Source organism: Triplophysa rosa, linkage group LG8 (assembly GCF_024868665.1).
Source record: "Triplophysa rosa linkage group LG8, Trosa_1v2, whole genome shotgun sequence".
NCBI lineage: Eukaryota > Metazoa > Chordata > Actinopteri > Cypriniformes > Nemacheilidae > Triplophysa > Triplophysa rosa.
Genome location: NC_079897.1, coordinates 13,860,008 through 13,932,096, shown reverse-complemented (window position 1 = coordinate 13,932,096; position 72,089 = coordinate 13,860,008). Strand labels below are relative to the sequence as shown.

General features: G+C 40.2%; 2 protein-coding genes across 2 annotated transcripts in view; both read right to left on the bottom strand.

The window, feature by feature from the left end:
* Window positions 1-7,660, bottom strand: part of entpd3 (ectonucleoside triphosphate diphosphohydrolase 3) — an 11,002-nt gene extending 3,342 nt beyond the window's left edge. Inside the window, exons 1-8 of the mRNA XM_057340284.1 lie at window positions 7,308-7,660; window positions 6,290-6,412; window positions 5,273-5,390; window positions 4,394-4,553; window positions 3,288-3,447; window positions 1,557-1,784; window positions 579-851; window positions 1-69 (exon numbers count right to left, since the gene is read on the bottom strand). The exon at window positions 1-69 is cut by the window's left edge and continues 42 nt beyond it. Coding sequence (XP_057196267.1) covers window positions 1-69; window positions 579-851; window positions 1,557-1,784; window positions 3,288-3,447; window positions 4,394-4,553; window positions 5,273-5,390; window positions 6,290-6,412; window positions 7,308-7,496 — 1,320 coding nt within the window. The 5' untranslated portion in view covers window positions 7,497-7,660. The remainder of the gene's footprint in view (window positions 70-578; window positions 852-1,556; window positions 1,785-3,287; window positions 3,448-4,393; window positions 4,554-5,272; window positions 5,391-6,289; window positions 6,413-7,307) is intronic.
* A 21,193-nt stretch (window positions 7,661-28,853) lies between these two features.
* On the bottom strand, window positions 28,854-52,825 carry ddc (dopa decarboxylase). Its single transcript, XM_057341158.1, has 14 exons — window positions 52,730-52,825; window positions 50,734-50,967; window positions 46,275-46,388; window positions 45,128-45,247; window positions 43,153-43,287; window positions 41,737-41,880; window positions 40,721-40,787; window positions 40,512-40,606; window positions 39,564-39,631; window positions 37,426-37,502; window positions 36,426-36,445; window positions 35,930-36,028; window positions 34,778-34,879; window positions 28,854-33,934 (listed from the first exon to the last, which is right to left on the bottom strand). The coding sequence occupies exons 2-14, from the start codon at window positions 50,932-50,934 to the stop codon at window positions 33,734-33,736; spliced, it is 1,443 nt and encodes a 480-aa protein (XP_057197141.1). The 5' UTR covers window positions 50,935-50,967; window positions 52,730-52,825; the 3' UTR covers window positions 28,854-33,733.
* Between the last annotated feature and the right edge of the window lie 19,264 nt (window positions 52,826-72,089).

Genomic DNA, 72,089 nt, shown 5'->3' with positions numbered 1-72,089 from the left:
GAATGTCTCCATACTCTTTGAACCTGTCACATTAAGCGACAAGGCAGCCCAGTAGAACCCCGCATAAGCCTGAACACAATAACAAATTAGTTTGTGAAAAAGATCATTTAAAAAAGTATTCAATGGTCAATGTAAAGTAATAGATCTGCCTTACTGCTACCATTATTAAGGGTGCAATGTGTCATATTAAGGAGGATCTTTTGACAAAAATGAAATATAGTATACATAACTATGTCTTCAGAGGTGTATAAAGACCTTACACAATAAAGTGTTATGTTTTAATTACCTTAAAATGAGCTATTTCTATCTATATACACCGCAGGTCCCCTTGCATGGAATTTGCCATGTTTTTTTTTTACGTTATCTCCTTCAGCAAAGAAGCAAAAATGTCACGACATCTTTGTCCTGTGTCAGCCACCGTAGTGCTTTGAAATGGAGGGGTGAGCGGCAATTTGTAACCTGCGGCAATTTGTAACCTACTGCTAAATTTTACAAACTGGACCTTTAAGTTCGCCCCAGAATTTGACTCAAACCTTTCAGACATTAGACAGTATTTAGGTAGACAGTATAGCACCTACCATGAAGTCTCCACCGAGTTGTGGTTGAGAAACTCCATCAAAAGAGCAGTTTTCACCTTCCTGGCAGGACGTCAGGTCAAAGATGCTCCTAACCAGGACTTTGCACTGTTCTGGGTTACTCTGTCCATAGAAAGTGATTTGTCGTGTGGGGGTGTACTTCGAAGTAATTTGGTTCTTTGTGCACTCGCTGCCAAAAATCTCTTCTGCAAGCATAGTGATGTTGTAGCCAGCAGGATAACACGGATTCTTTACATTAGACCAGTTACTGGATTCCTGAAAAGAGCGACGTCTGTTAGAAGCAATGATGCTAATGATCCAGCATGCAGCAGAGTTTTAAACAATTACGGTTGGATGAAATATAAGAGTTTCCCCTTGCCACACAATATCTGCTGGTGCAAAAATTTGACACCGTTAATGATCATCTCAAGTCTAGACATCACTGTAAATTAGTTTTACTGCAATTAGCTGACTTAAAAACTATGAAGCAGAAAAGACATCCAGTAAGCAATTTTCTTGTCAGACATTAACCTAAAAGCAAATAAAAAAATCCTAATGTAATCCATCCCTCCATTTCAACCCTACATTAAATAACTGATGACAATGTTGCGTGTAAAAGCATTGACATGGCTTGTTTGGGGCAATATTAAGCATAAGTAAAGGGGTTAAATGCATCTCTCAGCATCAGCAGTAATGGTTTTTTTTAGACAGCTTTACAGCATTTTGTCTCCACATAATTACAGAGGGTATTAAATTGAGATGGAGAAGCTATAATTTTTTATTTCAAAGCACAGACACAATAATCATGCATGATTTTTATCATCATTAATAATAATTTATATTTATTTATGTAGCCTATGTACAGTATTTATTTCAAGGTACCAGTGGAAACAAATGGGAAGTTCAATGTTAATATGTGTTAATAATGTTAATATAAAGCAGGAACAGATTATTACATATGAAAACATGATTGTGATGTACCTTTGAAAGTTTGGCCAAAGCTCTCTTCTCAGCTTCATTTCTCCCATAGCAGAGAAAACTATGTGTGTAGATGTTGTATTCATAGCCATAGAGTGAAACCTTGATAATGTCTTCTCCTTCAGCATCATCGGGTATGGCAAAGGCAATCTGGGTGGAGGCTCCACCCAAATCCAACGAGCCAACGGTATTAGCTCCATGAGGATGTACCCAGGCATCCCATAGAGTTTTCTATAAAACAGACTAAAGTTTAACATTTTTAATGTTTCAATTACGCTCCATCATTGAGCTACAATCTGGTTTAGATCTTATATTGCCACAAAACTGTAAGAATCAGTGACGTGCGGTGGGGTTCATGGCTGGTGAGGCACTTTCTCCTTCAGAGTCAGATTTACAAATATATGAGCTTATTCACTATTCAATTGCCAGCATGCACATTGAATACTGATTATGTTTTATATCTCATCAGCATACAGACAGTCCATAGGCGTAATGTTTTTTATACTGTACAAACTGTATATTTTATCCACTACCCCTAACCCAACCTCTAAACCTAAAGATCGTAGAAAACTTTTTGCATTTTTAGATTTTCAAAAATTATTGTTCTGTACAATTTATAAGCTTTTGTGCCTGTGGGGACCTCAATTTTGGTCCCCACAGTGACACGGGTCCCCATGAGTTGGTGTGCGTTCAGGTGCCCACTAACATATAAATTTGGCTAAGAAAGAATGTTTATAGCGGCGAGAGCACGCATTTGCTCTGCACCCTTCATGTGTTCTAAATTTGTTGCACATTGCAATTTCACAATTAATTTCATAATCGTACATTACAATTCAAATGAAATAGTACATTTTTTTTATATTTAATTGTTTAAAAGCTTTTCGTTTTGATGCTTTAATCATTTTAATACAGACAGTATGTCCAACAAAAGGATAACAGGAAAAACTAAAGAACTTTCTATTTAAGGTCAAAATTTAGTTTTTAAATAATTAATTGGTTTTTTTTGGTCTGGTCCTATATTTTGTCTACAATTGAAACCCGTTTATGGCCTTACCTTTATTTATAAATGAAGTCCATGTGCCTATCCTTCTTCACGAAAATCTCTTTACAATCACTTTGTTGTAAAAGTCATCCTGACTGTTTGGCTCATATCTGCCCCCTTCAGTTGCGGCACGGTAACTGTCTGCCTCACCTTGTGCCTTTTCATTGTGGTTTTATGTCCAATTAACAAGATTAATTATGTCACTCACACACATTCATGAAAGATATTAGCCAGACTGTTGAAAGTGAGGGTGTATAATAAACGTGCCTGCAAACATTATATTGGCGACATACGGAGAGACAGCAACGCGCCAATTGCACGCATCAACCCAGTGTGTGAGTGATAGTGCAGTCCGAGGTGAAGCTCGCCTCGTCACTGCCGCACAGTGCATTTCTCCCGTTATCTGAGCAGGAAATGTGCAAATTCAGCGATTTTGACTATAGAAATGATCAAATTATTGGAATTTATAGCACAAAACAGGTTTCATTTATTCAATTTTATTTTATTTTATGTTATCATTATTAGTTTTTTTACATGATGACAGGTGAGGCTCTGCCTCCCCTGCCTCCCCTGACCACACGTCACTGGTAAGAATAGTTCAAGCTCTGATTAAAAAATATGAGAGATCTCAGAATCTCGATCACTGTGAGTAATAAAATAGCAAAAGCTGGTGAAGCAGTTAGAGAACTGACCTCGAGAAAATTACCCATCAGGTAGTTGACAGTGATCCAGCCGTAAAGACCCTCTTCCAGCCCGGACATGATGGAAGCATTACGGAAGTTGAAAGGATAACCCATGAGGTAGTTTCGCATGTCTCTCAGGATAGTGTTGGACCTTTCTGGATTTTTTTGTCTTTGTAAAAAAAAAGTACACTTACACTACTGTTCGCAAGTCACTTTACTCTTAAAAATAAAGGTGCTTAAAAGGGTTTTTCACAGTGATGCCATAGAAGAACCATTTTTGGTTCCACAAAAGAACCATTTGGTCAAAGATTCTTTATATAACCATTTCGTTCTTACCTTTTTATAATCTGAAGAACCCCTTTTTGCCACAAAGAACCTTTTGTAAAACAGAAAGTTTCTTTGGATGTTAAAGGTTCTTTATACCATGGTCTGTTGAATACTTGATTCTGATTGGCTGGAAGGTGTGCATTAAAACCATTTAATGCACAGTTCCAGTCAGTTTGATCAATGTTTGAAAATAACTGACGAAACTAACTTCACGTCGGGTGGTTCTTGGGCTCCACGTCGTGCATTAAAATCCTTTAATGCATGGCTAGCAGTGGATTATCCATTACTTATGGAAGCATTTAGACAAAAAAGGTTCTTAATCTATGGCATTGTGAAGCACCTTCATTTTAAGAGTGTTTCTCACTTATTAATATTTTTTTCTACAATATAGAATAATTATTTTTTAAATGCATTTTTTACGTTTTTTTGGAAACTAACATGTTTGCACTATTATTTATAAATTATTTATTTTATTTTATTCCGGTCTTCAAAACTAATTTCAGTATAGCATTCAAGCAATGGGTTAGGTTTGTATGATCAAGAGAAACACTTCATAATATTTAAATGCTCCTAAACTTAAATGACCCTATACTTCTAAATGGTATGCTGCCAGTATGCTTGGGGGTCATAGTTTTTTATCTAATGCAATATAATTTTTAATCATTTAACTCTCATATAATGCTGTTAAATCTCTTAATGTTATAGTTAATGGCTTCCCCATTCATTTTTAAAAGTAATATATTTATACAGTGACCACGAGGAACAGATGATGATGAAGTCACTCTTACTGTAGAAGTCTCATTCCTGCTGTTGCTCCGAGGAACACAGGCGTCTGACTGTGCTGTTTGGCTGGAATGGCCTTGGTTATCTCCGACATGCAAAAATTAAAACTTTCCCACGTCGTCTTGTCCTTAGCAGAGTCTACACGTAGATCTGAAATTCCAGGACCTTCAAAAGACATGATTAAATTATACACATATACATGGATATACATTTATATATCATTATTTTATTAAAAAAAATCTTCTTGCCATGGTAATGCAAATGGTGCTATTTTTGTCGGTCATTATTTTATGAAATGTTTGTAAAAAAAATTTGTAAAAGGGAGCATCAAGACAGAATAACAGAATTCCAAACAAATGCAGAACATGGCTAGGTAGAACATTTTTGGCAACTAAAATAATCATACGACTAAAAATAGGTTCAAATGTCTTTTTTTTTTTTTAATTTACCAGATTATGTCAAAATAATGACATTGTTAGATACAGATACAGTTAAGATGATCAAGGTCTCTGAGGTGGAAAAAGTCAAATCACAATTTATTTCTGGTGCGGGGGGATACAGACATGATGTTTTTACAACTAGCTACTTTTCGTGCTGAGATATTTTAATGTTAGATTAAATTTAAAACGGTTAGTTTTGGTCCTTCATGTGTGGCGTGTGTGTGCATGTGTAGATAAAATCACCAGAAGTACACCAGGACTTGTTTGGGCTTATTGCATTAATGTAACATATCTAATAGGGATTATAGCAGGTTTGTTTCTCTAATATTTGAAAAAAAAAAAAAACGAGACTGTAAAGTCATAAAATGATATTCATTGAAAGGTGCCACCAATATCTTTGGGCTGCCATGTCCGAATATGAGTTTTAAGCTAATAGATTTGTACCTTCAACCTGACACTTCATTGTCTGGGTCACAACTCCAGTGTTGTTTTCTTTCTCAGCGGGCCACTCATAGAGATATATAGTAGTCCTGGAGGAGCCTGCATCCAATACAATACCATACTGCAGAGAATCAAGCAAAGATGAACATTATTTACTCTTCAAAGAAAGATTCTGGTAAAACGCTGGGTATCACAAAGTAATAAAGAGCTTGTTCATTAAATACTGCGGCTGCAAGATACATTATAGTGAATAGCATTTTGTCATGGTGTGGGACATTATTGACAGATGCACTCAAGAACAGACTTGTATAGCTGCCCGAAGCTCTTTTGAAACAAGCAAAATAAACCATTCTTCCTTTGGGAAAATGATGGAGGATTGACTTTATGAGTCATCAAACGGATCAGGTATCTTAAGATTTTAGGAGTGGCTTCCTGGAGAAAGATACAGCATTATAGTGTAATAAATAATTTCATCAATGGTGATTATCATTTGAGATCCTTTCAGGATAAAGAGAAAAACAGATTAACTGTTAAAAAACTGTGTTTGTTTTGATCTAAAGAAATATGGTCACGTAAGCAGCAGTATGAGAAAGCAAAGTCACGCATAGTCATGTTCCACATTTTACTTGCCATTCATCGCTGAATAACTCAATGACACAACAAAATGTTGTTTTGTTATGTCAATGTTTTAAAACACATTAAGTTACATAAGAAAATCCAAATGGAAATCCAAAATTAGGAATAGAGCCTGGACTCAAATATGAAAAATCCCTTGTTTAAAAAATTGTCAAACGAACATGTGACCCATCAACCCGCTTTAAGTATCTGGGGGTTTTCGAGATGTATAGGGACAGGCAGTGAACCGTACCCGAAACCACATTGGGGAGTCATTTCTAGGGCAAATCATGTTTATGTGGAAAATATAGAATTGCAAAGAATATACATATCTGGGAAAATCTATTCAATAATTGTGCATATTGTGCAATCAATAATGTGCATAAATTGTACAAATAATGTTACCTTCAGTCCAGGGGAGAGGCGAGTCTTCTTATGAGTTTGTACAACTGCTATACTAATGATGACCGCTACACTGGCCAGCAGAAAGAAAGCGACCAAAGCTATTGCCACTTTTGACATCATCACCTATAAACAAAAAACATGAAACCAATCAAATCAGACTCACTCCAAACCTCAATTTAAAGTTTCACAAACAACTTTTTTTTATCTCTAATGTACATATATTGGTGCTTTAAACTCAGAAACCAATACATTAATCTGAGGATTATATATTCTATTTTAAAATGCCCTCATTCTCAGCGCTTGTTTAAAAGAAAAACCAAACAGGTAAACTGACATGTACAGACACATCTGTCGCCTTTGCATTATTTAGAAGGTTTCTAAATGTTATCTTGGGAAGGTTTAATACACTGCCAAACCCACTGTAATTCGTGGAATATTTACCTCCAAACTCCAGTAAAAATGTGTCCGTTACAAACCCATTCATGAACCTTACTTAATTATATGTGGATTTCAGCCTGGAAACATCATGTAATACCCCAACAGGTATTACAGTTTTGTTTTTCAATTTGATCTTAGACTATGGGATGTCTGTGGTTAGTTTCTCTAATCATTCCATGTCAGTCTAATCCAGTTTCTGTGCTGTCATAAAGTGACGCCTTCACGCAGTTGTTTTTCTAACTAATATGCCTTTAGCCTTCGCAATAATTGATTGGCAGATAACCAACCATGTTCAACAAAAATGGATCAAATGCTTAATACTGTAATACAGTCTAGAGGGCAAACCTTTTATACCAATCTAATAAGATAATAATTACACTTACAAATAAATACAATTACGCAGTAATCAATTATTAAATCAATTATTAAAAATCCATCATTTCCACAAATTCAACTTTGACTCAGAGCTAAAATAAAATACTAAATGCATCAAACATTCATGCATGTGGCCATATTTGTAAGCACCATTGTTCAATGGGGTTACATTCATGCACTAAAGTTTAAAGGAGTGTTGGCTTACCCCTCTGCGTGAAGCTGCTGTAAGGTGGTCTGAAGACTGAGACTCCTTATGGATCATTCTGTACTGATATGTGAGAGCGTGAAAGTGTGAGATTGTGGGTGAATATGTGTGTGTGTCTATGTTTGTGTGTGAATAAGCATGCTGAAGAGACAGCAAGGGAGGGGCAGAGGGCTTTACACTAAATTTCATTTGAAACTCCTCCCATTCAATTAAGGTCACAGCCCACCAAATCACATTTACATGGATGTTAATAATGCAATGAGACTTTATTCATCTTTATGAAAACAGACGAATAACGTGCACAGTAGCTCATATACTGCTATTCCTCCAACATATTTCTGAAGAAAATTGTGTCGTGTCCTCCATTCAATTAAATTCTTCTCTATTCAATTACATTTAGTCAAACTGAAGAATGTGTAGTTTGAGTTACCATAAAAAAGCAAATGACATCACATCACTTTATTGTCATGCACTATTTTAAAAAATGATGTCCCTTATGATAAAAACAGCAAACATGGTTGTACAGTATATTTACGCTTAAAGAAATCCTATTGGCATGTTATGAGTAAAATAATTTCTCTTATCCTATCCACTGCACATTAAGTACTTAAGTAGCTTAAAGTAGCTTAGTAATATCATTTGAAAATGCCATTTTGTTTGCATGGTCAGATTGAAATGTTTATGTCTGGTCCTAATGGGGCACTTTACAGCAACCTGAGAATGAAAGAAAAAGTGCGGTGGTGACTAGGATCATGGGGATCAAAGACCGCATGAGAAACATATTGACACTTACATTACAATCCACTTTTACCACACACATTTGCTGTGTGAGCATATAGGAGGGATCAATCCATTTGGAAAGAACTGGTAATCATCATATTTCAACATGGAATCCCCACTGACACATGAACACACGCACATCACTGTGAATGCAAAAACATCAAACCATCAACAGTTCTGAGAATGATCTCAACCAGCTGTAATGGACCTTTTTCACAAGCCTGTGATGACACGTGCAATGGCTATCAGCATCGGGAGTGAATGGGCGTCGACTTTTTGAAGCTCCAAAAAGTGCATCCATTGATCAAAGAACGGTTCGACACGACTCTGTTTTCTTCACAAAGGTCTTCTGATATTTCTCTTAAACAAACGCATCGATTCAGAAGACCTTTGTTAAGACCACAGAGCCTGGTCGAGCAGTTCTTTGATCGATGGATGCACTTTTTGGAGCTTCACATCAAAATGATGTGTGGTATTATAACTTTGACTGCATTATTCTTAAAGAAGAAAGTCACATTCAATCAGGATGCCTTGAGGGTGAGTAAAACATGGGGAAATTTTGTTTTGCCTGTGAAATATCCCTTTAACGTCAATGCGAGGGTGTTTTTTATACGACGTCTATAGAAGTGACGGTAAATTTGACATCATTCTCTCTTTTGACTGCCGTTAACAGACTCTCTTTTTTTTTCTTCATTTTGTTAAAAGTAGTAAAAACACTATCGTTGAGTCTTTCTTTTGCTATGTGAGCAAATGAGAATGCAAAAAAATATATTTTTGGTAGTCTCCCATTCACCGCTATAGAAGTTTACCCAACTATGACGACTTCCACCACTGTAAAACGCAGAAACATGAAAAAGGTCAATTTTTTACTCTGTTGCAAAGACGAACCAGTTTAGATACTGTTCTACAGTATAGCTTGGATTTTCTTGTATAGCTTTGGAATCAGCTACATGAATAAATGCAAATGTAACTAGCTTAACAACACTAGCTGAACTTCGTTCAACCATTGAAACCTCCACTTGTTTGACCACTTGGAATGTACTTGCTGATAAAAATGTATTTACACAATAAAAAATTATGAAAAACCACCCAGGAGGACCATTGCAGTTTTAAGCCATCTATTAGTTTAGTGTAGTGTAATAATATATTGCTCCTTGGGTCGGATTGATAAAGTTCAATAATTTAAAAGAGCTTCTAATAACAATAAACAAGAGGAAATTACAAAATATATACAGTATGTCAGCTTCAGCATTGGTCAGCAACTTATTATTCTCAAACTGTGGTACTTTACATAAACTAGATCATGAATCAGTTTTTGTTTTTATACTCTCTTTAAACTCTCTCTAAATACATCATAAAAATAGCTATGCACTTTAGTTTACCTATATGACTTGATAAATTACGATTAATGTTTAGCTCTTTGACAAAATGTTCTCTCATTTGTAAGTCGCTTTGGATAAAAGCATCTGCCGAATGAATAAATGTGCAAACACATTACTGGACCACAGCAAGACATAAAATGATCACACACAAAATCCCACATAAAAGCGCAGTGTTCATTCAGAACTCATCAATTATTCTTTGTGTTTAAGGTCCGATTCCTCTTGAGTTCTCTCACAGCAGCGTTCAAAAACAGCGGGCATCCCAGCCACCCAGACGCCTGCCGCATCAAACCAGAGCTACCGTGGCCTGAGAAGGATGAAGGATCGCACCTCAAGACAATCAAAGTGAATTAGATTGTTCTCCTCGTCACAGGGTGGGCTGAATATGTGTATTTTTAGCCGCTGGAAGTGTGATCTGACACTCCATTAGTCAGGAGGAGCCGGAAAGTCAGTGCTTCGGAATTGGATTAGGATAGTTAAGGAAGGGAAAACGGGGATATTAAAGCCTTTCTCACTACACTGTAACATGGTTTGCAGTCCTTGTATTCATTGCCACGCGCACAGACCTTGCACCTATAAATACTCTTGCTTATCAATGGGGTTTAATATCAAACATGTGATCCACGGCGTTGACGCAATGTTTGCTGCAGTCGCTCTTTGTTTGTAAAAGGGAAATGATAGCAGTAAGATTTATTCACCTTCTGTGTACTGTAACCATACATGTAGGCCTACGGGCCAGTGTTTGCCTGTGGTCTTTCGGTCAAAATAAAAATGATTTGATCTTGTAATTTGTTGGTTAATTCAACAAGAAAAACTTTTATGAGAAATTAATGAGAACATTTTCATGCGAAAATGTTTAGTTGACAGAAAGGTACGGTTAATAATGATATGGGAAATGCATAATACGTGCTCCTTTAGCTCAATTGGTAGAGCCAATTCCCAAGGTACACAAGTAATAATAATTTGTAGCTTGAATGCACTGTAAATTGTTTTGGTTGATAGTGTCCGCTGGTGTTGTGGTCAAGACCACCTTAACTGAAACCAAGACAACATCAAGACCAGAGTGTTTCGAGACAACATAAAACCAAGGCACAGTGAGACCGAGTCAAGACCAAGAATAGCACTCCTTAAATCAGGGGTCTCCAACACGTCGCTCGCGAGCTACCGGTAGCTCGCGGCTTGATTGGTAGTAGCTGTCCAAGACATACATTACATCCAATCAAAATCAGCTAACATAAGGCGTCCCGCCCCTCCAATGCAAATGTATTCTTATTATTTTTTGAATTTTATATAATTTATCTTTTATTGTTTTATTATTTAAGGTTTTATTATTAACTTTAAAATTTCAACCAACATTTAAAAAAAATTACGTATCACGTCAAAGTTTAACTCAACAACGTCATCACGCTTATGCGTCAATAGCTTTGTTTTAAACATGAGTAAAGACAGCGCACAGTCCAAAAAAAGGAAAAAAACATATTATTTTCATGAGGAATGGGAGGGTGAGTTTTTTTTCACAAATGTAGGCGAAAGATGTGTGTGTCTAATTTGCGGCGCCAACGATGCTGTTGGTAAAAAATGTAATGTCGAGCGCCATTTCACTCAAGTTCACACTAACTTTGCGCGTGACTTTCCTGTGGGTAGCGGGCTACGGACTGAAAAGGTAAAGCAACTTAAAGCAACACTACAGAAACAGCAATCCTTATTCACAAAACCGATAAAGAGAGGAAATGCTGTGACAGAGGCATCATTCAAAGTGGCGCGCATCCTGACGAAACACAAGAAACCGTTCACCGATGGCACCATGATAAAGGAAGCGATGACCGAAGTGGCCGAAACTTTATTCAGGGACCACAAAAGTAAGACGGAAATTATGTCTGCTATCGCTGATGTCCAGCTCAGTGCCAACACAGTGACACGGAGAGTTTCTATGCTTTCTTCAGATGCGATGGGACAATTAGAACAGGACATAGAAAGGTGTAAATGGTTTTCACTTCAATGTGATGAATCAGTGGACGCAAGTGATACAGCCCAGTTAGCTGTTTTTATTCGTATGGTTTTTGATGATTTTTCCACCAGAGAGGAGTTTTTAACTTTGCTTCCTCCCAAAAGCACTACCAGAGGAGTCGACATCTATAACGTGTTCAAGAACTACTGCGTGGAAAAACACCTGCCCCTTGAAAAGATGGTTTCTATAACAACAGATGGAGCTCCAGCCATGATAGGATGCCACTCTGGATTTATTGCACATTGTAAGGCCGACCCAGACTTTCCTACATTTCTGAACTATCATTGCATCATTCATCAACAGGCAATCTGCTCTAAGGTTATGCAGTTTGATCATGTCATGACACCAGTTGTTCGGATTATCAACTCAATCAGAGCAAAGTCTAAACAGCACAGATGTTTCAAACTGTTTCTTGATGAACTTTCTGCAGAGTATGGCGATCTTCTTTTTCACACAGAAGTCAGATGGTTGAGTAGGGGTAAGGTACTGCAGCGGTTTATTTCCTTGCTGAGTGAAATAAAGACTTTTATGGAAGCAAGGGGGGAGGACACCGACCTGTTGTCTGATGCTGGGTGGCTGCTTGACCTTGCATTCCTGGCTGATGTGACAGAGAAACTGAATCAGCTCAATCTTCAATTACAAGGTAAAGACAAGTCCTTATGTGACATGATCAGTGCTGTGAAGGCATTTAAGGCAAAGCTGTCATTTTACATGAATCAATTGAAAAACAAACAGTTGCAACACTTCCCCTCAGTTGTAAAGATGTTAGAAAGCCACCCAGATGCACCTGAAGTTTTGTATGTACGCAAGTACTGTGATATTCTGTCCAGGCTTGAACAGGAATTTGAGAAAAGGTTTAATGATTTTGAAAAACTTGAGCCATGTGTGGCATTCCTTGCCAACCCTTTTATGGAGATGGACATTGATGACATTTCAAAGCAGATGGCTGAACTCTTCAATGTCAATGCGTTGGAGATGGAGATTATTAATCTCCAAAATAATGTCCTGCTGAAATCTCACCAACATTCACCTAATTTCTGGAGTCTGGTAGACCCACAAGAGCACAAGAACATTCACCAAGCTGCCCTCAAAGAATCTGCTTTATTTGGATCTACATACCTTTGTGAAGCTGCATTTTCTGATATGAATGTGATTAAATGTAAATTCAGAACAAGACTGACAGATGAACATTTGAATGATTGCATAAGAGTGAAGCTAAATTCTTACACACCAGCATACACCTCTCTTGTTGAAACAATGCAGTGTCAGTCAGCTCATTGACTGTAAAAGTGTGAATGCAACATATTTGTTGCCTGTATTTTAGGTGTATTTGGTCATTTAAGAGTTATGATAATATTTTAAGAACTGTTTCAATGAAATAACTCTGATTCTGTTCTCAGTGTAGTTTGACATCTTTTAGGTGTGTTTCAGTGTAATTCAGGTGTATTTGTTAATTGATAGTGTGTCAAGAACTGTTTCAATGAAATAACTCTAATTCTGTTCTCCAAATGTACAGCTTGACGTCTTTTAGGTGTATTTCAGGTGTATTTGTTCATTTGAAAGTTATGATAATATGAAAAAGAACTGTATTCTACAATTCTGTTCTTTTAAAGGGCAACATTAAATGTCAACGTGTGCAACAATTTCAGTTTTTTATATGAAAGTTATGATACATCTAAGAGTTTTAAGTGTTGTGTGACATGAGTAGCTCGCAGCCACTAATTTTTCAAAAGTAGCTCTCAACTGAAAAAAGGTTGGAGACCCCTTCCTTAAATAAATCTAAAAGAGCCACATAACCCTAAAAAGTCACAATAAAGTAATAATAAAAGTCACTGTGGCCATTCATTGAGCAAACTTGTGTTGGAATTGTCCTTTGGTTTCTTTGAGCAAATCAATATAAACACTAACTGTGTGTTCACACCGCCAACGATTGTGTCGCTGTGTGTCGCTTGTATCTTGCTATGCAGTCGTAAGAAGGTATTCCTAGCATTGGTTAGTAACAGTTATAAACAAACCCTGCAGTAACTGATGAGAGACGGATGATCTGAGCTCCGCTGCTTTATTCCTACTTGTAGGAATAAAGTGCCAGTGTTTACCAGAAGTGCATGAGGAACTTGGTAAGACCTGGAACGCCCCTTTCCGCATGCGGCCTCCCCCGGAGGGTTCTCGACAGTAAAGAAGCAGTCCTCCGTGCCGCGACTCGGCCGCCTCGGCCATCGAGTCCCGTGCACTGTCTGCTTCCCGGCAGCCCTGGTCCTCTTCGACGCCCTCCAGCTCTGGCGCTCCCCACTCAGGCGGCCCCCCCTGGAGGCGACAGTGAAGAGGAGACCATCGCCCCATCAGCAGCTGCGGCGAAGCGGCCCTCATGGGAAGACCTCAGGGGGATCGAGGCTACCATTGGGCCCGACTCCAGCCACATCGCTGGGAAGTCGGATAGGGGTGGATCCTGCCCCGTCTCTCCATCTGCTGGCCCCCTCCGGGGGGCTAGCGCACACTTACTCTCTAAGGAGAGTTTTCTCTCTCTCTGGGTTATCACAGCCGCTCCCACCCTCTGCATGACGGTGAACGGCAAACTCGACGTTGCGTCATGGCGAAGCGCAATGTCGAGTATAAGCACCAGCCCTTTGCACTCTCAGTCAGACAGTGCGTCGAGCTGCGCAGTCGCCAGGCAGGAAAAACAGCAGAGCCGATCTCCTCCCCGGGGGACCTCCCCCGGCAAGGAATCCTTACTGCTAGCCATCGAACCACCCCCCGGGGGGACGATGAAAAAGATTGTGCCTTTAGTCCCCGTCTCATTTCTGGGAGCCTGTCCAGCTTCCCAGACTGTCAGGCTGGCTAGGGAAGATGATCCGTCTCGGCTACGCGATCCAGTCGCCTCACGCCCGTCAAGTTCAGCATCCGATATACCTCAGTCAGAGGCTAGGATGTTCCCGTACTTCGGGTCTTGGTAACCTCTCCCCCTCCACACTGGGAATGTATGTAGCCGCTTCGGCCGCTCATCATGACCCAAGTGCTGGGTAGCCTCTGGGACAGCACGGCCTGGTCATTAGGTTCCTAAGGGGCGCGAGAGGGTGACCACCTTCCGCGCTCCGTACCCTCTTGCGACCTAGGTGGCGGGCCTTAAGAGGTTCCGCCCCCTTCGAGCCTCTCGGGGTTGCCGCTCTTTCTCAGTCCTGATAAAGACGGCTTTCCGCATGGCGCTCACCTCCAAGAGGGTAGGGGATCGGCAAGCACCCTCCGTGTCCACAGATTGCCTAGAACTCGGGGCCGGGATTCTCACGTTATCTTGAGACCCCGCCCCGGCTACGTGCCCAAGGTTCCCACCACTCTCCCGAGAGACCAGGTGGTGAACCTGCAGGCGCTCCCCACCGGGGAGGAAGACCCAACCTATCCGTGTTTTGTCCAGTAAGCGCACGGCGCCTCTACTTGGACCGCACGCAGAGCCCAGAAGCTCTGAGCAGCTCTTTGTCTGTTTCGGAGGTCAGCAGAAGGGAGGGCTGTCTCCAAACAGAGGCTGGCGCACTGGATCGTGGATGCCCTCGTTAGGGCATACCGATCTCTATTCGCCCCTGCCCGTTGGGAGTGAGGCACACCCCTCATGGGCACTGGCTCAGGGCGCCTCTCTGGCAGACATCTGCAGAGCTGCGGGTTGGGCTATGCCCAACAACTCCGTGAGGTTCTAATACCTACGCGCGGAACTGGTGTCAGCCCGCATCCTGGCAAGGTGTGGGACCGGCAGCCGGTAGGGCGTACGCCTGCGGAAGCCCTTCCCCCTCCGGGGGGAGCAGTGGCGATCCCGCATCACTTCTTTCCTCTCGGGTAAAGAACAGGCATTCCATCCATCACTAAGCACCCTTCCAGGGGACAGGCTGGGCAGAGCAGCCCTGCCCCCTTAGGCCGGGGAACAGTTGAGTTATCTCCCACATAGCTCTAACCGGACCTAGTGCTCCAGACGTGGTAACCCCCCCCCTCTGTGGGCTGTTCCGTCTGATGTATCCTCATGAATGGTTCCCACCTTTGCAAACCCATGACCTCCCCAGGTGGACCTCCCACCTTGCCGTTAACTCCTGCAGTCCGCACATTCCTCCCATGAGTTCTCCTCTGATGGTGAGACCATGTGGTGTCTCCACTTTTCCTCCCTACTAGGGGTGGAGCCGAACCCGAATACGGTATTCGTAAAGGCACAAATAGCGTGTTTTTTACTAATACTTATTTCAAACAAATACTTAAAAAAATATTTGTACTTGGGAACAAGAAAAACTTATATCAAAAAGCTGCGTTTTCTCATGAGACCGCAGTGCATGCCCGCATGAGTGAGTGAGTGAGTGACATTCAGGAGTCGGGGGGGGGTGGGGGTTAAAAGAGGTGACTGACACAGGCTGCTCCACACAGCAACAGAGAAGGCTCGGCTGAGCGAAAAAAGACTTCACTGCGTGCATCACTATTTTTGTTTTATAGATTTTTGTACCTTAACTGGGTTCCGGAGGCAGTTTATAACTTTCGGGAAGCGGAGTTTGATCGGGAGATTATTCCATTACGCTGCATTATTGACGTCTGCAGTCGGGTGCTCTGATGTTCGCTCTGTTTACGTAGCTCTGTTAGATCCAATATTGCATATCCATAATTATTATAGTGAATATAATTAAAGAATACGTACACTATAACATAAATTAGAAGTGTAATGCAAAAAAACTGGATTTTTACGCCTATTTTGAATTTTACTCTAATACAAATACAAATACTTCCCCCCCTCAACAAATACAAATACAGATACAAATACCGGCTGCTTTGCACACCCTTACTCCCTACGGCAGGTAGTGGCCTCTGCAGCGTTTTTCCCCCAGGGGGAATAATGCTTACCCAGTGGCCCGTACGGTGCCGGGCGGCTTCTCGCCATTTAGAGAACTAGGCCTCCGCCCGTGACGGCCGGTGACAGGGGCTTCCCAACTTTGTGTAAAGCTCTGGGTCCCCCTTCCACTCCACTGGAGGGTCATAATTTCGCGTTAGCGTGTTCGTCTGACTCGCCCAGGCCAGTCAACGTCGCTCCGCAGAGATTGTGACGCGGCTCAGTGCTGTGGCGTTTTCCATAGGAACCCCATTCTGTCGGTTCGACACAACGTCGAGAGACCGACAGAAAGGGAACGTCTTGGTTACGGATGTAACCTCGGTTCCCTGATGGAGGGAACGAGACGTTGTGTCGCTCATGCCACAACACTGGCCGCCCACCCCAGCGGTCGGGGGAGGATGCTTTAGGCTCCTCAGACCAAAGGTGAATGAATGAGCACGCCGGCTTCCCTCTTATACCCGGACATCCGGGGAGGAGCCCGGCATGCAAATTTCATTCGCCAATTTTCATTGGCCTTTTCTAAATACTCAGAAGATGATAGGTTCTCAAGACAAACCCCATTCTGTCGGTTCGACACAACGTCTCGTTCCCTCCATCAGGGAACCGAGGTTACATCCGTAACCAAGACGTTTTTTATTGTGCATTCCAATTAATATAAATCAAACTGCAGTTGAGTTGTTTTGATTAAGTAATAATAACTAAAAAACTAAAACAGCTAACTAACACAATAAAAACAATAAAAAACATGATTTTTGAAAAGTTTAAAAACAGATTATTGGTTTTTGCAAATAAACGCTTCATATACAGTTTAAAAAAAGACATACTGTAGATTTTTGGTTATCAGATGTTAGTTGAACATGCCCATAGTTCATGTGATGACCTAAACTTGTGGTTACCACATCTGTAAACTTTGACACAACTTGGTTAAAATTAATCAATAGAATTTTTTTTTCAATTAAGTAGTCTCAGAAAAGTTTAATCATGAGAAAACCTCATTGTTTGTTTACATTTCAATGAAGTGTAACTTCCCAAAGTACCCAACCGATTTCCGGGGTCACTGCATTGTACACTTCAAATAAAAGGAAGCTATACCTCATAATGTCATTTTACCGCCTATGTCACCATGGCTTTATTACAGTCTTTTCTCTCCGCAGTGCATGTTGACACTTGTGTTCAGGATCTTTTACACATCCTCTCATCAACACTCTTTGATCGTGTTCATGCTTCATGAACAACAGGAAAATTGCAGCTCCCACATCTGTTTATAATGTTACGCCGAATATAATGAGTCTGATAGAGAGAAGAAGGGTGATCCCTTGATTACATTAATACGTCATAAACACTAATAGCATTCAATTCAATTCGAAGTGAAACTCAAGCCCAAGTTTATCATGTTATCATCCACATTAAGATGAGCCAATGCAAAGTGTGAACAGATCAGAACAATTAACTCATTCATCATTATCTCCCTGTTGTTTTGATATGTGGTGTGATAAGAGCTTTTATCTCCACTTTGATCCCCATGTGACACACTTAAGTAGTGAATGTTTGTCAATAGCAATTAAATGTAGCTCCTATAGGAATAAATGACCACCAGAGGTTGTCCCATAGGTAAGAAAACCATAGGATGTCTTCTATATCTCAGCTGTTGTAGATCATCCGAAATGAACACATCATTCATGTTTCTAACTACATTTCTATTTGTATGCGAAAATACAGCTGTCTCATTCATCCTGTTGGTGATGCACCAAAGGCTTTTTTGGTGCCTTAACACTTCCATTAGGCATCTGAAAGAGTAAATGTTGTGAAGTAGAATATCTCTATGAGCACAACAATTAGCAGAACAAGCGCTCTGTGGCCATACAGCTGTCAGACGATGCCACAGAGAGAACACTGTTTGTTCCATCCACAGCTGTCAATCACACAGAAAAGATTCTTAGATTCCATGTTTGGGGTGCACAGCATCATTAGCAGAGTGCATTTTCTCCATCTCCTCAACAATAAAGTGTGTAGAAATATGAGTCTGCTAGGATGCTGTATGCTGCTATTTAGCTAAGTGCCGGACAACACAAGAACATATTCAGGCTTCTTTGTGGCTTCGTTTCCCCTCATTTTCAGAAGGCATGTCTGGTGATAAACAGAATGAAAGTCAGATTTTGGCATTCCCTTTAGGCCAGGGGTCTTCAACGTTTTTCGGGGCAAGGACCCCTTAGATGAGAGATGCATGGAGCAGGGACCCCCTAAATGTGTAAACGGAGTTATTTAAATAGAAACAACCCTATTGTCACAGCAATATTATGTTAAGACATTACATTAGGACGATTATTTTATTGTTGCACATAGGCTAAATACTTTTCTGTGTATTATTTTTGTTTTTAATATAGATTATTATTATCGTTTCATTGATTTTAAAAACATAAGATAGTTCTGTCCGAGTTTACAATGCAGAAGCGGTGTGGTGTCGTTTGGCTGTCAAATTAGCGCTTTACAGATTTAACAAATTTGAACAGAAGTTCAGAAACATATGAGAATGCACTTTATTTGCACGCAACTCCTTTATCGGAAGGGAGACAGAGAATGCACTGATCCTAACACTACCGGTTTTTATGATGCAGATGTAACATTTCTTCCATTGCTTGCTTCCGCTGCCTGAATGGATGTTTTTGTCTGCATGCACACAAGTTAAAACTGCAATGCGCGGGAGCTTCAATGAGTCCGCGCGGCCGCGCACATGCACAGCTTAAAGAGAACATTGGTTGTAATATTTCTGTACCCATGCTTTACATTTTTTACAAAAAGTTGCCTGTGAGTAAACAGTAATTAGCTGACCCCTTGCAGTATCACCGCGGACCCCCGGTTGAAGACCCCTGCTTTAGGCAGACATGCCAGAGGGCTTCCCATCTGCTAATTGGGACTTCTGTGTCCATATTTCATGTGTGACATCACTTATAACAATGTAGGTCCATTTTAGTCTTGGAGATAAATGGTCTTCCTCAAAACCATCAAAGTCAAGAGCAGATTTCAGTGAGCCACAATGGAGCAGTTGTGGGCAAAAAAGTCTGGTCTGTGATTTACTAGAATTTGTCAGGCAGTCTGTCTGACCACCCATCTTTGGAAAATGTTGCATGCAACTGTAAGTAGGCTGTTTTGTAATTTGGGAAAGAATAATCTCATTCAGTTATCAATCCATCATGTGTAACCTGTTTAACCCTATGAAACGCGCCATTGCCTCTTCTAGTAAAGCATTTTGCTCTGTCTGTTGAATGTTAAGAAGGACAGAAATTTCTGATCAATTTAAATGAATTATTCAGAGTAAATATGTACGTTTATCAAGAGATCATAGAACCGTGTGTAGAAGAATAAAAAAAGTTCCAGTCTTAACACTCAGAGTAGCAAGAATCAGCGTAGGGGGTAACACATCACAAACACACATTACAAAATTATTACATTTTGGTAGTAATTGTTACACATTCATTTATAAATATAGCAAATAGAAAAAATGTAATAGGAAACAAGTCTCGTTAATTCATGAAAAGACAGAGACCCTAAATTCTACATGTACAGTATTCATATCTGGGAACAGGTCAACCGCAGATAAAAGTTAAGTGGCTATTTACATTTATGTCTTTTGCAAGCGCAAATTCGTTATATTAAAAGCAGACGCGCGGCAACCACACATAAATTGGGAGAGCATGCAGTGCCTTTTTCTAGGCTTGTGTTTTCTATGCGGTTTTAGACGTGAAATGTGAATAGCCCCTTATTCTGAAAAATCACTTCGTGCTTGGTATTATATCTTGCAAAACATGAAGCAATAATTTTCACAAACAGTTTACTTATGATTTGTTTTAAAACAAAATTTGTGTTATTATAATGCGTTGAAAATGTATAAAAGAGGCTTTCTATGACATTTATTTTGTATTTTAGGACGGTTAACTTTTTTCTTCTTCAAGCTGTTAGTTAATTAATTGTTATTTAGTTCATTTTAGGTAGGAACCTGGACTTTATTTCACAGACAGTGTTACAGGTAAAATGGTTTCATAAGTATGGCTGAAATAACATTCTAATGTTATTGTTGTAATGGGGTATATGCACACGGGGCGATGACGTATTTCCGCTAAAATCTCAGCCAGTTAAGCCACGTCCGCTCTCATAGAGCTGAGGTAATATTACAGTGATAATGATGTGGTTAGTAAGAAAACTATTGAATTTAACCGACCCGACAGCACTACAAATGAACATTGCTATGTGCCTCTGTGATCAAGCCTCGAGTAAGTGCAAAAGTTTACTTAGCTTTTTTCATATTTGTGGATGTAGTTTTAAACGGATAGCCTGAAGCGCTTCTCCTTTTTGGATGTCTATGTATGATGTAGTGTTTGGATAATTTGATTCACGTTGTTGACCATAATCCTTAGGCTTAATATTGCACAATTTAAGACATTTTAAGAATTATTTAAAACAAAAAATAGGGATCAAAGAAAGCTGATCTTGATTGGTCATCTTGTGTGCATCCAATGTCATGATCTCGGTCTTGTCAGGGCACTTTGTCTATCGTTGGTGTGTTTTTCTTTGTGTTGAGCTCATGTGCATGCGGCTTGACAGCTCGCTGTTTTGACAGCTCGCCATGCGCTCGGAGTCTACGTCATTTGTACCTGCCCTCGTGTCTCCCTTCAGGCTTTCCCCTCACCGGTTTCTCGTTACCACATCACGCCCATCACCTGCAAGTCATCTGTCCCATGGCTGTCCCCTCTCGTTTCTCGTCCAGTGTCGGTCCGTTGTTCTATGTTTCAACTGACCCAAAGTGATTTCAAAGTCTTGTCTCTAGTTACCTTAGCCTTGCTCATAGCCTCGCCTTGTTTTTCAGTCACCTGTCTTTCTTTCCTTAGTTCCAGTTTTCTTTTGTCATTTTTCTTTGCACCCGGGCCAGCCCCTTCCCATTGGTGTCTCAGAACTTCACCCGGCGTCTCCTCTGATCTGCCGGCACGGATTTTCTACTTCGGTTGACGAGACAGGTCGAGCTTCCCTCCCTGCTCCCTCTGTGATCGGATTACTACTATTATTTTGGATTTTGCCAGGTCAGGTTTCCCTCCCCGCTCCCTCTGTGGCCAAACTATTATTATTTTCAAGACTCTGTCTGTGATTGAGCAGTTATTTTTTGTTTTGGATTTATTAGTGGTCGAGTTCTCCCTCTCCATAGACTTGAGTTTTGTTTTTTGGCCTCTGTTTTTGGTGACTGTGAATAAAGCTCTTACTTTCCCCGCACCAGAGTCTCTGTCCTGTACGTCTGTACCATGACATCCAAAGTGCTGAAGAACACAAATATGGTAGAACTTCATAGAACCAAATTGAGGAATGTTACTTTTTCAAAATCGCATTACTCCCTAAAAAAAGTAACCAGTTGCACTAAAGCAATGCATTATGTAGCTTTTGGCTCACTTTTTCTCACCTGACTGATTGGTAACACCTTTATTTTCCTGACCATTTATAACATTTACAACTGCATTCATTTTAGATTTATTTGTACATTACAGTGGGCAAGAGGATGGAAAAAAAAGTGTGGGGTATAACCCAACCCACAGCTCTGAAAATGTCTGCCTGAGAGGTGCCCTGATCCAGTGCCCACAAGGAGGCTACACCCTGAGTGGAGTGAGCTCTCACTGCAAGTGGGCACGGGCCAAAGTGATAGCGTCCACGATCCAGTCAGCCAGACTTGGAGACAGCCCTCCATTTCTGCTGTCCCCGAAAGCAGACGAAGAGCTGCTCAGAGCTTCTGAAGCTCTGTGTGCGGTCCAAGTAGAGGTTTTTGTAGTACTGGACACAACACAGCAGGGGTTGGGTCTTCCTCCCCAGGGGGGAGTGCCTGCAAGTTCAAGGGGAGAGGTTGTTCTCTAGCCTCTCTTGGAGGAAGGACAGCCCGACGCCGATGGCACAACTCTGTGGGTCTTGCCCGCGGGAAGAACTCCAGGACGAGAAGAGGTGCCACTTAAAGGCATACAGGTGCCTGGTGGATGGAGCTCTGGTCTGAGTGATGGTGTTCACCACTGCAGGTGACAGATCGCTCAGGATCTCCTCGTCCCATCCAGGAGCCAGATGTGGAGGTTCCAGAGGTCTTGCCTCAGGTGCCAGACCGTGCCCTTCCCCTGAGAAAGAAGGTCCTTTATAAGGAGAATCGGCCAGGAGCGAGTCGTTGTCAGAAGCGTCAGCTCTGAGAACCAAGTCTGGTTGGGCCAGTAGGGCGCAACTAGCAGGACTTGGTTCTCCTCTTCCCTGACCTTGCACAGGTCCTGGGGGGGAAGGCATACTTCCTTTTGTCCTGCGGCAAGCTGTGCACTAAGGCGTCCATGCCGAGGGGGGCCTCGGTCAGGGAGTACCAAAGTGGGCAATGGGTGGTGTCCAGGGAAGCCTGTGCCTGCCCAAACTGCTCCCAAATGAGCGCGTCGGCTGTCTGGTTGAGGTCGCCCGGGATATGAGTGGCCCGCAGGGATTCCGGCTGCTTACTCCAGAGAAGGTGGCGTCGGGCTGGTGGTTGACATACGCCACGGCAGCCGTGCTGTCCATGCGGAGCAGCACATGATTGCCCTGAATGAGAGGAAGGAACCTCTTCAAAGCAAGCCAAGCAGCCAGCAACTCCAGGCAATTGATATGCCACTGCAGGATGGGTCCCGTCCAGCACCCCGACACAGCATGCCATTGCACACAGCACACCAGCCAAGCAGGGAGGCGTCTGTCGTCACCATGACGTGCCTTGAGACCTGCCCGAGGGGCACCCCAGCTCGGAGAAAGGAGACGTCTGTCCAAGGGGCTAAGGTGCGATGGCAGGGAGGCGTGATGGAAATACGTCTTGTGCCAGTGTGCCACGCTCTCAAGGGGATGTAACTCTGAAGCCAGTGCTGAAGTGGTCTCATATGCATCAACCCAAGTGGAACGACCGCTGCTGAGGATGCCATATGCCCCAGGAGCCTTTGATAAAGTTTCAGTGGGACCGCTGGTTGCCACCTGAAGAGTGTCAGGCAGCTCAGCACTGACTGGGCGCGTTCGTTGGTAAGGCGCTCTGTTATGGTGACAGAGTCTAGTTCCAGTGCCAGAGCATGAGGTCCCTGTGCGTACATAACAGATCTCATGAGTGCGCGAAGATGAGCCAGTTGTCGAGATACTTAGATATGCACGCCCTGCTCCCTGAGGGAAGCGAGAGCAGCCTCCGTGACCTTGGTGAAGACACGGGGAGACATGGCCAGACCGAAGGGTAAGACTTTGTACTGGTCTGCTCGGCCCTCGAAAGCAATCTGAAGGAACGGTCTGTGACGAGGGAAAATCGAGACATGAAAGTACACGTCCTTCAGGTCGATAGCCACGAACCAATCCTGATGTCAGACAGATGTCAGGATGCGCTTCTGCGTCAACATTCTGCACGAGAGCCTGTGATGGGCTTTGTTCAGAGTGCGCAGATCCAGGATGGGGCGCAGCCCCCCACCTTTCTTGGGGACGATGAAGTAGGGGCTGTAGAACCCCAAAGACATCTCGGCTGGAGGGACGGGCTCGACCGCATCCTTCGCCAGTAGGGTGGTGACCTCAGCCCAAAGCACGGGAGCATTCTTGTCTCGAACCGAGGTAAACAAAATGCCCCGAAACTTGGGCGGGCGTGTGGTGAATTGGATCGCATAGCCAACGATACAGGCTGGGGAGCTGTAACCATGCCCCCAGACACCGCGACAGAGGAAGTAGGGGAACGATCTGAGTCACCGTCCCCGTGGGGGGAGGTTCTGTGGCTGGCAGAAGCGGGCAGTTCTGCTGACTTACCTGCCTGTAGTCTTCGCTGCGGGATCGGCATGAAGCAACATCGAGGTGAGGCTGCGCTCTGCTGTGAGAAACACCCATGGAGAAAGGAAGCTCTTTTTTGAGACAATCTGGGCACCGGGCCCTGAAAAGGTACGAGGTGGGATGGGGTAGGGACTGTCCCGGTGTTACTCGACAGCGGTATGGTGACTGGAGTCGTGCCCGAAGTCCTGGGTCTCCCTCAAACTGTTCCAATTAAGGTAGATGTACCACCAACATAATCTCATGGCAATTCGTATCTATTTTATGAGGTGGCTAATTTGTATCAGTTCGTACAATCTCATTCGTACATTTTAGTATGATTTGCTTTTGTGCCAGTGGGTGTCGTTTTTCTAATAATTTTATCTTTTTGTTTGATTCACATCGTATGAATTGATACGAATTAGCCACCTCATAAAATAGTTACGAATTCCTGTGACATTAGGCTGGATGTACACTGTCAAAGGAAAAGAGGACAGTGAAATGTTTATTTTCCAAGACACTCCTCTCTCTCTTTATACCTTACATTACAGTTAATAGGTCTTAAGAACACATTTAGATTGCATCTATTGAACCATATCAAGTTGAACATGAATCACAATGATGTCAACGACAAGAGACAGTTTTCCAATATCAACATATTTCAACAGCATCAGTGTGACAGCAGAGTAACAAACATCAGCAGTGCCTGACAGCTCTCCATACAACCCCTCAACTCCTCATTCAACACCTTTCACTGTGTATGGAGATCAACACATGCACACACACCTAAACAAACACACCCAACAGTCGACAGCAAAAGAATAAATCTATTTTTATAGTTAAACTACTAGTGCCTGCTAATTCAGTTTCAATTTCATTCTGAATGTATTGTGGAATGAAATGTGCATTGTAATATCAAAAATAAAGTAACTGGTCGAGAGCATTCGCTAGCAAAGTTCCTTGCAGAGTAGTACTACATAAGTACAAAAATAAAATAAAATAAATAAAAAACTTTTCGGACATACAGTATATGCCATGTTTTCATTGTCATGTGACGCGAATGCTCTTTGACCTATGACATATTGACAACGGCTGCAAAAATGATGAATGTATGCATTGTTAAACAAGCATAATTTAATCACGAGGAATACATTTATAGCGGTAAATTGAAAACCACCATTCCACTATTTTTATTAGTTTACTCTTTGAATTTGGCAGATGCTCAGCTCCCGTGGCATCATGGAATAGAATAGTGTCCATCCAAAGCAAACTCCTTTTTTGCATATACATGTAGTAGGTTTCGGACATACTATTCATGATATTCACCTACTGTATATACTGTGCGAATTAGGCGATTCCAGACAGAGTGTGTCCTGTTTAAGTTTCTTTTATAGCTCCTCAACAACGGTCGTTCAGTCGCGCCATACATAAAACTTATCACCATCCCCAACTCCTCCACATCTGACTGCATCTATTGGGTCAGTTTGATTTCATTATGCATCCTGAATTTTTATAATTAATTTTCCTCTTCTTGACAGGTCTTGATCCTCTTGTACATGGTATACTTCAAGCATAAATATAAATTTTGTATCACAAATCACAGTGTAAATGCACATATACACTCACCTAAAGGATTATTAGGAACACCATACTAATACGGTGTTTGACCCCCTTTCGCCTTCAGAACTGCCTTAATTCTACGTGGCATTGATTCAACAAGGTGCTGAAAGCATTCTTTAGAAATGTTGGCCCATATTGATAGGATAGCATCTTGCAGTTGATGGAGATTTGTGGGATGCACATCCAGGGCACGAAGCTCCCGTTCCACCACATCCCAAAGATGTTCTATCGGGTTGAGATCTGGTGACTGTGGGGGCCATTCTAGTACAGTGAACTCATTGTCATGTTCAAGAAACCAATTTGAAATGATTCGAGCTTTGTGACATGGTGCATTATCCTGCTGGAAGTAGCCATTAGAGGATGGGTACATGGTGGTCATAAAGGGATGGACATGGTCAGAAACAATGCTCAGGTAGGCCGTGGCATTTAAACGATGCCCAATTGGCACTAAGGGGCCTAAAGTGTGCCAAGAAAACATCCCCCACACCATTACACCACCACCACCAGCCTGCACAGTGGTAACAAGGCATGATGGATCCATGTTCTCATTCTGTTTACGCCAAATTCTGACTCTACCATTTGAATGTCTCAACAGAAATCGAGACTCATCAGACCAGGCAACATTTTTCCAGTCTTCAACTGTCCAATTTTGGTGAGCTCGTGCAAATTGTAGCCTCTTTTTCCTATTTGTAGTGGAGATGAGTGGTACCCGGTGGGGTCTTCTGCTGTTGTAGCCCATCTGCCTCAAGGTTGTGCGTGTTGTGGCTTCACAAATGCTTTGCTGCATACCTCGGTTGTAACGAGTGGTTATTTCAGTCAAAGTTGCTCTTCTATCAGCTTGAATCAGTCGGCCCATTCTCCTCTGACCTCTAGCATCAACAAGGCATTTTCGCCCACAGGACTGCCGCATACTGGATGTTTTTCCCTTTTCACACCATTCTTTGTAAACCCTAGAAATGGTTGTGCGTGAAAATCCCAGTAACTGAGCAGATTGTGAAATACTCAGACCGGCCCGTCTGGCACCAACAACCATGCCACGCTCAAAATTGCTTAAATCACCTTTCTTTCCCATTCTGACATTCAGTTTGGAGTTCAGGAGATTGTCTTGACCAGGACCACACCCCTAAATGCATTGAAGCAACTGCCATGTGATTGGTTGATTAGATAATTGCATTAATGAGAAATTGAACAGGTGTTCCTAATAATCCTTTAGGTGAGTGTATTTGTTGTATGAAAATAACAATTTAGCTGAAAAACTGTTCTGGTTCCCCAGGTGGGAAATATGTGTTTCTGCACTCCTCTGTTCATGCAAGGCTGCACAGAAAGGCAGGCGAACTTTAAATATTGCTATTGTTTAAATATTTGACGAAAGTAGTCCTGACAGAAAATGAGTGTTGTAGTATGCAAAAGCTTTGGCAACAGCCCTTGATCACTTAAATAGATATTTGTTTTTACCTTCATTTTTTATAAGATTGGAATTTACAGGAAAAGAAACAATGCAATCTCCAAACATAATATGCCTAAATGTTCCATACTTTACAAAGATTTTGAAAAGCATAACAAAGGACGTATATGCAGGACAGGTCAGTGTGCTCACAGCATCACCGGTCATCCTGGTTATACCACTGACAAATATTCATTATAGACATACAGTGCAGTACAGCTCCTATCAATTGAATGGGCAAATACATCCTCGAAACTGTCAAGAGTTTATCAACATGCAACATTTTGAAAACATAAACTGTTATTAATTGTAAAGCGTGTTGGCTCAGCTGCTGCTAATACATTTAGTAATACTGATTAACTTTTATTAGCTCACCGTGCAGTTTCCGTGTTTGTCAGATTTTAACACATTTTCCTGAACATACTGACAGATGTTTTGGCTTTACTTCAGCACCTTTAGGCAGGAAATTCCCATACCATTGTACGTTTTGACGCACGAGCTACGTGTTAGTATGGGAAACAGGCGTTGTTCCGCTGTAAAATAATAAACTAGTAACGTAATATGTTCTTAAGAGCATGATTTGCAATGTTATCGGGAAACCCAGCCCCTGTCTGTTATATCCATGAACTCAGCGCCCCAGAGAGAGAGATGGAGAGCTTTTAAACTACTTTATTTTTGTTTACATATATTTACATATATTATGAACCACTTTAAGTTGCACTACATACGTCACACTTTATTTTATTTTATTTTATTCTATTTTATTTTATTACTATACTTATCTTTTTTTTCGTTTGTTTACATACTTTCACTGTTTGTAAGCAGCCCAGCTGCAAATGCTTTGGCAATGCGAATGTACATTTTGTCATCCCAATCAAGCGCACTAAAATTGTGCTCCAGCTAGACAATCACATTGATTTTCATACAATATTGCCATCTGCTGGCCATAAGTGCAACTGCAATATCTACAGTTATCCATCAACAGAAGGTGAGATGTGGACAATTATATGATTCATTGTTTAGATTTATATTTCTCTTTTTTTGCAGTTTTGGGTATGTACTTTAAGATATGGGTTTGACAAATATACCGTACATTTGTGCTATGGTGTGACAAACAGTTTACGGTACGATTAGTTATTTGTTAAAAATAACTAATCGCAAAACTAATAAAAAACCACAAAATATATTGAGCTATGTTATTTATGTTTATGATATTAAATAGAATAAGAGAGATTTATCTTCAATGTTAGTTTTTTCAAAGATTTTTGCTGTCACACCACAGGACTCGTGCGGTATATTTGTCAACTATCCAGAAATAAACCTAAACTGAGAAACCTTCAAGTCAGTTAATGATGTAGGATATTACTTAAATGTTTTGAAATCTGTGTTGCTCTAGTTAAGACAAACTTTTTATACTGGCTGAAAGAGTGGTGAGATTATAACACCATTAGGTTACTGTGGGAAAGATGATACACATTGGTTAACCATTAGTCACTAGACCTGGCTTAGGACCTTACAGAAAATCCTGAAGCTGCTGTTTCTTATGTGAGAGGACAGGGTCTCATTTGGCCGACAATAAGGGTGTGGTTGTTTCATGTGTAGTCTAGGAATCAGTCATATTAAGACTGAAGTCTAACATCATGCACAACAAACATCAGACAAACATTCTGAGCGAACCACAATTTATTGTGAATGTTGATACACCCATACAGTACTACTACTGTTGAATTTGTACCAGAGAGAAGTCTTTACTAGTGAGGCACAAGAACTGTATGTCAAAGAGGATTGGAGAGGTGTCTCATCACAGAAGATGTGCTGAGTCAAGTACATTGTTTTTAGAAAGAGAAAAAAGATATTAGGCTATGATTTAGATTTTCAGAGAAAAAGAAAATAAATGCACTGATAAAGCCATCTGTAAACTATTTTTTGCAATAGATAGAAATTCTGATATATTATATGTCTTACAAAACATATTTCATTTTGAATATAGACACATTTTCAAGTGCAGAAGAACACAACAGCACAGTTTTTGGAAACAGTTTTGGGAACACAAGCTCACAAACACAGAGACAGCCACACACACATAAACACACTAACAATAAATAAGAGAAAGAATCGCATCAGATTGAAACTTTGACAGTACTGCAAACAGGTGATAGATCTGATAGATTATCTTGTTATTGATCCAAAATGATACAGTAGTGCTGTTCCATCGTGTCGTGACGCCAAAACTAGATCTAACTATCTTGCAGACTTGCAGATGTCTGTTAGAGATGAAAGGAACAGCAGGCAGGAGACGAAGTGATGATGTAATAAAATGAGCAAAGTTTACTATGGAGAGAAAATCAAAGTTGCGTTAAGATGCTCATTCTAAATTCAAATAGAACTTCGTCTAGATTTCCATTGCTCATTCTAACTCCGTGACTGGAAACTCATTGAGCAGGTGTTATTATACCAACATAGACAGTGGAAAATTACTGCTTCACAACATTGTCTCGTGATGTTATTAAAGGGGTCATATGGCGGAAGTACGTGTTTTTCTGTGTTTTTGGTGTGTTATAAGTTGCCCATGCATGTATTAGACACGTAAATTTTCACAAATGAAAGTGTGGGAACAAAAGATGCATCTAAAAGCGAATGCTCAACCAGACTTGCCTGAAACGCCTCGTGTAACCACACCCCGGCGAATCTACGTAACTTCGTAACATGATTTGACTAAGACCGCCCAAATCTACACGTAGTTAAGGTGGGTGTAATTGTAAATCTCATTGTATCGTCTGGTAAGAGGCGTTACATTTCCGTAAAATGCTTGCAGTATTTGACCAATCACTATGCACTGGTGAACTGGCCAATCATAGCACACCTCGCTTTTCAGAGCGATGAGCTTTGTAAAAAATCTGCACGTTTCAGAGAGGCGGGGCAAAGAGGAGATACAAACATGCACGGTATGTGGAAAATACAACGTTTTTTAAACTTTAAATGGTGTATACACATTGCGTTACATCTAAAACAAACAATAATATTCGTTTTAGCCGTGCAATATGACTCCTATGAAATGACAACGAGCAACTTTTTGACCTTAAAATAATGTCTCTAAAATTATTTTAGTGGTAGGTCAACTTTTAACTGGACGAATTTTACTGCCGTTGCTACCTGAGCAGCCTCCTATCGGCTGAAATTGCACTTGTAACTTCGGTGTTTGGGCCGGTACAAGCCCCGCCTATCCCCTGCTTTACGGCATACGTCACGTTTTACTCGTAGCCTGGGAGAAGTTAGCCAACAGCAGAGCTAACAGTAAGACGAAACGAACCAAAACATCACCATGGCAGAGCAAGCCAAAAAACCAAAGAGGGTTTAGGAAGCAAAGAAAAAAAAGCGAGAGAGTGATCGGACACGAGGCCGGTCACGAATCAATATCGGATGGGCTTACACTTGGTGGCGCGAGCAGCAAGAGGCAACGGGTTGCAAAACAGATGCAGATCTAGCGGTCCGGCTCCTGGATTTGTATGTGTTATTTGTACATTTTTTTGTTACTGTCCTGTACTTCTGAACGTATTTGTTATTAGTCTGTGTCATTGGCACAACACCGGTTCGCACTTTATAAGCGTAAGGTAGCTGAGAGATAATATATGGTTGCCGGTGTCGATAGCTAGCATGTTGTCGTGCCTCGTCATGAATGTGTGTAACGTTAGTGCTTGTAAATAAAGACTAAACAACCACACTAAACGTGTTGTGGTAAAAAGTAGCAGATTATTTTGTTCAGACCAGTAAACCACGTGAATGTTGAACAGTTCAGTCGTTGATTAGGCTAATGTTGTCGTTATGTATATGTACATGCTATGCGCTGTTTTCATACTGAGTTGACTGTAGTTATTACATATATTACACAAAACACAATGCCTGGTCGCGATTGTGTTTAGTGACTTCCGATATAATAACAAAAGAAAAGTACTATAGGTTACAAAACACATTCAAGTCCATGCGTTGTGTTTTGGGTAAATACAAATGTTCCATGTAGCTAGCACGCTCTGTGCTAACTTCTAACAATCAGCTGCTACCCCTGAGTCTACTTTGAGGTTGTAGTATAGTCCTGTAGTACAGCCCATAGTGTTGGCACCCGTGTGGTATGCAATGAACATGAAATGCTGATTTCAAAAACAGTACAGTTACATATACAGTTTATGAATAACATAATATAACATATTTTTTTGGCCAAAGTTACCAGAATAAGTTGGTAACCTTGCTTCGAACACGTAGGGTTGACTACTTACGATACATAAATATTTGTACTGATATACGAAGAACATATGGTAACACGGACTACTTTACCTGATCGGTGGACATAGTTTGAATGACATATCTGGGTCCGTCGGCTTAGTAAACAAACTCACGTGTATTGAGCTGCCAGCGGGAAATCTTTGCGACAGTTTTTACGACACTGCATACAGACAATTCCGCTTATCAACCACGTGGGGCAACAGTGAGCAAAAGTTGCTCGTTGCTGCTTTAAAGGAGACATCAGATGAAACCCCACTTTTTCTGTGTTTAACTGCTATAATCAGGTCCCCGGTGCATCTAGCAACCCAGAAAACGTGAAAAATAAGAACCCAGTAAGTTTGTTTCGGTAGGGTGACCATATGAGCCATTTCTCCGCATGAGTCGCATTTGTCGACCGCATACGTCATCGAGGTATATTATTTCAGGTTTTATTTTATAAAGGCAGCCATTATATTTCAAGATAAGAATGACTACAATGAACTACAATGATTATACGTCTTAAGCGATGTTAAATGTTAATTTTATAATGCTTTTTTTAACTGAAATGTGAGAACCTCGATGACGTATGCGGTTGACAAATGCGATTCCCGGAAGACGCACCCAAATCCTGGCAAGGACGCGCATGTCCGGGAGAAATGGCTCATATGGTCACCCTAGTTTTGGTGTGCCTTTCCCTGCAAGCATGTGAGAAATCGAGCCGTTCAGATTTCGCTCCGATTGTGACGTCCAAAGCAGATTTTATAATGTTACCGCCCCTTAATCTACACAGTTCCACCCACTGCGCTCCGCCATTGTTATTTTCACAAGCGACAGCGGTGTACGTGACGCCATGGCTAAAGTTCGTGGACAACATGCAATGTAGTCGCTGCACAGAGTCCAAACCTCAGAAGAGACAGGAGTGGATTTATTTTATTTTTAGTGGAAATCCCTCAGAAACCATAAGTAAAATCCTGCTTGTTTGCGCGAATCACTTCAAGCCGGAGTGCTTTATCAACCTGGGACAGTACAAGCAGGATTAGCTTCAAAGTTGTTCCTCAAGAGGGATCGAGACCGACTGAACGAGACAAAACTGCCGATGTAAGTAATATTTATCAACAGTCTGAATTGACGTAAATGTACCGTATATATAGGAGGATAACGTTAGCATATGATAGCGAAGGGAGCTAAGTCAGTCACGGGCTAAATAGAACATTCAAAGCCAGTGTTAAACTTACTGTATATAAGTGCAGATGGACACTTGGAGTTTATATGACTGTTAATACATGATGTGCGTTAATATGTTTAGCTGCGGCAAGCTGTTTGTTTTGCTAATGAACAGGGGCGAACACTGGGGTTAGTTAAGTTTTTAACGTCTAAAATCATTCGTGTTTAGGCTGAAAAATGTGTCACAGCAAACTAGCTCTCACGTTGTGTGTGTAACGTTATAACTTGTCAATGACAAGCTAAAATCCATGTAATTCCGCTGAGATCTGCAGTGGATTCCGTGGATTTTAGGTAAACATACACGCACAACGTAAGCACATAGGATGCGCTGTTTGCTGTGACTGATTTTTTTGTCTCCGGACGAATGATTTGAGACGTTTAAGACGAAACTAACCGCAGAGGAATTCAGAATATATCATTTAGCTAAACCATTGCCACTGCACGTGTGTTGTGTTGACACGCCAGACAGAAGGGGAGTGGGGTTCGATGTAACTCATTATCAGTTAAAGAGATATGCACCAAAACGGGTTGCTGTGAGCATAGCTGTTTTTGACGAGGCAAGAAGGGTTTTGTTTACACAGCCTTTGAGTGTTTTTAAGCAAAATATGTTCCAGACATTTCATGAAGTCCCTAATAAATCATACCAACTTGTTAAAAGTGCTCGTCTGAGGAGACCTTTAAGAACCTTGAGAGTGACGTCACTGCAAACTCATATCCACTTGTGAAGACAATACAAATGCAGCATCCAACTTAATGTATAGCATTAAAAAGTAGAATATAATAACTAGATAGAAACTAATATAATCTATAACTAATAAACTACATATATAGAAAAACAGTAGCATAAAGAATAATAAGGATAAGGAAATAAGAAATGAAATACAACACACACACACACACGCGCACACACACACACACACACACACACACACACACACACACACACACACACACACACACACACACACACACACACACACACACACACACACACACACACACACACAGGCTGCTTTCAAGAAATGTAGATCATATGATCTATCATAGGAGTTGTCCAGACTCAACACATGATGGTCAGTGGGGCAGTTCCTGCAGCAGCTCTGATGCCAGCTGGCTGATGTGGCACCAGGCCTCATGAACGTGCCGTGACTGTATGGTTCGGGCGCAGATTGCGAAACGCAGCACAAACTTCCCCGCCAGCTGACATGGCACCAGATGAATCTTGCGTGCGCTGTTGATCCGCTTCAACAGTGTTTCAGTTAATTCATTGGAGCCCTGTAGGATTTAATGCAGAGCTTTGCATTGTAATTTGATATGGTTTCTTTAGACTGAGATGATTTAAGAAAATCAGCCAATATATAACGTTAATTATAAAATTATCTTAAAAATGTATTAATTAATAATAAATCAAATTAATTGCATATGAAAATCTAGAATCTTGTAAACTAACGGTATTGTTTAACATGTTGACGAAATGTTTATGCTCTCCTACTTGTAAGTCGCTTTGGATAAAAGTGACTGCCAAGTGAATATAAGTGAATGTAAATCTTGAATGAAATTGAGCATGTTGTGGAGTTTATTATATTATATTTAAATATACTATTTTATAATATAAATACACATACACATGCACGCACGCACGCACACACACACACACACACACACACACACACAAACAGTACATACTGTACATACAAATATACATAGGCCTACATACATATACACATGCACGCACGCACGCACACACACACACACACACACACACAAACAGTACATACTGTACATACAAATATACATAGGCCTACATACATACAGACATACAGTCCATGACGCACACACACACACACACACACACACAAACAGTACATACTGTACATACAAATATACATAGGCCTACATACATACAGTATTATAATATAAGCATCATGTGTTATAAAAGACATGCAGTGTATTTTCATTTTGATTCTAAAAATAGTAATAACATCATTTTGTGTAATTTGTGTTGCTCAGTTGGAGCATCTACAGAAATTAAAATACGTCACTGCAATTTTAGTTAACTAGCTATAACTATACTGGATGATGGGGTATTGTTTGTGTGGGAAATTGTTTAACTCTGACCTTGAGTCTAAAGCATACGAGACCCAGCACAACATCAGCACAGATCTCAAATCGCTGATCAGCTCTCACCAAACACTCGAACTCTTTGGCCAGCCCTACATGCTGAAACAACATAAGATACAGAGCATTTGTGGATATAAGGAACTACAGTATAAGGTAAGAAAACTGCTCTTTTTAATATGAACATTAGTATTATTAGCATTAGCTAATTATAATTAGTATTATAATATTCTAATAATAATGATAATCAGAAAAGCTATTAACAATTATTTCCTCAAAATAAACTTTTTTTTAAAACACAAAAACGTGCTTGGTTATTGTGTTGAAAAGAGCTGTTACTTTTTGTGTAATGCAAAAATCTGAATACAGGTTTGAAATGACAAAAATAAAAAATAAACATTTTCAATGTTTATTAAACAAATTTAATGAAATGTCAATATCACACCAGCAGGGGGCAATCTGTTGTTTAAAATAAGCAGTTTTTGTTCAAAATACCAAATCAGTGACGGTTCATGTCCTAAATTTGTAAAACAGATTGTCCTAGATTATTACATGTATTACTGAAATCATGTGTTGAAATAACATAGTCATATAATCTCAATTTAAACACATTACAAGAATCAAATTGTCATTCTCAGACAGTTATTTGCTATGGCTACTGGCCAGCACTGAAGCTGATACAGAAAGTAAGCACAAGTGGGAAAAGATATGTTCTGTCATTTATCTTTATGATCGTTAATTTTTTTTTCCGTAAATTATTCATATAAAACAGAATAAGGTACAGTATACTGCAGCCTAACTTTGATTAATCAAACAAAAACTAAACTAATGCAAATGAAGTTCTTAACTGGTTTTGCTTCTGGACTCAGAATTTACATTAGGCAAAAAAACCACACACACAAATATGTCACAATGCAAATTGAAAAAAAAAGAAGCAATCAAACATTTTTTGCACACTTCAGAATTCTTGCTCAACAAATATAGAATCTAGACCAGATTACCTGTTGAGCAAACCAGAACAATCTCTTAATGAAAATGTATTGTACAGCCTTGAATCACTGGCTGGTTTGCATCAAACCAAATGGACTGTGCATCCAAATCAGATGTGACTGGCTGGGATAACCTGATTGACAGCATGGATTAGGTAGTTACCTTGCGGATGTAAGCCTGCAGACCTTTGAGTCCATACATGCGGAAGACAAACCACATCTTCAGCGAGCGAAACCTACGACCCAATGGAATCTGCCAGTGCTGAAGAAAGATGAGATGTGACATGTCAACTGTGCACAAGATAAAACATGAAGTTCACATAAAGACACATACAGACACAAACCAGTGCACATGAAGCACTTCTGATTATACTTGGTTTGTACAAGTTTGTATATGGAAAATATAGGCACATCAAATACACACAGACTCAAATACACATTAATGCTCATTTATGGTTAGGTCAGTTTGGTTAAATTCACGAACAGAACAGACTCGAGTGGCAGATTGCTATTAAAAACAACGCGAACAACAAAATAAGACACTAATAATAAACAAAAATGTAAAATGTTTTCACACACACGCACACACACACACACACACACACACACACACACACACACACACACACACACACACTTATTAAATAAATTATACTTACTCTATAATCTGTGACAAGTCCTATAAAAAAAAACCATTTCAACATTCAGTGATATCAATAAAATGTAAGTTACAATATCATGAATTTGTATTGAGCAGAAAAATCTGTTTTTAATGTTATTGGCACATTTGAATAAGCATACATGTGATTGTTTAAAGATAAACAATGCAATGTTCAAGACTAACATGGTTGTTTTTTCTGTATCTGACCAAGCCTGTTAATAATTTAATCAGGAAGTTGTTCATCATGGAAATGGCTTTAAGGTGTGTGTGTTGGGTTGAGAGACAGGGCTGCTCTTTTGTCTTTCTTTCAGCACAATTACAATCGTCTGCACAGCTGCACACTGCCCACAGATGAACTGCTTTTGTTTAGTCCCGTTTAAATGGTCGACGTGCTACAGGCAGCTCATTGGTTGACAGAAAACGAATAGAACTACGAACAGATGACAGATAAATAGAAATTATTTGGACTCTTAAAAATATATTCCATTAGATTACAATTTATTAAACAAATAAATAAATATTAGTAATAACAAAATGTTTCTTAGTTTTATATTGTGATATCTACACACATAAATGTCCAATGTTCAAATACATATTGAGGTTACTGTTTTAAAAATGCATAACTTATGTTTATGACACACTACCCAGACTGTACATACTGTACACATACACACACACACACACACACACACACACACAGGTCTTAAACCTGCTCTGGGTCAGTGTAGGGTGTCAAAAAGCTGTTTGTTTACTCGCACACACAGAGGCTTACAGCACATACAGCAGAGTACTAATCTGATCGAGCCCTCCGTGTGACGCAGAGTATGTGTCAGCAGCACCACGCGTCATGTCTCATTAAGGAAAATGATGATCATCCTATTTACTCCATCTTTCATTCATGTCATTGTTTATAGAATATGTTTACAATGATGGCTTTCTACCAACAAAGATAACTGGTAAGGTGTTAAGGAAATGTGCTGTGAGTTGGTGTTGCTCACCTGACTCTTGGTGATCATGCTTCAGGTAAAGTGGCTCGATCTTAAATGCTCCGATAATGTCTGATCTGTTCTTTACCCTGTACAGAGAGAAATATCATATTAATATTTTCTAATTATACACGTCTTCCATTTAACACATGCATATTGTTTACACTCTTAAAAACAAAGGTTCTAAAAAGGGTGTTTTGGAGTGATGCAATACCAGAACCATTTTTGTTTCCTGTTTTCATAGTCTGTTGAACCCTTTTCCATTGAGGTAAATTTTATGCAACAGAACATTTCTGTGGATGTTAAAGTTCCACCCAATAATGAAAATTCTGTCATGAATTGTTCAACAGAACAAAAAAATTATACAATCATTTTTCCTACTATGGTAGTCAATGATGTCCCAGAAATGTCCCTTGCTAACATTTATCCAAATATCTTTCTTTGTGTTCATCAGAACAAACAGATTTGGAACATGAGGGTGAGTAAATTGCAGAATTTTCATTTTTGGGTGGAGTATCCCTTTAAAGGTCATTTATAGAACAATACAGCTTGACAAAGAACCTTTGTGATCCTTTGTTTTTAAGAGTGTAAAGAAAGATTACAGTTTATTAAAAATATAGGTGCAAAATGAATCATTACCATGAATATAAATAACAACAACTGAACAACATTAACAAAATAAATGGCTTTGGTTTGAGTCTGACGATTAGGATTGGGGGTTAAATTTTATTAACTCACTACAAAATCAATATAGTTAATAGATTATCTTTATAACGATAGGTGTGTGTCGGCTTTAGGTGTTGTTTCACCTCAATACTGAGAATACCAGTGTCTCTTGTTGCCATAATAAAACAACATCATTATTTGTTTTGGAGTGGTTTACATGAACTTGTTTTGTTCACGCATTTGTCGCACATGAAGAATTCATTGAAGCATTGAGGAGCCCAGAATTACAAAATGTTGCATTGGGCACAAAATGAGGAAATGAGGTAATATGAGGCTCGGATAACCTTGGTCAATTGAGTCATTGTAGCATAAAAGTGGTAATCTTGTCTTGAGACACCTTACTAGGATATAATATATAAGAGGGGTTATAAATTAGATTGAAGTGAACACATCCTGTTTCAAGTGTATGGGTAAAAATGTCTATACTGTATATAGCATATCCATTTGTGCATACCTTTTTATGTATACATATAGTACTCACTTTGTCAAATTATAATGTTAAATATTTATGAAGTTGTTATATTTTTAAGTTAACCGACAAAATATTTTACAATAATCAAGAATGCCTATTTCATTAGTCATATTTCTACTCACATTGATCATTTGAAACCCTAAATAAAAATATAATATATTTTTAATGGAATTTTACTGTTTTATTTTACAGAACTTGTACGTGTTCTTGAAATGAAATGATGTTGAATTACAAAAAATAAACTGCAAATTTAAGTTATGTGTAAAATTAAAAATATGTAATTAACAAAAACATTATTTTATGTTTATTTTCTGGTGCCCCAGCTGCTGGGAATGTTGCCGTTTTTTACAGTGTCCCTTTTTAGCCAGCACAAAATAACGAATGAAATCTGATATTATTACAAATTTGAATATTAAAATGTAATTCATACAACTCACAAAGGGTAACTTCTGTGTCTAAATACTTTTAAGGGCGACTGCATATGTACATGCCAACAAGCAAACATATGTCAATGTCAACAAGCCTGTCTTTTATTTTCTCATTATAAAGCCGAGGTCAGACTTGACTTTGAGCATGTAAAGATCGTTCGGACGGTGGTACATTTCTGTACCGAGAGGTTACGCTGTGACAATTTGACCTTCTATTGGTCTCACGCACTCACGTGACGCGAATTCGCAGGTCAGAGTTCACCAAACTTGATCTTTGCTACGCAGCAAAATATTGTTGGACGGGCTTGCGTTTCCGGTCTGTCGCATTAGCATGCGTATGAATGGAAGTCAATGGAGGGAAAAGTCAAATGTGACGGCGGCTTTAAGCGAAGCATTTTCCTGATGTTGACAGAAAGGGCAGCTGGGATCATTTGCTCTGTGGCCCAATGAAGCTTGATCATATTGTCTTTCCACAGAAAGCGAGTCCATGGGGTCAGAGGACAAGGTGACTGTAAACAACTTACCACATTGTAGAGCAATCAAAGTTGATCAGGAGCCATTTATGAGGATTGAAGTTGAAAGAATCTGCGAACTAAAATCAAAGCAAGGTTTAAAACGAATATCAAAAACCATTTGTAAAGAGAGAATTATTTAGATCTATATTTACATGTGTATCTGCAGACAATCCAAAGTTTAAACCTTTGATTTTGGTGTAGCCAGAAAGTTAAGTATGAAAACAAATTTTGATTGGCACATTTTTTATAAGTTATCCATAAACCACCTGTTAGGGGGTTTAATATCAAGCCATATTATATTTCAAACTCAAAAACAACTGCTGCATCTTTCCAATGAGCAATCGTAGGGAACCGCTATCTCACAGTCTAATCTTTTCCCTCGCTCTCCCCTTTTCAATATCCTTTCCATCTGCTGCTATAAAGCAGACAGACACTGTCATGATGTTCTGATTGTTTCCATGCTGGGTCTGCCTGTCGTTCACTTCCTGGCAACCAGCATCACACAGGAAAACAGCAGCCCACCGGCATTCAGGTCAATGATAAAGACCAATGTCTTTATGAGGAAGCACAGTCAAGGTTATTGTTTGAATTCGTGCTGCTAATAAACAGTGATATTTCTTTAGCTAGGGAAAAGGGACTTATCTAAAGGTCTTCCTCTGCCTCAGGAAATTACTTTACCCTTATCAATGTGCACCCAGCCGGGCGTAACGACAACTCAAAGGACGATCGAGGATCTCTCATTTCCCCATGATTTCAGGAGACATTGCTCATGCCGGCTCACATCATCGGTGACATTTAAATATTTTCATTTGCACGCACATGGCTTGGTACACGCTGGTTCCCGAGTAACGGGATCAATGGGACCCAATCAATGGGATTGCTCTTGTGTTATCATGCACGCCTCTCAGGGCTTTAAGAGCGTTGTGTGAGAGGAGTGTGATTTGGGTCTCATCTCACCTCGATGCCGTTCAAGAGAGGCCTGAACTCCGGACAGATAAATGCACTGCCCGCATATGCGGCGTCAATGTGCATCCAGATATTCTCTGCTCTACCTGAAATATAAAAACAACGACAGTGTGTGGAATGTAAAAAATGATACTACACATAAACATACTACAAAATTCATAAATAGGAAACATAACATATCAATTTGAAATAAATCTTACATATAGGGCCTAACTCAGTGATGCGGTCGAACGCACAGGATGGAGTCGTTCCCAACGTTGCACAAAACTGAGAGAAACAAGGAAATAAAATGAATAGATCGTTATTTATCGATTTTAAAAATGTATGTTATTAATGAAGATCTAGACAAATCTGGATGTTTTATGCAAATTAGAATGTTTATTGAAAATTTCATTTTGATTTGTATGTTTTGATCGCAGGAGGATTTGTTCCTGCTTGGTTTGTCATTATACGGTGATGTTTCTAACACAGGTCTGCTGGCTGAGCCTGGGGCTAATTTGACTAATGTGATTCAGAAAACAGGCTCTCCAAACAGCATTAACCATCATGCAGACGGATGGGGACAGGTTTAGAGAAAGAGCAGAGACAAATGTCCCATTTGAGTGGTTGCTATTGTTGTATAAAAGTGTTTTACTGATTCTGTGATTTAGCTTTCTTACAGTACATATATACTACTGTATATACTATATAGTGTATTTTGCAATACGTAAACAAGCACTTTCATTTACATTTACATTTAGTCATTTAGCAGACACTTTTATCCAAAGTGACGTACAAAGTAGGGGAAAACAATAGAAGCAATTTGTGCAACAAAAGAACAACAATGCATAGGTGCAGTAAAACTGGTCTCAGTTAGCCTATCACAGTATATGAAGCTCAGAATGTTTTTTTTAAACTGAAAACTGAAACACTTCCTGTTTCAGTTTTTAGGTTTTGTTATTTTATAACAAGTTTTATGTGTGTGTGTTGTGTTAAATAACTGAAACAAGAAATTCTTCTGGACCAGTGTTGTTTACGTCTTGCAAAATGGTCCATACATTTGCTTACAATAATAGAATAATAACAGAAAGGGATAATATCAAAGCTGAGAAATGCTAAGGCGGCAGAGAGATACGCAAAAACAGAAACAATAATACATGCTTTGTTTGTAATACTCTCTTGTAACAAAACAGTGAGGAATTGTGTTGTTTATTGAATCATCATGAGACATACGTACATAGAATGGTATGAGACCTGCGCTTCTGTCCTCTTGCAGAGCCCTTTGCAGGGTGTCTCCTCGCACAGCAAACTTACTGTCTGTGGAAATTTTCTTCATTCTCACTCCAGCGATCATCCCTGCTCTCTCCACTGATGAGTGAGCCTGAAATGCCAACAACAACACTACTGTCAAGAACTTGTCAAATAATAATAACGTTACAAAAAAAAAACTGGTCAATTATAAATACAGCAGCTACAGGCACTCATCTATACTACCCCCACAAACTGATGTTGCTTTCTGCTAACAGATAATTCCATGCAAACAGATACTCATCCATACAGTTTAAAACATGCTGCGTTATTTTCATCTCAGCGTTGCGTCAAAAGGAACAATTCCAACCATTGAGTTAAATTTCAACGCTGCGTTGAAAATAACCCATCATTTTTCAGAGTGTACTCTCTCAATACTATCTTAATACTATGTTATCAGATGGTGAACTCACCCTTACAAAACAAAAATATGTGGGAATACTGTCATATTTTGGAATCAAGCAATTCCTTATGTATTATTGAAATATATTAACAATGTATTATTCTATATAGAATTTATATAATTGTTGTGTGTATATATATATATATATATAATAAGTATAATATAGTATANNNATATATATATATATATATATGTTTTCATTAAATAATTATTTAATATATTGACAGTATGTAAGAATATATATAAAATGCTCATTTTCTTTTGGGGGGGGGCTTTTTTACATTTATCCATAGGACAGTGGAGGCAGACAGGAACACTTGTGTACATGATGTGTGACAATAAAGAGATTTGATTTGAAAATAATTCTTGCCAGAGCAGGGCGCCCTAAAGACAAGGCCAGAAGCAATACCATTGGGAATGAAAATAATGTTGAAAATGAAAACATATTCTTGGTTACCACTGACTTGTAATTTGAGAATGTTTTTAAAAAGTATTAAACAAGGCGATTTGCCCAAATGAAAACTGAACTGATATGCCTAGTAACTAATTGTGGCAGAGAAAGGGGATTGGCTAAATAAAAAGGAAGATAAACCTAAGACACCTGGTTGGTGAAGTAGTACCTACATCCCTTGAAAGTAAGAGTATAAATGATGTTGTAAAATGCCGTACTGTCAGAAAATATTCGGAGTGTCTCACTACTTTGTTGGCTCGAGCAATAAAGTTGACACCTGGAACCTTTGTCTGCGAGATTCTGTTCTGAATTGAAGACTAACGTACTCCTCATCAGCTACCACTCTGACATTCATATTTTCTAAAAGATATTCATTCATTCCAGTTAAAAAAAATTGTCACCTCTTAAAACTATAAGAAAAAGGTTATATATGGATAAAACCTCAGTCCATATACCTGTACAGCATTTTCTCATCTAGGTTTCTGTCTCACCTGGTCAGACGAGTAGGCGAGCAGCTTGGATATGATGTCTGTCTCAGATCGGTCAGGCTGGTCGGCCTGGATGAGTTTGATAACTCTGGAGCGAGCTGCAAGAAGGGCCATGAGCGAGGCTTCACTGGCAGTGCCCTGTATGGACACACAGCACATTATTTTCTACATCTTTTTACATGTCAAACATTTCTGTTTATTTACACTACATGAGGTTTCTATTTCTGTCTGTAATTCTGTTTGTTGTAAATGTGTTTTATTTACAACAAGTTTCTTACTTTTACTTCCTGCTCTTTTAATTAAAAGCATTATAAATGAAACTCATAGCACAGAAGCCGTTTACTGAAATTCAATAACTGATCTATCAGCTACAGTTCATTGGATGGGTCTAACAATTGTTAGATGTTCATTATTAGCTGGACAGAGACATAATTGCAATGAGCCAAAACCTGAATCAATAAAGCGTGATCCTGCACAGACATTGTAAATGCAGTCATGAATTTTCATCAGCTCTCTGGCTCTGTTCTCAATGAGTGAATGAGAAGATTCCACTCAAAAGCCCTCAACACACATCATCTCATTGTGAAGCACGAGCTGTCTTTGATTTTCCCTTCCTTGCCTGACAGCGGACACCCACGTCCTGCTTACTAATTATTCCCATTACTTTATCATTTAAACCTGAAGTAAACCTGAAAAAAACATGTCTGGCAGCTCAAATGACTGTACAAAGTAAATACAAGCAGGTGTTACCTCAAGCAGACATTTCTACTTAGTTGATTTAGCACATCTTTTGGTTGTCAACATTTTTAGTTTGCTGAATGTTTAAAATGTTTGGGTTTAAATAGCCAATTTACCATTATTATCAGAAAGCAAAATGTTTAATTTTAAAGAAATCCACATTTTTTAAAAATCCACATTTATGGAATGATCTGCCAGCTGCTACAAGATCAGCAGATTCTGTAGCCATCTTTAAGAATCGCCTGAAAACACCTGACTGATCAGTTCTGACTTCTATCTCTTTTCTACTCTTTCAAAAAAAAAAACTTAGCTCTGTATATTGTGATAGGCTATATGAGACCAATTTTATTTTATGGCACGTATGCTTTTTGTTGTCCTTATGTTGTTCCAATTGCTTCCATTGTTTCCCTCATCTGTAAGTCTGCTAAATTACTAAATGTAAATGTAAAGAAAGCTTTGAGAAAAGTTGAGAACAAAGCTAAATTTTCTGCTCAAAAGAATTTCCACCTGTTTTCTCCTCCTCTCTCTGCCTACCTTTACTGAGACAAACCCACAAACTCCCTCATTAGTGCGTTCTACCAGTGCAAAATGATGCTGCCTGTTGCCATAGCGATCTCTCTGAAAAGCCCTCAGACAAAACCATCCAGGAGGTGGACGCATGCACTCCAAAGCGGCCCTAATGACAGGGCATCAAACCGCCTGTCACCAGTGGGCTTTCCGTGCGTTGTGCTTCCTGTGTCTCTTTCCAAACAGCCGCAGCTGCTCGACCGCTGCAGCTATAGTGACGAAATGAGCGCAAACCGTACTCGACTCACGCTTGGCCTGCCATCACCTCTCATCTATAGATGACGTCTAAAAAGCCATTTTCCACAGGACGCAACAACTTACAGAGGGAAGGGGATAAATCAATGACAAACAAATTTGCTGGTGTTCAGATAAAATTGTCTGTAAACACTGTCTGAGCACACGCCTGGTTGCACAGGTGGCATTAAAGTGGTTTGAAACGTCTATATATTTGACACCTGCAACACGATCCTGTCTGTTGGGGCAATTTTCAAAGCGTTGTCCAAATTACAATGTGCAGTGTCTTTTAAAAAAGATTTTGTGGATCTGATCATGTTTGATAAAGGTTAAATACGTAAATACAAATACATTAATCTTCTCCACAGGCCACCTATACCTCTGGTAAAAAATAAAACAAGATTTTAAGTGAATTCAGACTAATCGTAAGATATCTCACCTGGATGACTCCTCCTCCTCTGCCCTCTGTGCCAGCGAGGAAATCATCTGGTAGCTTCAGCATTTTACCCAGCCAGTCCAACATCACTGTCTCTAACTCTGTACAGGCTGGACTTGCTGCCTACAAGCACAAAACAAACCCTACATCAGACCACAACTTCAGAAACTCGAAGAATAAGTGCATTTCAGAAGATAAAAGAAAAGATGTAAAAGGATAAAGGAAAAAATAAAGTGTAAAGATGGATAGATGGATGAATGGACAGATGAATGAGTGGATGGGTGAATGCACGCATTGATGGTATGACGGATGGATAAATGGACAGACAAATGGATTGACGATCGGACAGATGGATGGATGGATGACAGATGGATAAATGGACGGGTGGATGGATGAATGGATTGATGTTTGACGGATGGACAAACAGATGGATGAAAGAATGGGTGGATGGATAGACGCATTGACGGTTGAATAGATGGATGGATGGGTGGGTGGATGGATGGTTGGGCAGATGAACAGATAGATGGACGGATAGATGGCTGAATGGATGGATGAATAAATGACAGACGGATGGATAAATGGATGGACGGATTGACGATCAGATGGATGGATGAATGACGGATGGACGGACAGATGCATTAATGGATGGGTGGATGGATGGATGGCGGATGGATGGATGAATTATTGGACCGATGGAAGGGATAGATTGACGCTTGGACAGACGGATGGTTGGTTGGAAAGATGGATGGACGGAAAAGTGTCAGATGGATGAATGGTGCATGGATAAATGACAGATGGATGGATTGATGACCGGAGTGACGGACAGACAAACAGACAGACAGACGAATGGGTGGGTGGATGGTTGGGCAGATGGATGGATGGATGGATGGATGGATGGATGGATGGATGGATGGATGGATAGATAGATGAATGAATGAATAACAGACGGATGAATAAATGGACGGGGGGATTGACGATCGGATAGATGAATGAATGGAAGTGTGGATGAATGGACGCATGGACAGATGGATGAATTAATGGATGGATGGATTGACGATTGGACAGATGGGTGGATGGTTGGTGGGGCAGATGGACAAATGGATGGACGGATGAGTGTCAGATGGATTGATGGATGGATGGAAAAACATACCCAAGAGAATCCAATGCAGCCAATGGCTCCACACAGCATGTCTGCCAGCATTGCGGGAAAAGAGTTGGCAGTTGGGAAGTAGGCATAAAAGTAGGGGCTGTGCCAATGAGTCACCTGGAACAGCCATAAACACACAAATTATTTCAAATTAATCTTTCAATTCCCATAATATGAAAGTCTTCATATTTTTTATTTTGCACGCAAAATTAATTGATTTGCATTGTTGCTTTGCTACTGTCTTTTGGTTTTAAGTGGTAACAGTAACAGCAATTGCACAACATTAATGCACAAGCTAACATAAACTAATAACGAACAACATATTTATACAGCATTTATTCATCTTTCTTAATGTCAGTTAATACAAATACATTGTTAAAAGATTATTTTTAAATTAAACATTTGACCATAAATGTGCATTAGGAAATGTTGAAACTAAGATACTAAAAATAATATATATATAAAAAGGCTGGGTTATTTTAAAAAGGGATGAACCCAACCCGCTAGGTTGTAAATTAACCTATGCTGGGTTGTTTCAACCCAGAATGCTGGTGTCATGGCTCTGCCTCATTTAGTCATGTTTTTCTTGGTCCTGTGGCAGAGCCATGACAAAGCCTTTGGTTTTGTGTGAGAAAACCATGGGGTGTTTATCTTTTGACACTCCATGTGCTGTCTCGTGTCTTGTCATTGGCCCCGCCCCTCTCATTTCATGTATTGCTTCCCTGCCGTGTCTAATGTTTCCCACCTGCCCTGTGTCATTATCCCTCGTTTGTCTTGCCCTATTTAATGCCCTCTTGTTTCATTGTCCTGTACTCTTGCGTTGTATGTGTATCGTGCCTGTCAATGTTCCTGTGGTCAATTCTACAGTTTGCTGTACCTACCTGTAGAAGGTGATGTATTGTTTGCCTCCACTGCCTTGCCTGTCGTTGTGCCCTAGATCGTGGTCGCTTTATAGCCTGTATTTCCCCTTCCGTGTTTAGACATTGTGTCAAGTTTGTATTTTGTTATTCTTTTGCCCCATCGTGGGAAGTGTTTTGTTCTTGTTTAATATTTTAGTTCGTCTTCATGACTGACACCCCCTCATGGGTTTTTGTTTTGTGTTTTTGTTTATTATTAAAAGTCTTGTGTTAACCCCTTCACGCCTGCCTGCAATTGGGTTCTTCCGCTACGAATTGTGACAGAACGCAAGAGCCAATACTGAGCCCAGCAGGCAGCTCTGTGGATATGGGGAGCCGGGCTAGGGAGACCCACCACCTCCTTTCCCTCCGCCAGGGAGACACGAACATCTGGGTGTTCGCCAATCAGTTCTTGGCAGTAGCAGAGCGAGGCTGCTTCGGGGAGGAGGAACTCAAGGTAATGTTCAATGGTTGCCTCGCGGAACTTCTCTCCCGGTCGGAGATGCGGATGCTGAGACCCCTGGGCTTCTCGGAACTCGTTTGTTACACTAACAATCGGGATCCACCAGGGGCCTCAGCATGTCTTGCCTTTCCGATCATCCTGGAGACGATTCCGGAGGAACAGGGCCTTAACATTGGTACCATTACCTTGAGTCCCTCCGAACCATCCGCCTCGGTGCATTCTGCTGCACTCCTCGGCGACACCCGTGGCCGACGGAGACGAAGGGAGTCGTGGGACTCCCCGTCCGACTCCTCCGGTACGGAGTACCTCTGGTCCCCCACCACTTCCCAGCGACTGGTCGCACGGTCGCACATACTGTGGGCTAGTCCAAGAGGAAGAAGCCAAGGAGGGGGAGGCCGAGCACGTCCCAGCCTGTGATCCAGCCGGCGTCCCAGCCGGTGTCCAGTCCGGCGTCCAGTCCAGTGCAGCCGGCGTCCAGTGTCCAGTCTGATGTCCAGTCCGATGTCCAGTCCGGTGCAGCCAGTGTCCAGTCTGGCGCAGCCGGCGTCCAGTCCAGCGTGCAGTCTGATGTCCAGTCCGATGTCCAATCCAGTGCAGCCGGTGTCCGGTCCGGTGCAGCCGGTGTCCAGTCTGGTGTCCAGTCCAGTGCAGCCTGCGTCCAGTCCGGGATCCAGTCCGGTGCAGCCGGGAACCAGCCCGGTGCAGCCGGGAGCCAGTCCGGCCTTCCAGCCGGCGTTCAGTCCTGTCCAGCCGGCGTTCAGCCCTGCTCTGCCGGCGTTCAGCCCTGTCCAGCCGGCGTTTCAGCCGACCTTCCAGCCGGCGCCCAGCCTTGTCCCGCCGACGTTCCAGTCGGCGGTTCACCCCAGGACTTCCTCCCCTACGTCCCCCAGGACTCCGCGCCCTCAAGCGCAGCCGGGGACTAGGACTGTTCCCCCCACAAGCCCTTGTCTGTCCCCAGCCCCCCTCCCATGTTTGTTATTTTTGAGTCACCCCAATCCCTTGGTCTTGTTTGCCCCTTGTCTTGTTCACCATGTCTGTCTGGTTTTTGTCTTTTTCCAAGTCTGTCTTGTCGCGTCCGTCTACCCCTTGGTGAGCACCTGGAGGTGCTCATTAAAGGGGGGGCTTCTGTCATGGCTCTGCCTCATTTAGTCATGTTTTTCTTGGTCCTGTGGCAGAGCCATGACAAAGCCTTTGGTTTTGTGTGAGAAAACCATGGGGTGTTTATCTTTTGACACTCCATGTGTTTTCTCGTGTCTTGTCATTGGCCCCGCCCCTCTTGTTTCATGTATTGCTTCCCTGCCGTGTCTAATGTTTCCCACCTGCCCTGTGTCATTATCCCTCGTTTGTCTTGCCCTATTTAATGCCCTCTTGTTTCATTGTCCTGTGCTCTTGCGTTGTGTATCGTGCCTGTCAATGTTCCTGTGGTCAATTCTACCATTTGCTGTACCTACCTGTAGAAGGTGATGTATTGTTTGCCTCCACTGCCATGCCTGTCGTTGTGCCCTAGATCGTGGTCGCTTTATAGCCTGTATTTCCCCTTCCGTGTTTAGACATTGTGTCAAGTTTGTATTTTGTTATTCTTTTGCCCCCTCGTGGGTTTTTGTTTTGTGTTTTAGTTTATTAAAAAAAAAGTCTTATGTTAACCCCTTCACGCCTGCCTGCAATTGGGTTCTTCTGCTACGAATCGTGACAGCTGGGTTATTTTAACCCATTGTAGGGTCAAATATAAACCATTTGTTGGGTTCATTAACCCAATGGTTGGGTTCGTCCCTTTTTGACCCAGTGCTGGGTTGAAAATAACCTAGCATTTTTTAGAGTGTACAGTTTACTGTAAATGCTGTAGAAGTATTGTGTTAGCTTATGTTAACTACATATAATACAGTTAACTATTGTTAACAAATCCAACCTTATTATAAAGTGTTACCCAGTAAATAACAAGAGTTACTGTGCTCTTTTGGTTTGGTTGTTCTGCTGTTGTTCACCTTTACTCTTTTGAACAGGGAATATGACTGCAGGAATAGTGACATCAGGGGTTTTTCTCTGAGAACATCAAATGTTGGATGAAATTATGAAGACTAAATTAAATTATTCCATGAGTTCAGCTATGGAGGAAGGAGCTTGAGGCGCTGTGAGTCTGTCTCTCTTGCAGGATTTTCCTATTGTGAGTCATTCATTAGCTTGAACACACACTCTTAAAGCACTATTAAAACAACACTTCTGAAAGGGAAAATTGGCCTGATTGGACACAAAATGAAGGTTAACACCTTAAATGAAATTAGAGTTTTTTCCTGAGCTGTGAACTGAAGGGGTGGGGGAGACGTTTTTCAGACCCCAGCTCAGAGTTGATTTAATGTCTAACTTTAAGATTTCACCAGAGAAGGAGATTAACTTTGAGTCTCACCAAATGTGCCCAGTAAATAAAATATATTTTATCTGAATAACATACAGTAAATTACACATTGCTATTTTTGGTTGTCATGTTTATATTAGGGCAAGCTGCAACAGAGTTCACTTAAGTCACTTTCTGGTTAGACAGTTGTGCTCAAAAGTCGACATACCTCATAGGTAAATATGATCAAGGAAGGCTGTGAAAATAAATCTGCATCATTTGTACCTTTTCATGAAAAATGTTATAAAAATCTAACCTTTCATAGAGAATAAGAATTTTAAACAGGGGGATGACATTATGAAATAAATGTGATTTTCTGTACTTTTTATCCCTGTGTGCAGCAAATCAATCTTGAATGTTTGTTTCATAAGTGCCCAAGACTTTTGCACAATAATGTCCAAATTCACTGTTTTTCAGGAAATGGTAAAAACACTATACTTTTAAATGATTAAATACTGTGTTGTCAAAGTTGACAAGCACTTTTGAATATATTGTAAAGTTAGATTTTTACAAAACTGACACACATAAAGGGTGATTTATAACCAAAAAAAATCACAATATATGGAGATATAAGGTTTCAGAAGGACAGCAGCGACATAAAAATATAAGCTAATATAAAGTTATTTTCTATTTTTTCCTCACTATAACATTTATCAAATACCACAAATCATAAGCTGAAAAATCATATTTCACACCTGGTCAGCAGTGACTCACCCCTGGCATGATCACCCTTTCAATGTCTTTGACCACATCCTCATAGCTCTCTGGTTCCTCCGGGGCCTCCTCGGGAATCAACGATCTCAAATATCCAGGTTCCACATCAGGGTAAACCTGCCTCTTCTCAATGTTCTCTAAATAATCGGCTATGTAATCCACCATCTCTTTCCCTCGCCTTCGAAATTCTGCAGCCTCCATCGTCTCAGCTGTGGAGAGGTTTGAAGAGTCTGTCTGTGGAAAGCGAATGATGGGTTCCTCTCAATGTCTTCAAATGAGGATAGAAGTCATTGTATTTATTTGCGTGGTCATTGGGACTTTTAGGGAAATCTAGGACCTGAGGGCAAGTTCTTAATATATGACCTATCTGAGCAGATATACGCAACCAGTTAAGTGATTATCTGCATTCAATGTAAATGAGTAGATTGTTAAATTGCATGAATGTCAATCTCAAAGCAACTTTTGTATTATTTTCATAGGTGGCTAATTCCTATGAATTTGTACATTTTTTGATATGCTTCTGCACCAGTGAAGGTTGTTTACTTACATTAGTGTATGATTCACTTTGCATTTATTCATACAATCACCTCAAAAAATAGTTACTAATTCCCACAAAATCAGGCTGGTCATATTCTTCTTATGGCAAAGCAGTATTTGAAGGGATAGTTCATCCAAAAATGAAAATTCTGTCATCATTTACTCACCTTTAGGTTGTTCCAAACCTGCATTAATGTCTTTATTTTGCTGAACACGAAGGAAGATATTTGGAAGAATGTCAGTAACCAAACAGATCTTGTTCCCCATTTACTGCCATAATAGGGAAAATAAATACTATGGGAGTCAATGGGGATGAGATCTGTTACTGACATTCTTCCAAATTTCTTCCTTTGTGTTCATCAAAACAAAGAAATTAATACAGGTTCAGAACAATATGAGGGTGAGTAAATGAAGACAGAATTTTCATTTTTGAATGAACTATCCCTTTTAATTTGACCTTGAAGCCAGCATGCACGTCATGACTTTGGTCTAAATTAATTCAAAAAGGAAACAACTACAGTACATCAAATAAATGTACTCTTATATGTGGATGCTAAATATATATAAGAACAGACATCAGTGAGAGTTCTGAATGAGTTTTATAAGCAGGGTTGGTAAGAGTGACTAGTCATTATTCGTATACCCTTTACTTATAAAACTCTTAACCCTGATCCACATCGTGCAAAGGGATTGAGGTGTGTGCGTGCATATGTGTGCATGTTTGATTCATCTAAGGTGGCTGGTCTCTTACACGATAGTAAATACCAGTAAAATTGGTTATATTTCCTCATGCACATACAGGCAAACATTTATGGTTTAAATGAAGACATAGCCTGACCCCAAATGATAAAAAACATCTTAATTTACATCCCTCGGTGTCCCCAAAAGAACGATTTGTGAAATTTGGCTAGAGTAATTTGTATAGGCACAAAATTGTCCTTAGAGCATAGTTACATACTTTGGCAGCTGATAGAACTAAAGATAAAATTCTCAAGTTGTTTTATACTTATGAACAAATCACACAGTAGTCAATATATTATAAAGAATGTACAACAATTCTATTTCGGCAGACAAAAGCTTGAATGACTGATGGAATCAGACTGCCTTTGATTTAGCATCTGACAACATCACATGCAGATGTCTTTAAGACAATGATTTACTGTAATGATTTACCAAAGTAGGTGCAGGAAAATATGGCACACAGACAAAAGTACACAGACACATCTATCGATATTTATATTGAGTAAGAAGTCTTAACTCAGCAAATTCAATTAAATACAGATAATAAACATATTGACTACAGGCAATTCACCTCAGCTGTTACTTTGTGTCATCATCCAAACAAAATCCTTAGAACATTATAATCCTGCATTTGCACCTTGCACCTGAACTGTGTTAACAGCTCAACAAGTGTCGCTCACACTATCTCACTCCTGTGTTTAGCTTTGATCATACTCACAGTGTCAGCGTTGTCCTCCCTCTCAGCCCTCAGTGCTCACACGCTCTCTCGCTTTGTTTCAAACACACATAGATAAACACACAAACACACACACAGAGCAAAGCAGAGTGATGTGGAGCAGCAGGAAAGCCTGGGGCTTTATCAGCCCTGCTACCGTTCAGACAGCCAATCAGAGCAGAGCTTTCATTGAGATCTGCACACACAGGCAGCGCAGGAGCTGATTCATAAGCAGTTAATGAGAACCTACACACGCACACACACACGCACACATGTCTGGTTTACTATCTCCGCGCACACACACACACACGCACGCACGCACGCACGCACGCGCACACACGCGCGCACACACACACGCACACAACAATCACAACAATCATAATAGCACATACGGTTACTGTAAAATTGTTGATGTGTTATAAATGAAATAGAACAAGAAAGAGCTATTTTGTCATAGATAAAATAGCTCTCACAGATTATTCTGGTTTTATCTGGTCAGCTGTCAATACTATTGAATGTAATTGTGCTGTTTAGGTACATCAAGTGACTCAACAATATACCAATAATAGGCAGTATGATGGAACTAATGTGCTTTCTTGTTTGGTTAGTCATTAGATCTGCATTAGATCACACATTTTCCCGAACACATCTTGAGTGAATTATCTTCTAAACCAAACAATAAACAAACAATATAGAGCTCAATGAACGCATTGAATTAAACGCAATGCATATTTGAATTTACCTTTGGCATGTAATAACATCTCAAGCATTATAATTTTGCAATTCTTGAAATATTTTTTCCTATTTTTTTGTTTTACTCACTTAATGTCATATTATTTATTATGATATTGAGCATACAGGACCCATACAACAACCCATTGTTGTAGTGGTTAATATAAAAAAAACACATGTACTAACAAATGTTATTTGTTGTTATATATTGTTGCATGCAACAAAAAAAAAGATTTTGAACGTGTTTTTCATGACAAATCGTGTTCCAAGCAGTGGTTGGTACAGGAAACTGACCTGTCAGATTTGCAAAAGACAAATTATGGGAGCCCTTTTAGAAGCATCTGTAACCTTACAGCACAACAAGATCTATTGTGAGAAGGTCATGCTTTTGGTCTTAATGAATCTGAAAAAGGAAACAATTACAGTAGATAGAATAAATTTACTTCTGTATGTGTGCTAAATATAGATAAGAACAGACATCAGTGAGAGTTCTCAATGAGTTTTATCAGCAGGGTTGGTAAAAGTGACTAGTCATTATTCGTGTACACGTTACTTATAAAACTCTTAACCCTGATCCACATCGTGCAAATAGATTGAGGTGTGTGCGTGCGTGCATGATTAATTAATCTATGGTGGCTGGTCTCTTACACGATAGTAAATACCAGTAAAATTGGTTATATTTCCACATGCATACACAGGCACACATTTACTGTCTCAATGAAGACTTCAAATCCTTCATTTACATCATTCAGTGTCCCCAAAAGGATGATTTGTGAAATGTGGCTACAGTAACTTCTATAGGGACAAAATTGTCATTAGAGAATAGTTACATACTTTGGCAGCTGATAGAACGTCTTGGTTACGGATGTAATCTCAGTTCCCTGATGGAGGGAACGAGACGTTGTGTCGAGCCGACAGATGGGGTTTGCTCTTGAGAACCTATCAACTTCTGACTAGTTTAGAAAAGGCCAATGAAATTGGTGAATGAAATTTGCATGCCGGACTCCGCCCCCGGATATCCGGGTATAAAAGGGAGACGGCGTGCTGCATTCATTCACATTTTGGTCTGTGGAGCCTGAGCATCCCTCGACCGCTGCGACGGGCGGCCAGCGTTGAGGCAAGAAGGACACAACGTCTCGTTCCCTCCATCAGGGAACTGAGGTTACATCCGTAACCAAGACGTTCCCTTTCTGTCGGTCTCTCGATGTTGTGTCGAGCCGACAGATGGGTTTCCTATGGAAAACGCCACAGCGCTGTGCCGCATCACAATCTCTAGCGGAGCGACGCTGTCTGGCCTGGGCGAGTCAGACGTGAGCGCTAGCGCGAAATTGTAACCGTCCAGTGGAGAGGTAGGGGGCTCCAGAGCTTTTGAAGAAAAGGTGGGAAGCCCCTGCCTTCGGCCTCACAGGCGGCGGCCTTGATTCTCTAACAGCGAGAAGCCGCCCGGCACTGTAAGGGCCACTGGGTAAGCATTATTCCCCCCTGAGGGAAAAACGCTTCAGAGACCACTACCTACCATAGGGAGGATTTAGTGGAGACACCACATGGTCTCACCATCAGGGGAGAACTCATGGGAAAACGTGTGGACTGAAGGAGTTCATCGCAAGGTGGAGGTCCACCTAGGTAGGTCATGGGTTGCCGAGGTGGGAACCATTCATGAGGATACATCAGATGGAACCGCCCATAGGGGGGGTTACCACGTCTGGAGCACTAGGTCCGGTTAGAGCTATGTGGCAGATAACTCAACTGTTCCCCAGCCTAAGGGGGCAGGGCTGCTCTGCCCAGCCTGCCCCCAGGAAGGTGCTTAGTGATGGATGGAATGCCTGTTCTTTACCCCTTGGGGAAAGAAGGGAGGCGTAAATAGCCGCTGATCCCCCTAGAGGAAGGGGGAAGGGCTTTCGCAGGCGTACGACCCAACCGGCTGCCAGTCCTACATGTTGCCCTGCAGAAAGCGGGCTGACACCGGTTCCACGCGTAGGTTGTAGGACCTCGTGAAGGTGTTGGGCGTAGCCCAACCCCCAGCTCTGCAGATGTCTGCCAGAGAGGCGCGCTGAGCCAGTGCCCATGAGGAGGCTACACTCTGAGTGGAGTTTGCCCTCACTCCTAACGGGCAGGGGCGATCTTGAGATTGGTATGCCGTAGCGACTGCATCCACGATCCAGTGTGCCAGCCTCTGTTTGGAGACAGCCCTCCCCTTCTGCTGACCTCCAAAACAGACAATGAGCTGCTCAGAGCTTCTGAAGCTCTGCGTGCGGTCCAAGTAGAGGCGCAGTGCACGTACTGGACACAACACGGATGGGGTTGGGTCTTCCTCCCCAGTGGGGAGCGCCTGCAGGTTCACCACCTGGTCTCTAGGGGGAGTGGTGGGAACTTTGGGCACGTAGCCGGGCCGGGGTCTCAGGATAACGTGAGAATCAACGGGCCCGAGTTCTAGGCAATCTGTGGACACGGAGGGTACCCTCTTGGAGGTGACCGCCATCAGGAGAGCCGTCTTTATCGTGAGGTGAGAAAGAGAGGCATCTCTGAGGGTCTCGAAGGGGGGGCCTCTTGAGGCCTGCCACCTAGGTCACAAGAGGGTACGGAGTGCGGATGAGGCGGTAGCCTTCTCGCGCCCCTTAGGAACCTAATGACCAGGTTGTGCTGTCCCAGAGGCTTCCCAACAACTGGGTCGTGATGAGCGGCAGTAGCGGATACATACACTTCCAGTGTGGAGGGGGAGAGGTTACTCTCCACTCTCTCTTGAGGAAAGGACAGCACATTTCCGATTGACCAACTCCACGGATCTTCTCTTCGAGAAGAGCTCCAGGACGAGAAGAGGCGCCATTTATGGGCGTATAGCCGCCTAGTGGCCGAGGCCCTAGCCTGAGTGATGTCCCAACCACCGCAGGGGGTGGGCCACTCAGGATCTCCTCATCCCGTCTAGACATGGAAGTTCCAGGGCTCTGCCTGGGATGCCGTAACGTGCCCTTCCCCTGGGAAAGCAGGTCCTTCGCCAGGGGGATCGGCCAGGGGGGAGTTGTTGTCAAGAGCATTAGCTCCGAGAACCAAGTCCGGTTGGGCCAATAGGGCGCAACTAGTACCACTTGATGCTCCTCTTCCCTGGCCTTGCACAAGACCTGTGCAATGAGGCTCACTGGGGGGAAGGTGTACTTCTGCTTGCCCCGTGGCCAGCTGTGCGCTAGGGTATCCGTGCCGAGGGCTCCCTTGGTCAGGGAGTGCCGAGACGCCCAGGGGAAGTCGCTGCACGAAGGGACAGTCCGCTGCACCACGTCATAAGATTCCAGCAGTAATTCGGCGTAGAGTTTGAAGTCTCGAAGTCAATCAGTGTGAAGGCTCCGAAGAAAAAAAGGTGAATGAATGCAGCACGCCGTCTCCCTTTTCCCCTGATATCCGGGGGCGGAGTCCGGCATGCAAATTTCATTTGCCAATTTCATTGGCCTTTTCTAAACTAGTCAGAATTTGATAGGTTCTCAAGAGCTAACCCCATCTGTCGGCTCGACACAACGTCAAGAGACCGACAGAAACGGAACTAAAGATAAAAATCTCAAGTTGTTTTATACTCATGAACAAATCACAAAGTAGTCAATATAATACTGAAGGTCTGGAACGCTTTCTTTGGCCAAGGCCTGCCCAAGAGGCCATATGACTGACAGGTAAAGCAACCAATCACGTTTCGTTTTGTGCCGCGTCATGTTTAGAGGCGTGGAAAAAGTTAACAGCAACAAAATGATTATAAGTTTATGCCGCGAACCTCGCATACTTTTGAGAACTAAGCATTTAGTCGATGTTGATGAATTCTTATAGCAACCGTTGTAAACACGACAGCTTACTTCTTCAGATGGCTTCGTGTTGTTTCCAGGCAGACCGTTAAAGAACGCGACACGCACGTCTCCCGGAAATCCTGTGAAAATCAGACGACGACTCGACTTCGAACATGCTAAAGTGTTTCCAGAAAAGTGTGCCATATGCATCAGACGTTTAGCCAACGGTCCGTGGTCGTGACTCGTGACGTCCGAGGCTGAGACTAGCTTTGATCATACTCCCAGTAGGGCTGTAGTCAAGTCCACCATTGTCGAGTCCAAGACAAGTCCAAGACCAGGACTAGTCGAGACCGAGTCAAGTCCGAGTCCAAAGAGGTTCAAGTCCAAGTCAAGTCCAAGTCCAGAGAGGTTCGAGTCCAAGTCAAGACCAAGTCCAATTGAGACAGTCAAGACAGAGACAGAAAAAAATCATGACTACAAGACCACATACTTAACTATTGATAATTTATGTGATGCAAGAGACAGCATATTTTCTATTCTAAGATAATCCTTTTCATTATTGTTTGTAATGATCGAAAAGCAGATAAAATAAGGTCATTTTATTTTTACTATATAGGTATAGCACTAAAGTCACAAAGCCGAAGTGTAACTGTTTATTACTTTTTAAGGAACTTTTTTATCAGCCCTCCTAACACCAAGGTTGTGCAGCAATGAACACTTTTGTGCGTGCGTGTGTGTGTGCGTACGCGTGCGCGCCTGCCCGTGCACATGCGTGTTCGATAGAGGAGCCGCTAGAAAGAGCAGAGGCTCCATGGCTATAAGCACGTTTATAAGCACGTCGGTGCCCATCCTTAAATAACATGTTCATCACAATGACAATAAAAATACGATCAATCTTATCTTTAAGCCCTACTTTCCAAACTGTCTAAAATACTCAAATGCAATGCTAACTCTGAAACATGGCATTAACTTACCTCTCTTTGTGATGCCTTTGCAGGTGTCTTACTAAATTGGATGTTGTCCCACATGTTTCGGGGAAAGTTTTGTTGCAAAAAGTTTCCTTTTAAGCGCACTGTCGATACATTTATTATGGTTTGTAAAACCAATCTGTATTATGCCGCTGCTCTATGGAGGACTAAACCTGCAAAATTATAAATAAATAAATGTATAAATAAATAAATATATAAACGAATAAATGTAATAATATGAAAATAAATAAAGGAATGAATGGTTTGATAAAACAAAATAATTCATTTTAGCTATTATTGATCTTAGCTTTAACTTTTCATTTTTTAAATTGATTTATTATTTTTTGTGTCCTTTTTTATTATTTATTATTATTTTTATTTTTAGATTATTTTATTTATAATTTCCTTTTATTTTTATATTTATTTATTATCGCATGTATTTATTTCCACTTTTATTTATTTATTCTTGTATTTATTCTTACTTTTCTGTGTCTTGTATGATAATTAGATGGGTTGGTCTTGCCTACTATTGGTTCAGCGTAGATTGAAGCGTTTGATTGATTACTCTTGACTTGTTTTGGACTAACGTCACGTCACTCACTGACCGTTTGCTTGGTGTATAACGTTAAGTAACTATGGCGTGCGCACAATTAGCTAGAGACTTACAGCATTTAGCCAATGAAGTCGATAACCATGCATCAAATGACTGTGTGTCATTCAGATTATATGCATTTATTGATGATTTATTACAGATTGACCGCGAGATAAATGACAAAGTTCTTCCTCAGTTGTTCTTCTTTGCAGCACATTCAAAGTCTGCGAGTCAGAGGGTGCTATGGTGGTGTTACAGTTCAACTGGTGAAAATCATAAAGCACAAAATGTAATAAGGTTTAACTACACAGATGAGCTTGTAAACCGAAGTCGCAAGCTAACGCTTTGTCAAATTGATAGTTATAAGCAGCCTTTTGGTTAGAAAAAGCGTAAAGATTTAATGTAACATGATGTAACATAATGTAAATGAATTGAGACATAGTGAACTTAAGTCACAAGTTAACACGGTAGTAATGAGCATCGTTCTTTCACTACAGGGGCCATCAAATGGAAACCATTCCTTCTAAAAAGACGTGGTTACTAAACGGTACTCGTAAACTACATTCCATAAGAGATAAATAACACAGAGGTCACAAGTTAAAACGGGCATATTCCCTTGATTCATCCAGCTGCATATTGTTGTGTGACATCTTGATATTATTGCAAAGATCCGCAGCAGCTAGCATTGCGAAATAGCTTAGTGTGATTGTTACCGTAGTGACACGCTGCCTCGCTTTATTGTATGGGTACGAATCCCGTGTCAAATCGCTTTATTTATTTTTTCACCTCGCTTCAGCCGTTACGGGCGATCATACCAATAATTTGCAATCTTAACAAGAATGTCAAAATCATGTAACAAGAAAGTCTGTGTTTATTAGACATCTTAATATCAAGTCGTCTTGTGCTTTCAGAATCGACGAATCTGCTGAGGTCGTTCATGCACCTCTTTGGCAGAGGACCTGTAACCGGAACTTGGTCACCACCTTAGCACCCCCTGACTCGCACAGATTTTGAAGAACTTTGTCATTTATCTCTCCGTCAATCTGTAATAAATCCTCAATAAGTGCATCTAATCTGAATGACACATAGTCATTTGATGCATGGTTATCGACTTCATTGGCTAAATGCTGTAACTCTCTAGCTAATTGTGCGCACGCCATAAACGTTATACACGAAGCAAACGATCAGTGAGTGACGTGACGTTAGTCCAAAACAAGTCAAGAGTAATCGATCAAACGCTTCAATCTACGCTGAACCAATAGTAGGCAAGACCAACCCATCTAATTATCATACAAGACACAGAAAAGTAAGAATAAATACAAGAATAAATAAATAAAAGTGGAAATAAATACATGCGATAATAAATAAATAAAAAAATAAATAAACGTATAAATAAATAAATGTAAAAATAAAAGGAAAGGATAAATAAAATAATCTAAAAATAAAAAATAATAATAATTAAAAATAATTAAAAATGGACACAAAAAATAATAAATCAATTTAAAAAATGAAAAGAAAAGTTAAAGCTAAGATCAATAATAGCTAAAACGAATTATTTTGTTTTATCAAACCATTCATTCCTGTATTTATTTTCATATTATTACATTTATTCGTTTATATATTTATTTATTTATACATTCATTTATTTATAATTTTTGCAGGTTTAGTCCTCCATACCTTACTACTTACTGGTAAATTGCTGCTAAAACTGGTTAAGGGAATATACAAAATAAAAGAACACTGCTCATAAATACATATAGGCCTAGGGGCTAATGAGGATAATTAGGCTAAATGATCATAAAGGATTATATCTAAACTAAACATATGTGTGCTAAACATATAAAGCTTGTTACGTTTGGAATATTTGTTTAATTTGTAATTATTTATTTTATTTAAAGCTTACGAAATTGAGTATATATTTTTTTGTTTACATTTACCGTTGAGTCATTATGTGCGTTAACCAAGGACTTTTATTTTGATAAGGCTGTTTATGGAATGGATATGAAGCCTGTGTCTCATAGCGCTTCAAGAGCTCTCTGATTCGAAAGAAAGATAGATTCTTCTACTGATGGTTCACACGCCTTTATTCATACACCCGTCTTCATCACAACGCGATTGAAATCGTTATGAAGTATGAAATCCACCGTAAGAACTGACATGTATCGACAAAAAAAACAGAAAAACAAACATAACAATGAATGAGCAATACAAAAAAATCATCAAATACAAATAAACCCATAATACCCAACACATAAACAAAAATATACAATAAATAAATAACATTTACCTTGGTCTCCATTCAAAACCAGGAGCTAGAAAACCTTTAATACGCTATTAGCCTTAGCGCAAAGCTAACGGTGTGCGTTTGAGTTTGACGCAACTCCACTTGCTCTTGAAGCGCTATGAGACACACACGCTTCATATCCATTCCATAAACAGCCTTATCAAAATAAAAGTCCTTGGTTAACACACATAATGACTCAACGGTAAATGTAAACAAAATTTCGTAAGCTTTAAATAAAATAAATAATTACAAATTAAACAAATATTCCAAACGTAACACTCCCACCAAAATCATGAGTGCACATTCCATGGCACCAAGTATAAACCACACATGATTTTACAAAAAAAACTCTTAAATTATTAATAGCATTTAATCAGTTATAATATTACAGTATCCAAATACGCAATTCCCATTGATAAATATTCAATTCTATAAATATACAAATTTATAAAATAGTATTCACTACCATAAAAGATTTGGATCTACTAAACACTTTCCATCAAGAGGACAAGTTTCTGTATTGGTCTTTCTAGTACCGTCGTCTCATTGATGCGCTTACCCCTTGAATTAAGTTTCGAGTCACCAAGACGTATTTTAGCTCTTCTAACAAGTCCATCAATTCCACTAACAACTTCCTCAACTTTACCAATTCTCCACTCATTTCTAGGTAAGTTGTCATCCTTTATCATAACAATATCCCCAGATTCAAGATTCCTTTTAGATGCACCCCATTTCTGTCTCGATATTATATTCGCAAGATATTCTTTGCGCCAACGATTCCAAAACTGTTCGGCCAAATACTGCACACGTCGCCATCTTTTCCTGGAATAAATATCTTCCCTGACAAACTCTCCTGGTGGAGGTAAAGCGGTCACAGACTTCATCGTGAGCAAATGATTTGGACTGATAGGCGTTAAGCTTTTGGGATCAGTCAGACAATCCACAGCAAGAGGCCTACTGTTCACTATCGCCATTGCCTCATATAAAAAGGCCTGTAAGGAGGAATCGTCGAGTCTCTCTGGGTGTTGTACAAGGATAGCACTTAAGACAGATCTTATGGTTCTGATTTGGCGTTCCCACACTCCACCAGCATGGCTTGCATGAGGGGCATTCATTGCAAAATCACATTGTTTTTCAGACAGAAAAATGGTTATTCTGCCAGTGTCAACCTCCTTAAGTGCTTCCCTAAGTTCATTCCTTGCTCCCACAAAATTAGTTCCTTGATCGGACCTTAATTGACGCACAGGGCCTCTTATAGCGATGAAACAGCGTAAGGCATTTATAAATGAATCTGTTGTTAGATCAGTGAGCATTTCAATATGCACAGCACGAGAGGATAAGCAGGTTAACAAGAGGCCATATCTTTTGTACGTGCTTCGTCCTTGCTTGATCAGAAATGGACCAAAGGAGTTGCTCACTGCAGAATTTGCCCCCATTGACTTTCCATAGTAGGAATAAAAACGACTATGGAAAGTCAATGGGGGCAAATTTTGAAGTGAACTACTCCTTTAATACAACTGATACTGTGAGCTACTCAGTGTATTCAGTAGGGTGCTTCAGGGGCATAAGGTATACGACAATAAAACAATGCAAAACTGACATAAAGGAAATTTACTTTTAATACTTGAGTACTTTTAAAAGCACGTACTTCTGTACTTTTACTTAAGTAAGAATCTGTCTTTACAACTTTTACTTGTAGTGGAGTAATATTTGACCAGTAGTATCTGTACTTTCACTCAAGTAAGGAAGTTGTGTACTTCGTCCACCTCTGCAAACCGGTCTCATAGGAAATATGTACCTCTGTACACTTTTTGCAGCACCACAAAATACGTACCATCAGGTACATATTGCTACAGTTTTGAGACACAAAGTGCACTGGGGGCGCTAAAGAGAAAAACTGTATTGGTCCGCTACAGAATGCGTGTCAGTACTAGAGGGCTGCATTGGGTTTGGGCTCCCACGGGACCCAACGTAAATCTCGCGGGAGCTGGAGAATATTTTCATATTACCTCACTGTTCCTAATAAATCTCCATACTGCACTCACTAATTTTCCTGCATTTGAGCCATCATATAAGATATTACTTAATGTGAATTTCTTACATCCTATCTTTCCTAATGTTCTTCCAAAACATACCACTAATGGTCATCCTAGCTAACACAGTTACGTTGTGACGACGTACCTGGACCGGACCATATTCGTTGCCACGACGTACCGTAATAACGTTCCAGCGACGTAACTTTGTGATTCCCATATTAGTCGTGACGACGTAACATTGGACGTTGTTGGGACATGGTGATTACCTCCTGAAGACATACCTGGGACGTGATGAGCATGTCCTAATGACCAAACAGTCACGTTGTTAAAATCATTTTAAAATTTAATTTAAACAATTATCATCCCTCATATGGAGGATTAAATTAATTTGTGATTTAATCTGTGCGTTAAAGATTCCATGTTATGCACAATTGGAGTAATTCTCTATTCAAATATGTATAGAGCACAGTATAACGATTCTAAAACTCAACACAGCACTGTACATCACAATCAGATATTTTATTTATACTGTACATGACATAAATAATCAAAGACTTCAACACAATATAGAGGATTTAAAGCAGATATTTATTGAAAGAGATGAATAAACATTATGTTTAAGCTTAACATTATATTATTGTCTTACCACATAAGTTTAGCAGGTTGCCCGTTTTTAAAAACTACATCAAAAGCTTCTTTAGTCACATTCACAAACATCAGGGTCCGTTCATTTAAGCGCGCCAAATCGATCGAAAATCACTAAAATATGGGTTTACTCTCACATCTGTAAAGTATAAAGTAAAGAAAGAATATTAATAAACCGCTAAAGTAATATCAGGCAGTTACGAAAAAAAGACCGTACCATTTAAATGATGCGAGCGCGTGGCTCTTTGCAGAACAGAAAAGGCACGTGCGCGCATCTATCAGAAGCGCACACTAAATAAATAGAAACGCAGTTTGTGGTATCGAATTAAACTCCTGTTTAATAGCTGTCAGAAGTCGGATTCGTCTTGACATTATAACAGATTTTACTCTCATCATACATTTTCCACACAATAACATAATAAATAGAAATGACCAGATTCATTAATCAAATGACCAGTGTCCAGGTTATCTGAAGACCAGTACATCACGTCGCTTGACGTTCTCCGTGGGATTAATTCACGATGTTATTTGAGGACGTGGCTAGGACGTTTATGGAACATAAGCACAAATTCTAAGAAATGGAACGTTGCAAAGACGTCCTCAGAACATGGTCACAAAGTAATGTCATGGTGACCAAATGAAGACGAACTGGCGACGTCGTCAGAACGTACTGTGTTAGCTGGGATGTGACTTTTTATATGCCACGTGACTTGTAGATACCACAAAAAGTGTTTCCCTTATAGTTTTGCGAAATATGCCTTTATCGTATTGCCTGAAAAAACACCTCATGCGAGCGTGAACATGGGAGTTTTTGCGAAATTGACGTGTTTCCATTGGCCGTATTTTCAATGCGTTATTTCAATTTGCGCATTTTGAAGGGTAATGGTTAGTGTCACGATTTGCCTCTGAACAGATTTTATAAATACTTTTAATTATTTGTACTTGTAAATTGATTTATCTTTAAATAAAACAAGAAACAAATAAGAATCCTCTAATGGCTTTTTAGTGCAAACCATCAGCCCAAATTACGCAAGTAACTACTTGAGCACTAGTTAAAGCCCACATTATGCAAAATAACTAACTGAGTTGAAATCATTTGCTGACAGCTTGGTCCCCCAGTTAAAAAATCCCATCTGCGCCCCTGCCACAAATACCAGTACAATGACAAGCGCAAACCTTAGTAAATCACATTGTGTGATTCATTTAAATAATCTCCTTCCATAAAGTTTGCGTCTGAAGAGGAAACTTCTAAAAATGCATATGCAATAAGGTCAGTTGCAAAAACAGGTTCGTCTACGCTAATTTTCACTGCGTGTCTTTAGTAAATACCAACAGTTCAAAACGCCAAAAGAGGCATTTGTGCTGTCGAAAGCTGTTAGTAAATCTGGCCCTTAATGTCATATTATTTATTATGTTCTGTTATATTATATTAGTGTCACAAAAGGCATTATCAGCAGCACCTCACCAAAAGGCATCTTTCACCCAGGATAATGGATCTGATGAAAGTGGGACACACAACTCATGTGTGTCACATGAGATGTCTCTCTGATAATGGCAAGGAAATGTAAGTATGCTATGTATTTCTATAATAATTTATCCCCCAAACACAGAGGATGCCTACCCGACGAACCCAGTGAAACCTCAGACCTCCTTTCCTATGTTCATATTCTTGACTGCTTCCCCCTGTCATGCATAATGAGTGGGAAATGTCCTATTGGGCAATTCAACTGTGGTGAAATAGTGGGATTATAACACCTAGTCGTATTAAGCAAATCTGAAAATATTAGGCAAACATGAGTTGGAGAAAGTAATATGAACACCTATTGTTATAGGGTTTTGATAGATCTAATAATTCTACTATCTTGTTATTGATCCAAAATGATACCGTAGTGTTGTTCCATCTTGTTCATACGCCAAAACTTATAGATCTAACTATCCTGCAGACTTGGATGTCAGAGGGGAAGAACAGCAGGCAGGAGATGAAATGATGTTATAATAAAATTAACAAAGTTTATTGTAGAGAGAAAACTTAGTTGCATTCAGATGCCCAATCTAACTCTGCCTAGAACTCTGTACTAGAGTTCACTCTATCGCCGTCTAACTTTGAAACACATTGAGCAGAGGCCCGTTTCAATAAGGAGGTTCAACCAACTCTAGGTTAAACCTTGAACTCAGAGTTGGTTTACTTAGAAATTAGAAACTTTGCGTTTTTGGTTTCAGAACAGCTGATTTGAGTTAGTTCAATTTACTCTGGGTATAGGCTTACCCTGGGTTAAGCGTGTGCACCACGACTATAAAAAGCCATCATCAATGGAGATTCACCATGGCAACGGCACCAAAAAAAGCAACATGGTGGCAGAAAGCACTTGAGAGTGAGGCACACTTTCCGCTCTGCATTCAGTGGATTTACTGATGTGCTGAAAATGACTTAAGGTTAATAAACAAATCAATTAATCATTAAATTAATGAAACAACAGAAATAAGACAGAAATAATAAAAAAATCATATGTTCTCACTCGCCATGATTGCTCTAGTTACGCGAATGAGACGTCATGGTGTATAGGACACCTGTAGGGCATCAGACTCTCGGGTAAAATTAGACTGATCGCTGGTTCGACCCTGCCAGGGTCATCTGATTATCATTGTATATCTGACAAAGCAAATAAACAATTTCAAAATAAAGAGCAAAGATGATAACCACTCCATGACCCTCCAAATGTAAAAATTCTTAAACAAAAAATGACAACACCTTTTTAATTTGGATTAAAGTGTCAGGGTTCCTGTTTAGTGTGTCTTTGTTTCCTCTCTTGTGTTGATGTTTTTGTTTCTTGTGGCTTTGTTTCTTCTCTTGTGTAGATGTTTCGTTTCTTTTGAGCACATGGTGTGGTTACAGCCTGCCATGCGTTTTCTTGTTATTGTGGTGTGACCCCGCCTCCTCGTTACCTTGTCTCCTCGTTATTGTTTCAGTCTTCTCACCTGTTCCAATCAGTGTCTCTTCTCTCTCCACTCCTGTCTCTCGTTTGCTTTATGACTTTCACCTGGCGTTACTGTTGTCTTCCCTCTCTCCCCTCCTGTTTCTCGTTTGGGTTTTGATCTCCTGGGAATTGGTGTATGGTCAGACACTACGTGTCCCAGGCGACTTCATTCCATCCTGCACTAAACCGTGGAGCCCGCCCGTGGGACGGTCTTCCCTTGTTGACAAGATCAAAGCTTTTCAGCCAGTGCCTACTTCGCAGCATGGCATGGGGCAGTCATGGATACCCTGGGACCTATGTAAGGCTGATTTTGTTTTCGTTTGCTGTGATGCTCACCGACAATCCCTGCGACCACCTTATGATGGGCCATTTCGCGTGATGGAGTCCGGAGATAAGACTTTCCTGGTTGACATTGGCGGTCGTCCAGAACGAGTTACAATCTGTACAATCTCTGCACATTCTCGTCGTTCTGGAAAGTCATGAACCATAATTCCTTAGCTATCAAAAACAATTTATTAATTTGATAATTGCAGATCTAAGTAGGCTACCTGACAGAGGTGTAAAGAGTACCTGAAAACCATACTTAAGTAAAAGTACAGATACCTTGCAGTGAAAATTACTCCATTACAAGTTACAAGTCACCAATTCCAAAACGACTTCAGTAAAAGTCTTTGAGTATCTGATTTTAACAGTACTTGAGTATTTTACTCATACTGAATGTAGGCTCAAAGCAGCACTAGTCCTCAACACTTAAGAGACATGTCAGTGAAAAACTAGAAACAGTTGATTTGTGAGGTGAGCAATCGCATTTATTTTCTTAAATCATAATAAGACTGAACACCTCAAAATTGCAACAAATCATGGTCGACACCATAACCTACGTCATTACAAACACCCTAAATCTCATTTAAGCTCAAGTGCTCATAAGTAAACCAAAGTCCTTCAAAAAGGTCTCTTCAATATAACAGATAAATAAAATAATGTTAAGTAGAATTAAAAAGTCAAAGCCTTTTTGCACTGGACATGCTGGTTTGGGCCTCATGGCCAGCTGCAGTCATGTCCTCATTTCACATACACTGTTAGCCCTTACCTGCCATTTCTACAGTAATATATTGGCAACACTGTTGCCAGCTAGTTACTGTAGGTGTTTTACAGTAAACTACTGCAATGGCTGTTTGAAGATACATTATTAAAGAATCTATTAATGCACTTAAGTCACACAGTCTTAGATGAACAAGTGTAAATAACAGATGAACACAATAAATCTGTCAAGATTTCACCAGAGGAGAATTAAACACAAACATCAATAACATCTTCACATATTACAGACACCACTTTCACTTTATTTCTGTCATCTGTGTAAGATGGATCTTATTGAGATTTAACTCTAGTTCATAGTGGTTCAATTATGTTTTAAGTCACCATTATGGCGATCAGTGTTTGCTTTGGTTGGACTCTTTGACTTTCTTGTAGCTTTAAAATGTACACTTATACAATAACACTGAAAGGGACTTTACAGGAACCGCAACTTTATGTTTGCTTAGTAACTGAAGCTACATCTGAAAGAATTCAATCATTAAATAATAATAATATAGCATTTAAGATTTATTAAGATATGTTTGGTAAAGTGATTACATGTTATAATGGAAAGATCTCTGTCAGAAAATCTTTCTTTGCAATTGAGACACAGTTAGACACTTGACATACAAACCTCATCAATGGTGACAAACAATCATGAATGAGTTTTGTACTATGTACCCAGCATGCATTGCAGCATGAAGCTGTTCAGTTGATTGTCACCATTGTTGAGATTCATATGTGAATTGTTCATTTCTCTGTGTCCGACTCATTCTATAGGTTAATATTTTGTCTATATAGTGTGAGAGCACTTTTGAAAATTGAAATACTATACATTCTTTTTACTGGTTTACATCACTTCATGGCAATAGTCCCACCATATGGTCAAATTTTGAGCAAACATGTTTAGAGCACATTTAGGAAGAGTTAGTTTTAAAAACAAGAGCTTTTGTAGATGTGTGACCTACAGTAACTAGCTGGCAACAGTGTTGCCAATATATTACTGTAGAAATAGCGGGTAAGGGCTAACCATGTATAAACCGCCAGCGATTGACATCTACCTGATACTGCACTCATATTCATATAAAGAAGCCATGTTGACAAGTTTTTGTAAGTTATGGCAAAATCCACAAGATTGTAGTACCTTCAATGCCCTGTGAATGGCAATATTAATTATAAGATAGGTGGCATGCAAAATGTAATGTGTAATTGCATTAGTCATTACAAATGTAGTGGAGTAAAGAGTACATATACTTGTTCAAAAATGTAGTTAAGTAGAGAGTAAAAGTTGCTAATATCTTTAATACTCAGTACAACTACAAAGTAGCCAAAAAGATACTTAAGTAAAGTAACTAAGTACATTTACTCCAATACTTTACACCACTGCTACCTGAGTTGTTTAGCATAAATTTATCATTTTATCTTTTGCCTTACTTCTGATAAACTCATTCCAAAATCCTTCTGTTATTGTGCTTTCCTGCACCACATATCATATAAAACTTTTCCAGCCTTTCTTTGACCATTCAAATACTTCCCTACTCTTCACTGACATACTCATATCTTCAAAACAACTTACTTAAACCTTCTGTTTAAGCAGAACTGTCTATTTCTATATCAGTATTACAACACTAAAGAATTTCTAATCCATGAACAGGACACAACGTTTATTTTTCATTCTCAGCCCTATGTTTACCTTTCTTTGATAGCTTGTTATTTTCCAGTTTAGCCTGTTTGAATCCTCACATCTGCGTTGTAGGATTTTATACCTAAAGTCCATAACTTCTCTTTCCTGTTATGGTTTTCTTTGTCTATTATCATCATTTCCCATTTATGTCATTTAGAAAAGGTAACAAAAGTAAAAAAAGAAAAGAAACCAGCCTGATGTCTTTTTGTTCTTGATGTCATATTAATTTACGCAACTATTACTGCCTCTGCAGAGCTCTAGAGTGCGACCAATTTGGTCGCACATGCGACCTAATTTCTCAATGGTGCGACTAAAATAAATCTGAGGTCGCAACGGTGCGACCAGCCGTTCGGGAAAAAAAGTCTGTGCCAAAGTCTCCCTGTGGTTCAACAACGTGTACGTTTGAAAAAGCTGTGCTGCAGTCGGACAGAGAGGTGAGTAGCCTAGGCCCGTCAGATAAACAGAGTGGATGATGAGAGAGGATGAAAAGAACGACTGATAACTTTTGCGTTAAGAATGTTAAGTTAAGGCCTGTTCCGTCCGAAAATCATAACCAATGCTCTGACTCGCTAGACTGCGACTAAATGGTCTCATTTTGCGACAAATTTTCCTGCCAGTGCGACAAGTTTTTCTTAATGGTCGCACCGGTGCGACTGTCAAACTGATCAATATATAATTTTTGCGTATTATAAATTTAATGCGCAGAAATGTTATATTGCGCAAGCTGCGCAATGTCACTCATTTTCGTTTCCCCTCCTTCAACCATTCACTTATCAGTGCCCCGCACCCAAAGACGTAATTCGCGGGTTACGGGTAAGAGGTGAAGCGCTCAATCTTGCAATTTAAATAAATATGCAGAATACAAGAATTTCCCCTGCTAAGGTACGAAACAGCAAACATAACGAAATGTGTTGCAAGTATTGTATGCATGTGAAGCTAATGCAGGAAACGTGTTTAAACTTTATGCACTAAACTATTGTATAAAGATCTCTAACAATACTGCAAAGCATACAAAACGTTACACATCACGCTAAATACTATTTATTTGTGAGTCGCTATTGATAGAAGCCAAACGTGTATCAATGCAGCTTTCATGAAGAATAATCACTAAAAGCCTTCAGGTCTCGCGGGTTGTTTGAGATGCGCGCGCCCAGAGAGTCAGAGCACAAAATACTAAACGGAGTTCTCTTTCACGCCTTCTTACTCTGAAACGGACATATTAACACAAAATAACCTAAAAATTCCCATATTAACAAGAAACCTTGTAAAGGTATTCAGTTTGTTTCGTGACCAAACAGTTGGGAAACAAAACACGTGTTCCAGTATATTGCGCGAGCTCTTAAAGGGGCAGCAGCATAATAAAGATCTCTGTTTATAATGTTCATCAAACAACAACGGACGGGCCCAAAACATTCACTGATATTAAAGGAATTGTGTTCTCTTATAAGAGTCGTTCACAACAAATAAAGGAAGAAAGTAGCTTTAAGAAAGATGTGCTTTTATTATGGTAAAGTGTTGAAAGAGAGTTTACATATACAATAAAAATAATTCAATCATAAACAATGATTTGTATTAATTTCTAATTGATTTATTAATGTATTAAACACATTTTAATGAAGTTTTAGTGATTATTTTTTCTTACCTCACCCCACGACTCTGGTGCTATCTTAAGGCTGGTGCCACCAACTGAATAACTTGGTGCCACCTCTCTCAAGTGTTAGTCTAGAGCCCTGCTTTCTTGTAGAATTGTGCTTCAAATAAAGAACTTTATGTTGACCAGATTGTTAGTTAATCATTTACAAGTCAATATTGCCTATACAGCGATTTAAAAAAAATGTTAAATGCGATGCGGTCGAAAATTTGGGTGCACCTAACTTTTGTGCTTAGGCGCACCAGTGCAACCAGTGCAAAAAGTTAGTCTAGAGCCCTGCTCTGTTTGTCTTGGTCTTAAGCCATATAGTTTATCTGACAATTCTGACGATTTTGCATTTATCTTAATCTCTGCATCACCCTTAGTGTCGAACAACATTTCAGTCATTTTTAACCATGACATTATCACGACATATTGAACTATTAGAATCAATAAAACACACACAGTGTTTAACCATGAGCAAAAGGAGGTATCATTTAACTTTTGATTTTTTTGTATGGAGATGACAAACAACCAACGCGCACTGCACTTCTTTTAGGGCTCTTATTTGCAGCGGCTCGATGAGGAGAAGACCTGTTCCCCTTGTCACAGCAATCAACTCACACTGCTTCTCGAGAGAAGACGACCCACAGGATTTCTCACGTCCCTCACGTCTTTTAACGAGTCCGATTAGGTGTCATTCCATCCTGCCGACAACGCCATATGATAGATCTGATAGATTCTACCTTGTTATTGATCCAAAATGATACCGTAGTGTTGTTCCATCTTGTTCATACGTCAAAACTGATAGGTCTAACTATCCTGCAGACTTGGATGTCAGAGGGGAAGAACAGCAGGCAGGAGACGAAGTGATGTTATGATAAAATGACCAAAGGTTATTGTAGAGAGAAAACATAGTTGCGTTAAGATGCCCATTCTAACTCTGCCTAGAACTCTGTCTGTTCAGTCTATCGCCGTC

Excerpts from the sequence above, each read along its gene's own strand:
- ddc (XM_057341158.1), bottom strand. The coding sequence starts at position 50,934 with ATGGAGGCTGCAGAATTTCGAAGGCGAGGGAAAGAGATGGTGGATTAC. Across the intron at positions 45,248-46,274 it reads GCTGCATTGGATTCTCTTGG|GCAGCAAGTCCAGCCTGTAC; the intron begins GTATGTTTTTCC and ends TTGTGCTTGTAG. Across the intron at positions 43,288-45,127 it reads GAGGAGGAGGAGTCATCCAG|GGCACTGCCAGTGAAGCCTC; the intron begins GTGAGATATCTT and ends GTGTCCATACAG.